The 62,076-nt window shown below is 39.2% G+C and overlaps 7 protein-coding genes and 1 long non-coding RNA gene across 12 annotated transcripts; 6 read left to right on the forward strand and 2 right to left on the reverse strand.

Moving 5' to 3' along the window:
* Positions 1-246: 246 nt before the first annotated feature.
* On the forward strand, positions 247-20,648 carry eda (ectodysplasin A). 2 transcript variants are annotated; one of them, XM_086178850.1, is made up of 8 exons: positions 247-680; positions 15,618-15,705; positions 17,345-17,383; positions 18,016-18,186; positions 18,537-18,571; positions 18,674-18,725; positions 19,216-19,346; positions 19,599-20,648. In XM_086178850.1, exons 1-8 carry the CDS (start codon positions 357-359, stop codon positions 19,857-19,859), a joined length of 1,101 nt encoding a protein of 366 aa, XP_086034976.1. In that variant the 5' UTR covers positions 247-356; the 3' UTR covers positions 19,860-20,648. The 2 variants fall into 2 exon arrangements, with proteins under 2 accessions (XP_086034976.1, XP_086034977.1); XM_086178851.1 differs by having other exon boundaries at positions 19,216-19,340.
* A 332-nt stretch (positions 20,649-20,980) lies between these two features.
* On the forward strand, positions 20,981-22,810 carry LOC147215793 (tumor necrosis factor ligand superfamily member 13B-like). Its single transcript, XM_086178611.1, has 6 exons — positions 20,981-21,204; positions 21,320-21,407; positions 21,523-21,579; positions 21,665-21,777; positions 21,866-22,010; positions 22,695-22,810. The coding sequence occupies exons 1-6, from the start codon at positions 21,019-21,021 to the stop codon at positions 22,808-22,810; spliced, it is 705 nt and encodes a 234-aa protein (XP_086034737.1). The 5' UTR covers positions 20,981-21,018.
* A 676-nt stretch (positions 22,811-23,486) lies between these two features.
* Positions 23,487-25,708, forward strand: LOC147215794 (transforming growth factor beta activator LRRC33-like). Its single transcript, XM_086178784.1, has 2 exons — positions 23,487-23,589; positions 23,755-25,708. Exons 1-2 carry the CDS (start codon positions 23,503-23,505, stop codon positions 25,609-25,611), a joined length of 1,944 nt encoding a protein of 647 aa, XP_086034910.1. The 5' UTR covers positions 23,487-23,502; the 3' UTR covers positions 25,612-25,708.
* A 6,954-nt stretch (positions 25,709-32,662) lies between these two features.
* On the forward strand, positions 32,663-37,466 carry LOC147215795 (uncharacterized). Its single transcript, XM_086178612.1, has 9 exons — positions 32,663-32,794; positions 33,354-33,486; positions 34,494-34,790; positions 35,457-35,604; positions 35,721-35,854; positions 35,997-36,160; positions 36,945-37,099; positions 37,280-37,370; positions 37,455-37,466. The coding sequence occupies exons 1-9, from the start codon at positions 32,663-32,665 to the stop codon at positions 37,464-37,466; spliced, it is 1,266 nt and encodes a 421-aa protein (XP_086034738.1).
* Positions 37,467-40,858: 3,392 nt separating this feature from the next.
* Positions 40,859-45,305, forward strand: LOC147215796 (gap junction beta-1 protein-like). 3 transcript variants are annotated; one of them, XM_086178830.1, is made up of 3 exons: positions 40,859-40,997; positions 41,505-41,585; positions 41,936-45,305. In XM_086178830.1, exons 2-3 carry the CDS (start codon positions 41,558-41,560, stop codon positions 42,775-42,777), a joined length of 870 nt encoding a protein of 289 aa, XP_086034956.1. In that variant the 5' UTR covers positions 40,859-40,997; positions 41,505-41,557; the 3' UTR covers positions 42,778-45,305. The 3 variants fall into 3 exon arrangements, with proteins under 3 accessions (XP_086034956.1, XP_086034957.1, XP_086034955.1); XM_086178831.1 differs by lacking the exon at positions 41,505-41,585; XM_086178829.1 differs by lacking the exon at positions 40,859-40,997 and having other exon boundaries at positions 41,039-41,585; positions 41,936-45,304.
* Positions 45,298-50,868, reverse strand: LOC147215797 (uncharacterized). 2 transcript variants are annotated; one of them, XR_015109239.1, is made up of 4 exons: positions 50,513-50,868; positions 47,702-47,779; positions 47,017-47,104; positions 45,402-46,027 (listed from the first exon to the last, which is right to left on the reverse strand). It is a non-coding gene; the product is annotated as an uncharacterized LOC147215797 (long non-coding RNA). The 2 variants fall into 2 exon arrangements; XR_015109238.1 differs by lacking the exon at positions 47,702-47,779 and having other exon boundaries at positions 45,298-46,027.
* On the forward strand, positions 45,908-48,731 carry LOC147215798 (gap junction alpha-3 protein-like). Its single transcript, XM_086178828.1, has 2 exons — positions 45,908-46,035; positions 46,793-48,731. The coding sequence occupies exon 2, from the start codon at positions 46,811-46,813 to the stop codon at positions 47,891-47,893; it is 1,083 nt and encodes a 360-aa protein (XP_086034954.1). The 5' UTR covers positions 45,908-46,035; positions 46,793-46,810; the 3' UTR covers positions 47,894-48,731.
* A 1,496-nt stretch (positions 50,869-52,364) lies between the features above and the next one.
* On the reverse strand, positions 52,365-55,081 carry vma21 (vacuolar ATPase assembly factor VMA21). The gene is made up of 3 exons (XM_086178750.1): positions 54,923-55,081; positions 54,504-54,613; positions 52,365-53,264 (listed from the first exon to the last, which is right to left on the reverse strand). Exons 1-3 carry the CDS (start codon positions 54,982-54,984, stop codon positions 53,125-53,127), a joined length of 312 nt encoding a protein of 103 aa, XP_086034876.1. The 5' UTR covers positions 54,985-55,081; the 3' UTR covers positions 52,365-53,124.
* Between the last annotated feature and the right edge of the window lie 6,995 nt (positions 55,082-62,076).

Below are 62,076 nucleotides of genomic sequence, written 5' to 3' on the forward strand. Positions count from 1 at the left end.
CCATCCTCACACCCTGCAAAAAGAGTGCCAACACGCTGTGTTATAACACCCTGGACGGTCAGTCCCTCAAGGAGGTGTTGCAGTAAATCCTTTCGTCCATTAGATGTCTCTCGATTACAAGACCTGGTGCATCCGGCCCCCCCACCGGCACCGCCGGGGCCCGGATACTGACCAATGGCAGAGGCGGTGGGCGGGTTTCCATGCGTACTACTGATACTCTGGAGAAGTTTAAGGCAACCCCGAAGCTGTTGCTGCACCTATGAGTCTCCAGGGTGATAAATAGCCGCGGCTCGGGTGAGAAAAACGAGCTGATTATGCCGAGGTGAAGAGCACCTGACTCCCCGCTCCGTCCGATAATGGCCTGCGATGGTTCACTCGAGAGCTTCCCGGAAAAAGTGATGTCCAGATCGGCTCCCTGCATGTGCGGCAAGAAGTGCAGGAGTCGGAGCAGCAGCGTCATCTTTCTGGGATTATTCCTGCTGTCGCTCTCCTTGCACGCTGTCACTCTCGTCTGCTATTTGGACTTACGATCCGAGGTTAAAAAGGAAATTAAGCACCAGAAGCGGGACTCTCTGTTGACACTGTCGGGATCGGAGTTGGACAATCCGCTGGCTGCGGAGCCGCCGGCGGCGCTCCCGCGACTGGACCCAAGCCGGAGCCGCGATGCGGAGGATCACAAGGTAAACGAGGGGGGGGGGGGGTGTGGAGGGGAGAGAAAAGGGGGTTGTAATGCACCGGAGTTGTCTCTAACGCGACATTGTTTCCATTCCACACGCACGGAGGTCGGTCGTGTTGGTTCTTCTCCTCCCGTTCCCAGATCACGGTGTCAGGTTCTGCGTTTGTGCGCTGCCATGGCATGTTTTGGGCAACTCATCTGCCACTTTCTCTTTTCATTTATTTATTTTTTTTGTTCGGGGGTGGGGGGGGTGAGAGGAGTTGTTTTTTTTTTTGTTTTTTTTGCAAGCTCACTTTTCCAGAGACGATGTGCGTTGATTCGGAGCTCCGGTACGAGCGGTTCCGTCTCCTGCAAAGCCAAGGTAAACTCAACCGGGCGACATGTGGACGTTTAACAGACGCCTCCTGTGCGTTTTTGCATTGGGAAAACACACAAGGGCCACCAAAGGTGACCAGTATCTAATTGCTTGGAGGTCGATAAACGATCATTCATGCATCTTTAAAACCGCACCGGTTCCAGCGCTCCACCCAAACAGACAGGGGCTGCTGGGCACGGCGCCCAGCTGGATTCACCGCGCCAGGTCCGTCCCAGTGCTGGAGCAGGTGGAGGGACAATTAAGTGGATCACCAGCAGGTGCAAAGCCCGAGGGCTGATGTAAATTCATCAGGACTTAGATGGGGCAGTTGATTCTTGGAGCGGGGCCAGCCTCACCTCACATGTGTTTTCTTTTTTTGAAGCTGATTTAATGTCCGTGGTGTTGTCTCCACCTTCACCTCCCAGCCCCCAATAACAAATACCATCACTCTCATAATTGCATCGGCACGAAGGGACCGGCTCTGCTCCAAATTTCCAACGCTCGCTCACTCGATGAACATGTCACCGGATGCTAAACATAGATATATGTATATATTTTCCCCCCCGAGCGAGGGTCCTCTGTGTGGGGCGGTCATCGAGATATTGGACACCGCGGAGGCTTTCGGGCCTCTGTAGGAAAGGCCGAGCTCCAGCTGATCAGTTTCTATCCGTGTTTGCTTTGTATCTTTTTTCCTCTCGCAAATGGGAAGCTGAGACCACTCATTTAGTCCTTTGTGTCCTTTGCTAAGCTTATTTTAGATAGTAGTGGTTTCTCCGGTTGAAGCGGGGAGAGATGGGCCTGGTATTCAATCCAGATGGTGACGCTTCGTGAGGTGAAAGACTGTGGCCCAGCTGTAGATATTTAACAGCGCTGTGATTCTGTCCTTGCCAGATGTCTGCATTAAACAACTCTGATTACACATCCCACAGTTTACATAGTTGGAGAAACAGGAGCATGTGGCGTTTGGATGCAGCTGCCGCACTTGTTAGCTTTTGAGTCGATGCCTTTGAAGAATCTTTTTTTTTCGCAAACCTAAAAATTGTTTATCGGATTTTTCGCATAAGTCTTCATCAAAGGCGTTTCGGCAACATCGGGAAAATCTAAAGTGATGTGCAGGTATACATGAGTAAGAGAACACCAGAGTCTATGTGGAAAACCGGCATGAGCTAAAACAAGCAAACCTCACGGATACACATCTGACATCTCTGTTGAAGATAAATAAAATGTTGTTAATAGAGATAAAACAAAAAAAAAATTGCCAGTCAGGTGATCTAAGGCCCGCAGATTTCAAATGGGAAGGACCCGGGGTGCTGACCTCTGTGTGTGTGAGTGTAAAATCAGCTTTACACTCCATATTTAATTTGTCACATATCATTTGGTGGATTTTAAACAGATGGGTCAGTGCTGGACATAAATCAACCGTGGTATAGCGTGCCAGACCAGGTGTTTGGTTTCCCTCCCTGTCTCTTACTTATTTATGACTTTGTTATACACACATTGGCAGCATTTTCTTCTTTTGTGACATGCCTCGTGCAAGACTTTTAAGAGGACTGTCTGAAAAAAAAGTTATGGAGGTGTTGTTTTGTTTGTTTGTTTGTTTGTTTTTATATCCAGGTTGGATATGGATTTGTTTTTTTTTTTTTATACTTTCTATTGAACACTGACACAAAGTCAACTCAATGATACATACAAATTATGCAGGTCTAATTTCGGATCATTTTAATAAAGAAAATGTAAAACAATGCATTGTTTAAAAGATAGGTCAGTAAGTGGAGTAGGTAAAGGAGTGGAAACAGAAAGTATGCAGCTTATGAATTGATCTCTGCTATCACACTGGTATGTGGTATCTGCAAGAGTATAGAGATCAGCTTCAGCACCAGGACTGGATGTTGGATCACTGTATCACTGTAAATTATGCAATAAAATCAATTCATATTTTATATAAAAAAATGTGACTGTTGTTGAAAGGCCGAGTATCAAGCAAGTATAAGCTGAAATACACATCTCTTTTCACTTGTTATATTATCTGTGTGACTCAGGATTTGGCAAAGTATCTAGCACGATCAACCACGCTTACAACACCAGGCCTCATCCATCGCCTGTCACTTTGAAATCAACCGAATGTAGCATGTTAATCCTTAGGCCATTATTCTATCCTCCTCCCACTTGCCAAAGAAACAATATCTGTATGCACATGATGCACAAAGGCGTGAGAGACAGTTATGGAGTAGCTTGGCATCAGCAACACCAGTGTACCTCACACAAATAAATCCACATGCGCCATTATTTTTTTTGCATGTACAGCAAAGAAAACATTTTAGTAATCCTGCGCAAACTGAGATTACAAGATGATAAGCAATAAAATGTGGTGCATTATGCAATTAGATTACACAAATACAAATGCCTCTTAAAATACGCCATTACAGATAATTCCCAGGGAGTACATCATCTTTGGATTTTTCAAGTTGTCATAATACCACGAAACTAACTTCTATATACTGTCTAAAATGTGTACATTTCTTTCCTTCTTGCTATGTGACGTATTATCTCATTTTTTTTAAAATAAACTTAAAACATCGATGGAGCTCTTAGTGTTAATTAATGAATTAATTGATAAATATGAATCGTACCCTATGCTTTGCCCAGTCCTCTGCCTTTCCTTTCAGCTGCTCCCTTGGGGGCGGTTGCTGCAGTGGATCATCTACCTCCATTTAACCCAATCTTCTGCATATTATTGTTCTTTATACCAGAAATTAGTCTGCTTGTCACAAAAGAAATCATTTAGTTGAGATACATTGGAGGCCATTAATCATCATACACTGGCTTGTAGCTACCTGAAGTCTCCGAGCTTGTCGGTTTGTGTGTTGAGTTTCTGTCCTCTGTTGGTAATCAGATTTAAAGATGGTTTTTAAGCTGGACTATTGAGGCAATTTGCAGCAATTTTTCAACTCCTTTTCTCAGCAAAGCGCAACATGCGACTTGGACGGTTTGGTTGCACATATGAATAAACGAATGCAGAACATTTCCAAACACTATCAAAAAAGCATCAGATGTTCTCAAAGTAGTGCCTGCAATTCAGTCATTTCTGAGGAACTGTTAATTGAATATTGGGCCATTATGATAGTTTACTTTTTTGCTCTAACCAACAATTTTCAGGTCATGTAGGGTGCATCTAGCTACAGAATTTATTTGCAGTGATTCTAAAAGAGGATCAAAATGCAATTAAATTGAGGCAGTTTGAAGCATTGCAAGAGACAGTTGTGCTTAAAGTGAAATATTGCTAACTGGCCAGACCAAAACTGTTTTTTCTGACTTTCAGCATCCCGCTTGACAAAGTTAACATTCCGGAGTAGGCACAATGAAAATAAGTTATTTAATGGGACTGAGCAAACTATAATACACTGGGTGATGGTAATAAATAGCACTGCAAAAATTACCTGTAATAAACTATAGTCAAAGGCCTGCGTGGCATATGTTTACTCTACACTTTCTCGGGGTGCTAATTCTCTAAAATCCTTGGCCAGGAACACGCAGCATGTCTACTTTTGCTGGCTGCTGATTACAGCTTTGAGGCATAATAATATTACCTGCTGCGATAAAAACACTGATGGACTGCTTGATGTCCTAATTCAAAAGTGCCTATGGTCCACATTTTACAAGGGTGGACGGCGAGATTCATTCATTCCTTAGCATTTTATTCGGGTCACACTATTGTGAATCAAGTCATTTTCTCTAGTGTAAAACAGTTGACAGTTTTTCTAGATTTAGGCGTTAAACTTACTTTGGTCAACATAACTCAAAGAGCAAAGCGTCTCCTGACACTATCACTGAAAATCGCTTGAATCGAACGGAAGGCACTCCAAAACAGCAATGGTGTGCTTCGAATTGTTCTAACTGGGAGAAATGTTAGCTATACTAATCCATTCCAAGGCAAAGGTTTATCACACTGGATTCTGGTTCGCCTTAAGTAGCACTGAAAACGGCCATTATTCAGATGCATGTCTGGGCAAAAGTAGAGGAATTCCCTGAGCTATGTGTGTGTGTGTTTGATTTGCTATCAATCACTACCACCTGAACCTGCTATGGCAGTTTGCTTGTAATTGGTTTTGAGAATGAAACAGAACCACTGACCTGACTGGGAAGGATTTCCCAATTCTTCCTGGAAAAGGGTTGGACTTATCCCCAGCAAGTTGCTCTTCTCAAACATTCTGCCTTTGCCTGCCCTTCCTCTCCACCATCAGTGTACCCCAAGTCTGCTCCATTTGTAAACAAAAAAGGGGTGGCCATGCAAATGAATGCAATCGACCCTTTAATTTCTCTAACCAGTCATTTGAGTGAATGGAGAGAAAAGGGAAACTGGGAAAAGCAGACATCAACACAACTGTGACTTGAAAAATCTCATAAAAATTCAATAATAATGATCCAATTTGGCCCCTGCTATTGTTGGGAGTCCTATAGACCTTGTATATTATCATGACAGCTGGACTCAGTATGGAATCTTCAATTTATGTTCTGCAAGATAATATATCTGTAACAATTGGCTCAACGGCCAAATTTTTCAAAGACCGGGACAATGTTGACAATTCAGAAATTCACCAAACATAATAAAAGGTCTCAGGACTGCATTTATGTCCAATGCATTTATGTCCAGAAACCCCAATTCATAAAAAAAATTAAAGGTGTAAATTGATTTTTTTTTTTTCAGCCGATTCTACTTGCAAACTGTGTTTCCACTGTTGCTATTTGAGGATGTTTCTCAAACTTTTTTTTCCCCCCTTATCACTTACAAAGACTTGCCAAGAGAAACCTTGAACTCACATGTTTTTAAAAGCTAAAGACAGCCATCAGTTGTACAACCTCACCTTAACATCAGGAAAAAAAAATCTGCAAGAGTTGTTCAAGTCAGGTAATACTAATCTATCAATTTACCTTTTCATTTGGTTGTACTGAAAGTACCGTCACCATAACCAAAGTTTTTCAATCACATTGTCAACACAAGACCACATGGATGAAACTGCAAGAAAGAAAAACATTGGTTTTAATGTGAGTCCTGCTGCAAGACTGTTTAATGCAACAATCTTAAAATAAATAACTAGATAAACACAGTTATCAATGTAAAAAAGATAAGATCATACAGCTGTTTAGCTAAAATTTAGCCAGGAATGGCTTTATAACAAAATTTAGTAGATTATATTGGCTTATATAAGCATTTACAAATTTGGTGGCATCTTCATTCTGATTTTACAGACAGCCTACAAAGTGTTTGTTAAAACAGAGGGAGAATATATTTAAAACCTATGACGAATTTGTGGGTGTCTGATTGTTTACATAGAATAATCTGTTTTTTGTGTTCCTCTTATTGTTTTTGTTAATGATCTTTAATGAAGTCATAGATACAAATTACAAGATCCCATCTCTTAGCATCATCAATAAAAGCAATATGTTGTGTCCTTTTATACTTAACACAAATGTTCTGAAAGACCTTGATAACTCAGTGTTTGCTGCTACTTGATTAAAAAGACATTACTTTTTCATATTTATTTTGTGTGTTATTAAGAATAGCAGTACCACTAATGTTAATAATTATGGTGTCGTGGAAACCATCATATGCAAAGAACAAATCAAGGTGAGATATTATTGTATTGCATCACTGTAATTATTTTATGAATAAAACAAAAGAACTCTCCTAAAAACAAAAAGGTTTTGATGACAATAGCAATACATGGTCAGTGTCAGGACATCTTGAAGTGAAAGTGATGAAACTTCTGAAATGATTCCCACATATGAGGAAAATCTTTTCAGCTATAGAAGTGTTTGAGGGAAAAGAACTGGCGGTCAAAAATGTTTCTCTGATATAAAAAAAAAAAATTATGATTGACTCCATGTTTAAAAAGTTGAACAGAAAAGTTTTGAGACAGGTTTTGAAATAGTGGCTGCATGCTTTATAAAAAAAAAAAAGAAAAAAAATAAGAAGCAGCTTTGCCATGATTACTTATAGATGCACCACAACATGTGGAATATTTGTCCTCTTCATGTAATCCATCATGAATGAACGATGGGAAATCAAGAAATTGATTCCCTATTTTCTTGAACATTTCAGGAGCAGGTGAATTGAACCAAGGGACTTTTCAATTCCAGTACGACTCCTCTCACCACCTGAGCCCCACCACCTCTTGATTTTGTCAACAAAATGACATTAGCAAATTAGTATGTTACTATTAAATGCCACAAGCACGCCTGTTAGTGTCGGTCGTATTTCAAAAGGGAATGTTTAGCTGCAGCATAACAGGTATATACTTGTCAAAATCTTCTTGTCGTGGCACCCGGCCTTGATTTTCTAACTCGAAGACGTTTCGCCCCTCATCCGAGAGGATATAAAAAGTACTGAGCGGTATGGAGGTCATATTCATTAGTTATTCATAGTTCCCAATTCACACACCATCTTATTCTTCATCCATCTAGACCAGATTTGCTGCTGTAAAGAGAGCAGAGGATTCTGCATTTTATTAACACCTCTAAGTGAATAAACATTCATGGTGATGTGTCCTTGAGCAAGTCAGTAAAGTCCAGCTGTCGCACAGATTCTGCAGCAGTGAAATGGTTCCCACAGGTGTATGCGTGATATTGCTAAGTTGGACAAACAGTATTCAGTCACCGTGGCCTTTTCACTCAATTTCAAAACACAAATGAGGTCTTTCTTTGGGGTTTTTAATTGAGCTATCCCAGTTTTAATCGACATTGTATGAATTCATTCTCTTTCTTGAATGCCTTCAAAGTCTCACATATAACAGATGCTGAAACATCTGGCATATAGTTAACAGCTATTAAAATGTCTGATTGATGGCACACCAAGTCCAGCAGCATGAGCCCGGGGCTCCAGGGTGGGCGCTCATCCACATCTCCTTTAACACTGAGGCTATCACTGATTAATTACTATAGATAAGATTGCCATAAAAATCATTTAAACCCAAAGTTAAATATTCATGAGTGGTGCGGCTTGGAAGCAGAATCACAAAGTGGTTCGTTTTCAAAGCTTTCAATTAGAAATCTCATCGCCTGCAGTGATGCAACAATCTGATGTGTGGTTGGCAATTAACGGAAATCATTTTCTGGAACTGTCCGTGATTCGATGCTTCACAATGTCAGAGAACACACGCAAATATATGATCACTCCTTTATGTGATATCTTGCCCAAAAACCACAGGCCCTAGTTCTAGTCTTCGTTCCAGGCATATTCTAAATGTTTTTTACATTATTCATCCCATTAAAGTTTGTCTTGCCAGCACAGCAATGATGGACAAGTCAGCCACCCCCGTTCTTGCACCCTGGCCAACTGTGCAACCCGTGCAACATTCTGATCTGCAATTTTGCGATTTCGGCTCCGATGCTTATCCGAAAGGAAGGCTCATTCATTTGCGAGGCATGCGTATGCATGGAATAAATATTGCCGGACCGATGATACAATAAAAATCAAGTTCCCCTCCGCTCCCCCCATCAGTTTCAAACAGAACAAATGTCAGGAAATGTCGGCACTGTGAAGTGCAGAAATGGGAAAAAATACACACTGTTGTTGTAGTCTGTGTTAATAGGGCCAAAGAATCTTGTGATTACAAAATTACACATCCCTGGGGATACTGATTTTTAGTCATATCCTCACCGAACAACGGGGAATCACAGCAGCGCCCCGGTCTTTGAAGATTTGAAAGCCCTCTAATTAATAGCATTTTCCCCTTGTGCCGAAAGAGAATGGTTTACTCAATAGTTGGCGCTTGGCATACATACCGACACATTGTCATCCTGATTTACTGTAACCCTGCATGCCTTTGAAGAGTGCGAAGGCTGTTAAGGTTGTAATGAAGAGAAATTATGCGAAGTAAAAATAAAACCATTTCCTGTCGTCATAGAATGGAATTAATTTTACGCTGCCTTCATCTGAAATACCAGCCGCACCTTTGGTGGATTCCCTTTTTTGTGGGCATTCTAGTTGAGCTCAATCTCCTGCCGAAATAGTTGTTGAATCAAATATGACAAATATGTAGCGTCATATTCCCGAGAATACACGCAGAATTTTTTTTTTTTTTTTTTTTTTTTGAGGTAAAGGGCCCCTGTTTGCCAACAGCTGGAGAGGAGATTTGGAGACACCTGTGGGCCTAATGAACGCCAAGCGCCACTGCTCACGGAAACATCTGGATGCCGAGATGCTTAGGTCAAGTTGTAGAGGGCTCTAAACATGAATGATAACTTTCTAGGTAGGAGGCATCCTGCAGGGTCAGGTCCTGCAGGCTTTAGGCAAGATTAGACCTGTCACAATAACTGTTTTGTCGGACTATATATTATCTCAGATATAATTGCCATTACATGATATGTCATTCTAAAACCACTTAATGCCACCGCCGCATTTTACATGGCTACGCTAATTCAAATACCATGCGTTCCAATTTAAGAGCTTCCAGGGCTCTGTCTGGAAGTATGATATCAGCTATGTTTACAGCCCAAGCACACACCAGCCCACACTCACTACTGGTAGTGAAGAGCTTTGAGATAATTCTGGGTTAACTTGATGGACTTTTGCAAATTTCTCAGTTTAAGGGGTTGTGGAAAAATTCTAAAGGTGTGATTGCTTACTTGTGTTTAATATCTAATTTGCAAACATGCGGCAGCAGAAATAATGCACAACAATGTACCTGAGACCAAATGACTGATTTACATTTGTAAGTAAGTGTAGGGATAAGATGTAGACATATAATGAATGATCTAATAATGATGATTGGGCGTTCATTACAGTGTAACTGTAAGTACAGATAAAGACTGCATATAGGAGGAAAGCAGCTAGAAAAAATGGACAATAGTTTCAAAATGCTGATAAATAATTCAAATGGATGAACTAAGCCCCTCAATCCAGTTGTTGTTTTTTTTTTTGCCTATTTCCAATACGACCCATGTATCTTCAAACAACATATATTGATATATAACGTAAGCTGTCAAATTAAGTGTTTTTTTTTTTTAATTTCATTTTTTTGGTCTACAAAATATTTAAAGACTTGAAGCTTAACTATAGCTGACAGTGAAACTTGTTGGAACATGTTAAAGTGGTGACCATAACCCGGGGGCAAGTTCAGGCATGACTGTACGGCACACAAATCTGTATTTTTGTCAAACTGTGATTTGCTCATTTTCCATCCAAGAAAGTTGGATTATTTTATTTATTATTATAATATATATATATATATATATATATATATATATATATATATATATATCGATGTTTGGAATGCAAAACCTCCTATCTGCAAATTTTTCGATTTTGGGTTTTTGCATTGAATTGTGAGAAATGGTATGGCTCCACATTTTCAGTCTATCTGCAAGATAATCCCGCCCTTTCTTTTGACATAAATGTCACATGACAAAACTCCGACTTGCACAATGAAGCAGAAAAAAATAGGAAAAAAAACACTTATCTGCATTGTCAGTGGTAAAAATACATGCTATGTATTTTTAAATTATTACATAGAAATATAGTCTGTGAACAATATATTCTTGAATATATTCTTGAATATCTTTAAAAAAAAACATACTATAATCAAATGAAACATTTTTTTTCATTTCCTGAAAAAAGTGTTTTTTTCAGACAGGAGGTTTTGCATTCCAGCCATCGATATATAGATCTTAAAACAGAAAAAAATAATCTATTCCTTAGAAATGCTCAGAATCATTTTATCACATTCAAGATTAATGATTACTCAATAGCATTATAATGATGATATTGGTCTGTATTTATCTGGCTCTAGAATGACAGAAAAATGACTTGCTGTTTTTGTAATATTTATTTTGTCATATCCACTTGTTTGGGTCTCAAAAAAGATGTTATCATGCCAATACCACTTTCCCTTGCCTTCATTTTTCTATCATTATTTCACTTTGAGTTTAGTGCTCAGCATTTATCAAATTTTATATTTAGTCAGATTTTTGCTTTCCAGTGAGTATGAACCATAAGACAATGTAAAAAAACAAGGTCCTTGTTTTTGTAAGGATGCCAGAAATACAGCCTTTTGCCAAATGGAAGCTCTTTGGTAATTCTTTGGAAACTTTGCCCTTCTTCTTGTTATTACTTGTTGTTCAAGAAATCCAAGGCAAACAGTAAGGGCGTGATAGTGCACTGTGGCAGGAGTATTTCATATTTCCAAATAATCACGGCAATATGCATCATGTATTGAAATTAATATCACATCTTTTTAGACTGCAACGCCGAGAATAGAGTGGGACACAACCGCCTCCTTGGTTTCGCTTGAACCTTCACTGGTTGACAACAAAACTAATGATTATTTAAATAATAACCAAAGTAATCCCAGTTATGTCATTCACCTTGTTATTATATTTTAAGTGTCAATATTTAAAGCATTTTTTTCCTCAATCCATTTGAGAGATCAAACTTTATGATTTTTGACTCAAATAAATTTGACATTTAGAGTCAATTAATTCTTCTCACCCTCTCTGTTCATTAGATTTGAGGTACCTGAGAGATACCTGAGGTCCATTGTTTTTTGTTTGTTTGTTTTGGAATCCATCTTACTGTTTTATGTTTATTTGCATTTTATATTTAATAGTGTATATTGCCCTGTCCCTGCATGGTGCTCTGGGCCCCTTTTCTTGGAGTGGTACCTAGATGCCATTTTTTTAAGATATATATTGCTTTTCGAAGTCAATTTACACTAGCCCAAATGCACTTTACATTTTAACGTTCAGCCACGTTTTTCTCTCAAGTGAAAAAAAGCGCATTATGGAGCTGTTGTAAACTGATCAACATTTGAGCCACATGTATCAATTCAACAAGTTGAAAACTTGTAAATAGATTTGATGCTCTTTAACAGGGGTGACCAACAAGCTGTTCACAGCCCACTGTTTCTTAGGTTCCCCCCTGTATGGCTTACCTTTAACTATGATAATTATTGACAAATCCTCAGATGTCTTCCACTTCTACAAATTTTCATTAGGAAAAAATATGATGTAATGTACAGTGAATGCCTCACAGTATCACAATAGCGTAATCAATATATTTGAAACAAATGGGTAAGAAATATGAATTAAGGGCCGAGACTATAGAGACACAAAGACTAAAGTGAGGATTCTAATGGCAAAGCAAAGCACAAATATGAAGAAGAAAATAAAACGTTCTTATCCAAACAGAGAGAGTTGTATTTTAGGGTTGTGAAATGGGAAGCCTTTCTGTTCAATAACCCAGACTTCGCGGTCACAATTAAAAGTTTCAAACCTGGAGCATCATTTCAGCTTTCTCCATGCTAATATTGACAAGCAGTTTCCCATAGACAGCAATCTTCACAAGCAAGGTGAACATGTTGAAAAGTTAATCGGAAAGAGCCTTGTTATTCACTTATTTTACTCTTTCAAATATTTACAGAGGGTCACATCAGTATTGTTCATTTCCACACTGAAATAAATCAAAACATTGTTCTGTTCTCACTGACACACATGTAAGAGAGTTACTTTGAGTAACGTAAATTGAACCTATGGAATCAATGAGCATATTATAGGTAGTTACTTTTCCTTTTGACCCTTTGTGATGGTGTAGTGTGTTTTAAGGGTCTTAATGCTGGCTAACTTGGCCAATCCTGGTCTAAGATGCAACTTCTCACTAACAGCCAGAATAGTTAGTGTACATTTTCAATTTGGACCATTTTGTTCAATATATGTAATTAGATATCTGAACATTCTTAGAACAACCTTTTTCGCTGCATTGCCATTACGGAGTCATGTCGGAAACCAGTATGGATTTTTAATTATGTCGCAGAGCATGAGACTTATACAGTTCTGTTGTCTTGATTTCTATAAAGGCTCTCAAATATCTGCTTTCTGTCATCTCATTTTCTATCTGGGATACCAAAAGGTTAGAAAAGCTACTCAGACAGAAGTTAACGAACATATACCCATATTTTGAGGGGACTTGGACTACGGGTAAAGTCCTATCATTGTGTTCATTGATATGGCAAACAGCAGCCTTACTGTGAGCGTTGCATGACATTGAGAAACACAGTTTAAGTACTAAACTTGCCCATCCGTACCGTGCCAGTGGTGGATGCCATGACACAGTACAGCTTATCCTTCACCACAAGGGGGAGTGTAGGCTCCCACATGTGAGGCAAGATACAGAAGAAACTTAAAACATACATTTTCCTCTGTCTTCTTAGGGCTTTTCGGTGGCTCTGTATGAAACCACAGAAAGAGGCACGAGGAGTTCAAGCTGCTTGGAGGAGGACGTTTTTGACAGATGGGGTTTAACAACTATTTTAACCTAAGTGTCACTGAGAAGAAACATGGAATGTCATCTTGTGCCCAGTAGTGGGGCAGGAGAAGTTGCCCACCCTTTCAAACGTTAAGACTGGATCATTTAATCAGAAGATTAAGTGACATGATTTATTTATTCACTTCATTTAGATTTTTGTTAAAGTACTGCAGATGTCACTATAGATGTCAGTGACACGAAGTATAAGAAGATTTTTGATAAAATACAATCCATATTTGTCTCACTTCAGAGTGACTGGAAGCGAGAAGGACTTAGTAGAAGAGCAATAAAAAGGAAGCAATGAACGGACGCTCTTTACCGTTTTGAGGATCCTCTAAAACAAAGCCTGGCTGGTCAAACAGAAAAAGAGCTCTAAATATTTGACATGAAACTTTGTTGGCAGAGTTAGTCACACCCTTGTGTTGCCATCAGGTCAATATGTCCTACACAGTTCATGTGAATGTAGGTCGACAAGAACCAGTCACATAAAAACACAGGCATGCGGTTTGTCCCGCCACTCACTCACCCATGGGAACACCCCACCACTATAGCACAGCTTTTTTTTCTTATTTTAGGGATGACCTCAGACTAGCTCCATCAGATCCGGTCGTTGATTCTATTTTTTTTAACTTATTCATGCTCCAATAGAATAGGGCTGGGACCAGGTGCCATTTGAATGGGTATTGCTCTCAAATGATCTGCAATTCATATCCTCCTTTTGTATAAAAAGGTGAGTTTTAGAACATGTCCAGGTGACCGTCTCAAAGTGCAGAAACACAGACAAAAGTGACTTTGGTTACAGGATAGGTTACAGCCCCAGTGGAACAATGACTTGGCACACAAATGAATGTGCTGGCTGATGGTGTCTAACATCTTCTCAAATGCAGAGTTGTCTCTTTGCAAACATTACACCAAAAAAAGGAAGCAGCACTGGAAACATGGGTTTGGCTTTTTGTTTGTTTTTGTGTTGTTCTCGGCCCCCTCCCCGAAAATGCTACACGCAGACTACGTTTTTCTCTGTTTTTCCTCAAACAATGAAAATATTCCATTTTCATTAGAGGGTGTTTTTGGTTTTTGTCCTTTTATGACATAAATATAAAACGTTGTATAAGCATGGCACAACTTCATGCCATACTTAACATACACACAATAAACTATGTTTCTGTTTGAAGAAAGCAGCATGCATTATAATATACTTTTATAATACGAGTCTGAAACTGAAATTCACCACCAAGCTGTAAATCGAATAGCCAGATAAGGATTTTTTTTCTCCTTTAAGAGCGAGAGACTTTTCAAATGATCGTCCTTGGAAATCGAACATTCCTGATTTGATTCTCGTGCTCTTCCAAGACCGTCAAAGTGTTCTTGAGCAAGACACTGAACCCAATACCGCTCCCCTGGTGCTGCTAAGTGGCTTCCAACTGCTCACAGCTTATTCATGATGGGTTAAATGCAGAGAAATAATTTTCCCACAATAATAATAATAAAAAGTAATGGGTGATAAAGCAGTGGATAATAAGGCTTCCTGTCAGTGAAGCTGCAAGTGAGCACTGAAGCACAATTTTAGTAACTTCTTTCAAAGAACTGAAGGGTGTGTCGATGAACTGTCAGCCTCATCACATGCTGCTATTTCCAGGGAGACTGATAATTTCAGGAATTCAGAATTTGTTTACACTGCGCAATGAAGCTGTGAAAATGATAGTAAATTCTGTGACTGACCAATGAACAGACATTAGCTATACAGGGTCTCGTTCACTAGGCCTGTTTGGATGCTCTCCTAGTATATTTCCTGATGCAAAAGTGAAGTCATGATACTTCACTTATGCAGAAGATGTGAAAAAAATAAATGTTAATGGCATATTTACTTGAGCTGATATTTGAGTTGTGACTGACATCGACTGTAACACAATCTTTTGTTGTGTAATAGCAATTGCTGGTTTTTATGCACGTGCCACCTGCTGCCAGTAGTAATACATTACAGCAGGGTTCCAGTAAAAACAACGAAAACATTTATTTTTCAGGGACAGGGCCCCTTAAGGTCTCTGAAACCTGGCCAATCAGAAGACAGTGGCCTACCCAGGACGGTGCCTGAAAGAGAGGGGCACTAAAATGGCTTGTTTCACACTGGGGATAAACTGACGCTCTCAATAAAGGGCCAGGATAAGGATTATGAATCAGGATTTCATTTAACCATGAATCCCACTAAGCTAATTTACTGGAGTCCTGGAATAAAAAACCTTGAGGCAAAATGGAACTTACCCTTTCATGTTTACCTTCTTTTGCACCAGGAGAGACAGAACGACTTCCATGCCACTGAAGATAATAGAGGCATAACTCAACGGGCGAAAAGAAGTCCAAGCAAGCAGCCAGAAACAGGTACAGGCTGCTCACAATTGATTTACTTCTTTTTTGATTCATGTCTTCTCACACCTGTGTGGAGTTGAACATTGACCCTCATTTTTCCAAAGTCTATTAGGTTGAAATATCTTTTTGAGGGTTAATTAATTGAAATAATATCTTGAAAAAAAAAAAAAATCATGCAGTTCACCTGCTTCTGTGTTTCATGGGAAAAGGCAGAAATCTGGTTAACATGTTTGTTTGGACGTGGTTCACTACAGGCTAAATATCAGGCTTATTGGGGGCTTAAGGTCTTAAAAATTGAAAACGGTAGTTTCTCACTTGTTTTGCTTTGAGCTCACTTAATAAAACTGCTTTGGCACATGATGCTATTGAGTTTATTGATTATTAGTGGCATAGCAAACAAAAATACCACAGGATTGGGTAGGGTTTCATCAGTTTGAATAAGGGAAGACAGCATGTGATTATTTCCTCATATCTAAATGCTATCGGTTCCCTTTAAGATATTTTCTAACCTGATGAAAACTTCATTAGCAATCAAATAACAAGTCCACCACAATAGCGCACAATAGCACCATATGGTCCATATGATGATAAAAAATTCTTTTGCTCTGTTTGTTTGCAATGAGAACTATGCATATAAAAAAAAAAGCGAAACCTTTGAAGTTTCATGTCTGGGTGCAACAAGTGCAGCATGATCACAAGGCATTCCAATGTCTGTGGCGTGACACTGAATACTTGTGGGGGGAGTTTCGTGATTGTGTTTAAATTAGGAGAAAAAACTCACCTTTGAGACTTTGTACATAAATCAGTAAAGTCCCAAGCCTCTAAACACTAATCATTTCCAGGTCCTTCCACTGCTCTCAGTATACAGACAAAGGCTTTTGTAATCCCAGCCTTAGATGTGTGCTTGGGTGTGTGTATGTGTGTGTCCTGTGTTCGCACGTGTATGCTTGTACGTGTGTTCCCTGCCTTCCTAACGGGCACCAGATTCCAGATAGGGCTGCTCGTTAAGAAAAATCTATGCGGATGCATCTAGTCATTTAGCCAGAGGAGAAACACTGGCCATATGTTTGAGGGGGACTCAAACTGTGAGGTTTTAAGGTTAAATGGCCTTTGTAGTTGTAATGGCATGGTAAACACACGAGCAGCGAGACGGCCTTTTGAAAAAGATTCTTCAGCTGCACACAGGCACACAGTGCAGGTTGTCTTTCAAAGCACTGACATAGCTGATGCCCCACCAATGCTCGTGCACGCAAACAGACATACGTGGTTGCAAAAGCAAGACGAGGCACACAATCACATGCACATGCATAGACTTTCATCTGCATTCTCCATCTGGGCTTAATTCAAAGAAAAGGATTTTGGCAGGATAAAGTATCTCTCTAATGATCTTCTCCAGTTCCACTGCCTGCGAATGCTTAAGGCACTTGTCCGTACAGAAGAGGTGAAACCACACTAACAAATTACTACACTCGAAGATCCCACAGACTGACATACCTACACTCCATTGCTCAGTGTCAAACATCTGAATCTGTTATCTTAGCCTATTTAGAAATCTACACGGAATGAGCTGGATACTGTGGATGTTATTTGAGATGAAAATTGTTCAGGAGACCATTCCCAGTCCAATCACTGACTTTTTCATTTCTTTCAGAATCAACTGGAAAGGAAAAAAGGAAAGAGAAGAAAAAAGGTACCACAATATTCTGCCTAAATGTCCATTTGTTGGTCATTTAATAGCCTGCTACCTGCAGCCCACTTTGAAATGTTCTTGTATCGGCCAAAGATGTGATCCCATAAGGAGTTCCGGCAAACCATGGATCTTGTAAAATAGCGTGATGAACTTTTTGTGATAATTTTCACATTATATAATATGATGTCCAGAGAGACACAATAGCCGTACATATTCACTTTCAAAAAAATAAGCTACCTATCCTGTACACCAATTTGAGATATTGTCTTTATTTCAACCTAATTTTCCAACACATTCATGGTCAATCAATGCATTTTGTCAAGTGGCTAGCAGTATAAAGTATATCTCTTTTATGTATTTTATATTTGAACCATTTTAGAAGTTGTAGCATTGTTGCCGTTTTTGACAATTTTAGGATCAGGGCACGAGGTACCCGTTACGCTGTGAATTACTCATCACTTCCCCATATCTTATTCATACATTCCCAATTTCTTACCATCAATAATGAAGTATATTAATTTCATCAAAGCAAAACCACTCAGAATTTACCTATGATTTTATGTGCGCGTTTGATTAAATAATAGATTTGACTGCATGGTATTTTTCAATGACAATTTGTTCCTGCCTCTTAGGGAAGAAAAGGCCTGTGCCTGGGCCTCCTGGTCCTCCTGGTCCCCCTGGTCCACAGGGGCCACCGGGCATCCCTGGAATCCCTGGTATTCCAGGAACCAATGCTGTGGGGCCTGCAGGACCCCCTGGACCCCCCGGGCCACAGGGACCTCCAGGCGCTCAAGGTCCAGCAGGTATAGAACTCAAAATAGAAATGAGACATTGATACACTGAGATAGACAAAACTTCAACTTGGGAATTTTGAAAACAAGCAGGAGTTGAGAGATTCGCTCTTGGATTACAAAATATTTTCCAGAATATAGCAGGGTTCCCACACTGGAATCAAGCTCAAGTTGTCAAAATGGAATGAACTCATTGCCTTTTAAAGTGATACTTTCGGATGGTTAAACATTCTGTCAGATTGCAGTGATTTATACCGTTGCTTATTTTGTTAGTGTACCATTAACCTTTGTTCGTCATCAGTGTTTAAGGCCAGAATCTTACCAATGCTCTATTTTTTATTTTATTTTTATTTTTTTTGCAGGGGTTCCCGATAAGTTGAAAAGTAAAGAATTTCAGGTAATGTGCATCTCCTTTTGAGATACTATCATAACCCTAAAAAAAAGTCTGTGACAGTATTGCAGCATATCTGGATTAGTCACAGACATATTTGCTTTTCAGCCCGCTGTGGTTCATTTACAAGGGCAAGAAACAACTATTCAAGTGAGAGAAGGTAAGTCTTCTGTTTATCCTATTACAATTGCACTGTACTGGAACGTTTTTCAAATTAATGGACAGGCTTGTCCTTGTCAGGGCCATCTTTTATGGACCGAATTTTCAACTGTAACCTGATTTATTTTGTTAAAATGGAAACTTGCTGCATGATTCAAAAAAATGTGCCGTTAAAAGTGATATATATATATATATATATATATATATATATATATATATATATATATATATCACTTTTAGCAGCACATTTTAGACATATTTAGATATATTCTAGTGACAGGCTGAATCAAAAATATTTATTCTGTATAAAGGTTGAGTCATTTTGCTTTTAACCGACTGAAGGACAGGATGTTTGTACTGTCAGTTTGTCAGAAGGGAGTATAAACATCATAAGCAAATGTTAATGTTGAGCTCTGGTCTAATGAACACTGTTGAATGATTTTTATGTTTACTGTTTTTCTCTTTTTGTTTGTTTTTTTTTACATGTTTAGATCTGTCTGAAGGCATCCTTAGGAACTGGAAGATGGTGTCCATCCATCACCGTGTATTTAAAATGCACTCTCGCTCTGGGGAGCTAGAGGTGCTGTTGGATGGTGTCTACTTCATATATAGTCAGGTAGAAGTGAGTACGGTCCTTGGCGTAACTCGTACAATTTGCACTTCAAAGTCAAAAGATATTGCAGTTGTTATTGAATTGCTGTTAAAAATGCATCTTCCTTCCTTCTGCGAAAAAAAAAAAAAAGTTGACCTCCATAACTTAACCTCTTGTCAGCCACTGTGTTTCATCCATAAATAAGCTTTTTACATCACCTGGTGATTTTCTGATTACCCCTCTCAGTCTTATGTGAATGTTTTCTTCTCCCGTTTCTGTCAGGTTTACTACCTCAACTTCACAGATATAGCCAGCTACGAAGTGATGGTAGACTCCAACCCGTTCCTCCGCTGCACCTGCAGCATTGAGACAGGCCAGCGCAAGTTCAACACCTGCTACACAGCTGGGGTGAGCCTGCTCCGAGCTGGCCAGAGGATCTCCATCCGCATAGTCTACGAAGACACACTCATCAGTATGACCAACCACACCACCTTCTTAGGAAGCGTCAGACTTGGGGAGGCGCCATCTGCTGGGCAGAATTGATAGCTACACAATCACCGTCTCGAAAAATGAAACTCAAATAAAGCAAAGATCCGATCGGCCCAGTCCACGCCAATGTCACTGAAAACCTTAAGGATGAGTAAAGCTGAAAAAGACATTTGTTCAAATTCACATCTATCATTCAAAGGACAATGTGGACTAATAGGCTTCCGCTGCCCATGACAATTCATTGAGCAACAACCTTGATGAGTCAAATGCCCTTTTGTTTATCAGTCAAATTTAGCTATACCCGGTCATCATTGTCTCAACACGGACGGCATCTCTCTTTCCAAAATAAAACGGACACTGCTCTGATAGATTTTATATTTACAGAAATTTTAGGTGCTGTTGAATGTTAATCTTGTTTCTCAAGAATACCATCCACCAGCCTAACTGAATTATTAGGATTTTTTAAGACTTTCCAATTAATTAGCTTAACTCCTTTAAGAAACTTCAATGATAGGAAAGGGTTAAAAACAAAAAAGAACTCTGCATTTCCCTGGGTTGCAAATCTATGAAAACATAGTTTAAATGTTCAACGCAATTATAGAAGTATCTATGCAATGTTGAGAAAATCCATTAAACTGGAGTTATAAGGTATTCAGAGTATCAGCACTATATATTTTGCACACATTTGCACTACAGCAGCCCTGCAGAATATCAGTAATATGTTTTTTTACAAGACTATTTTTGTTACCATATGACTAACTACATGTGGAGAAATGATAGTTGTTTATACATCTCTGTACATATTGTATATAAAATGGGATATACTTTTGTAAATGGAGTTGATTGATGGATTAAAATGTTTCATTTTCTGTCCAAACACACTTGTCTTGTCTTTTGTCTTCGTGCAATCACTGGTATTGATTTAAAAAGTTAAAACAATTTCTCCTCTGAAAAGAATAAATGTTTTTTTTTGCATGGAGCCTTTTGGCTTTATTAAAATGCAAGCTTTTGCTTTGACCACAAGTTTCATGGTACACCCCGATTTTGGCTATCTTCTTATACTGTATAATATGTTCCATGTTGAAAAACACAGCGGAGCTAGTTCCTCATTGAAAAAGAAGTTTTGAAACTGAACATTTAGGTTTCCGGGGTTAACTGATGTGTGACCTCGCCTATTTAAGTAAATGACGCTATCCTGCCTGCAAGTCCAAATATGCTCTACGGTGGTTTAATATCAATAGTGGCGTGTATGTTTTGTTTTAGTTTATTTCTGGTGCGCCAAGCCATTGTTTTAGAAAAAGAGTTTGGCAAAATCCAAGGGGATATAACTCTACTATTAAACGAACCACAGTCTGAGGTGAACAATGGAAGAATAACCAAGATTTCCGAAAAAAGGGAGGTACGTCACTGATTATTCAGGATGGAGTCATTCTTAACATTGTACTACTGAGACTTGTGCTATTAAGGGAGTATTCAGATAAAGCATCTTCTCTTAATGCTTTGTTTTCTCTAAGGAATCAAAGCTTGAATCAATCCAAAACTCTGAGAGTTCTCAAAAGATATCGTCTAGGAGGGTGAAACGGGAACAAGGCAGCCGTGGAGGTCGGTTTCAACAGAGAACTGAAAGTGTTCCCATTAGTTACGGTCTAATCTGGTAGTGAGACCATAAACAAGTTAATAAAATTAGACTCCAATGTTTATTTCTCTCTCTTGCCAGCTTCAACATCGTTCCTGCAGTTAATACCTAACACCAACAAACGACTAACTTTAAGAGGTAAAACCAAACATCAGCCCTATGGCTTTCACATTACCCTGTCTTGCGTTATTTTGAGTAAGTGTTATCTTGCCTTTTCCCATAGGAAATATAACCATGATCCCTTGGACTGTTTCTACCCAGCAAGGAAATGCAATTTCAGCAAAGGAAAACAGAGTAGTCATCCAAGAAGATGGTTATTACTTGGTGTTTGGACAAGTATTGTGTCACTGTAACGCAACCATAACTAAATTGATATGAACTCATTTGTTCCAAGCATTGTCCTAATGTTCTGCTTAATTCACAGGTTTTGTTTGAAAACCCAGCAACATTTATGGGTCACATCATTCGTAGCTGGCGCCCCAATGAATCAAGGACTGGAATAAGGGAGCACTTGCGCTGCTTGAAAAGAATGCCTGTGTCAAATCCTCATAGTACATGCTACACTGCGGGTCAGTAAAGAACTTCTGCTGACCTGATATATGGCCACTTTAAAAATATTTAGGCATTGAGATAAATACTGTTTTGCTGATGTATATTTGTAGCAAAAATGTGAAGCCCCAACAGCGTTTATCTGTACCTTGGAAACGGTTAGCCTGGCTTGAACTAAAGTTAATCTCTTGTTTCTTATCATTGTTTTGTTCATGAAGACAAACTGAACTATAAAGAAAAAAAAAATTAAATCAAAGCTTTCAACAAATCAAACCCTTAATGATAAGCGAAAAAGTTTATTTTTTGTTTTTTTTTCACAAATTTTCCGATAACAATACATTTTCCAAAACTATGGGTAACGGGGGGATTTACTTGTCTTTTTAATTTAATGTGCTATTTGAAAATCATCTGATAACTTGAGGAACTTGAGTTCAGGACAAGTATATTAGCAGGAAAAATGTGTTATCTTTGAAAAGAGCCAAAATCACTCCGAATTATCTTCAACAAACTTGGGCAGATGTAACTTTAGAGGACAACCACAAGGGAGTGAATTGATGAACTCATCATCATCATTCAAACACCATATAATTCAATTAGTCACTTTGAGTGTCAAGGCTGCTGCTCTACTTTTATAACATAGTATGATATCAATTTAGTGTTTCATTTGTCTGTTATCATGCATTAATATATTCCTTCTGTCACAGGCATAGTGCAGCTTCACCAGAATGATGAACTAGAACTGGTGATACCCGAGAGGCCTCAAGCCCTGGTCAGAACAGATGCAGAATCAACCTTTTTTGGTGTCATAAAGCTGAAATAAAGAGAAAAATATTTTAAAAAAATGAAGAGGATGTGGCTCATTGTTGCAGGATGTTGGAACTCAAGCTGTGCATGAGGTGATAAAAATTGATTGACGCACGCAGGAGAGGTCAATTTTTTTTCCAGTTGTCCCCAAGCTTTTTGCATTTCCTTCTATTTCTCTCCTTCAGTCTATTTTAGCATGTCCTATCCTATCTTGTTGTTTTGATCCATTTAGTGTTCAGTGTATGCTCAGCTGTTTTTTTAAGTCTTTAGTTCATCTAAAAAACAATGTAGTTAACCTCAGAAAATGTTGGGATAAAATAATTACATCCTTATCATTTATCCAGTATATTTAGAAATTTACAGAAAAAAATGTAGCCCAACTAAGAATTGAATTTAAGTGTAAGGTGTCCCAGAAGTGTCAAAATGCTTAACTGTAGTGAATAATAATAATAGTAATAATAATTTGAATTTTAGTTGTGGTATATTCATGATGATTAATTACCAACAATGTTTGTTCTATTCTTCCAGTGAACACTTAAACTTTGACTAAATCATCAATTTTGAATGTCTAAAGATGGTATTAAGAATCCCTATCTGGTGAATGCAGCTGTTTTCGCACTTTTTTTTATGTAGTGTGGCTATAAAAGGGTGTGTCAGTGTGTGTGAGCTCTGACAATGAAGTAGTAGTACAGGAGAGGCACAAGAAAAATGGACCGACACATTATCTCCTACCTCCTTCTGCTCTGGTCAATTAGCCATGAGTCGTTCACAAATGCTCTCGTAGATGAACCAAAGGTAGGCTGATTGTTATGATACAGTGGTCAAAATCGACACAGTGTATGCATATGTGTATGTTTATATATTTAAGCCTAAAACGTTTTACCATAACTTGCTCTGAGAATTTGTAGACAGTTTTGCACTTGATTTTTGATTAACATTCTTTTTCATTCATATTTCAAGGAGCAATCCTGGAAAAACAAGAACCTTACTTCTGTCCCTGTGGATTTGTACATGAAGCTTAGAAGACTAGATCTAGCCAATAATTTCATCAGACAGTTGCACACACTTGGTTTGCCATTCTTGGAGCAGCTGGACCTGAGTAACAACCAGCTGGATCTCATCTTCGAAGGAGCTTTTGAAAAACTGGCTCTGCTGGAAGACTTGAATTTGTCTGGAAACAGTCTTAGGAACAACCTTGACAGTAACAGCAAAGCCCTCAAATCCCTCAGTAGACTTAAAATTTTGGACTTATCAAGAAATGATTTGGGTGATGAGGCCGCGAACCGATTACTCTTCAACAAATCAACTCTTGAGCAACTTAAAATGACGGGTAATGCAATGACAAAACTCACACAAAACTTGTTCAAAGAGAGTCAGAGTCTTACGGCCATTACTATTGATGACAATCTAATATCAGTCATTGAACAGGGGACATTTGAAAAGCTAAGCCAATTGGAGATGCTGAATTTGGCAAAAAATAATCTTCCTCGCATATGTGATTTTAACCTTCATCAAGTTAAATATTTGAATCTCAGCAGTAATTCAATGGAGTTCTTCATAACGCACGAGAATGAACGTGCATACAGACTTGAAATTCTTGACCTCAGTTACAACAAGCTACTTTATTTTCCAATTGTTCCAGAAAGGAGCTTTCTGAGATATCTTTATTTACAGAATAATCTGGTCGGTACCCTGTCTTCAGAGGCAAAAATGGTGTCAGAAGCTAATTCTCTTTATGATGAAATCATAAGGAAGGGAGATGTAAGAGTTACAAAAAACAAACTTCACTCAAACTGGAGACAGATGCCCCTCATTTATATTGACCTCAGCTTTAATTACTTAACATTTGTCCCACTGGAGACGCTAAGTGTTCTGGTGTATTTGAAAACACTGATTTTAAGTCATAACTGCATTCAAAACATTATGTGGAATGTTCGAAACTACAGCGAAACGGGATCCCAGCGACAGCTCTACTTTCATTCCTTAACATATCTCGACCTGGGAGCCAATGGACTTTCATCCATTTCACCTTTATTTCTTGAGTCACTCACACAACTGGAAACATTAAATCTCCAAGACAACTCTGTGCAACCCTGTGCATCCGTCGATCATTTGGTGAGCATTAGCAAACCCTCGCAAATGTACAGCGACACGTCCTGTGTCACTTTTGGGAAATTACAAAACCTGAAACACTTAAATCTAGAGGAAAACAACATAAAGACGCTTCCAGCAAACTCATTTCAGAAAACCTCTTTGGTTTACCTCAACCTTGCAAAAAATCCAAATATTGCAATGGAAGTGGGTGCACTTAATGGTGTGCAGAAAAGTCTTCAGTCGCTGACGCTAAGTGAAATCAACATGACGAGTTCGAAGCTATCCTTACCCTTCATGCCAGCCCTAACCCAGCTCAACATGTCCAATAACAATCTTCACTTCATCCCTAACAGCTTAAGTTTGTCTCCTCTGCGAGAAATAAGCATAAAGGACAATGCATTTGTGTCTTTTAACCATTCCTTAATATTTGCTTTATCAGAACATTTGGATATCATGTATATCAGTGGAAATGTTTTCAACTGTTGTGACATTGAATGGCTGACAATGCTGGATGATCTGAATATTACAGTGCCTGATATCAACCGTACTAAGTGCTCTACGGGTGACAGGAACATTCTAATCATTGAGTTTTTGAAAAGTTCAATGAATTGTTGGTTTCATAAAGAAGTACAAAGAATTAACTTTTTTCATATCATCATAATTGTTGTATTTATAATAGTATTATTAATAGTGATCATTAAATTCTCCAGACGAGCATTTTAGACACAAACAGCAATACATTTTAACGCATTGACACATACTTTACATGATTCCATAACAGTTGATGTACCTTGTTCACTCACTGAATAAAATGGCAACTGAACTCATGTGGAATTTATTCGAATACCAAGAGACTGAGTGAGCTTTTGTAAGAGTGACTTAAATAATCCCTGCTAATTGCTAGAATTGCTAGTTGCTAGAAATTACATTAAAAATGTCATAAATAAGGTGTCCACAAAAACAATTGAACAATTGACGACATATTTCAAGCTATGAAGTGAGATGCTGTGTGAAATTGTGAGAGGAAATTAATGCTTTCTTTATTATCCTAGAGACACAATTACCAGTTTTTAAGTATTGCATTTTAAGATTGTTATTCTGTTTGATTAAGCAGATATTGTTGATGAAGAAATGTACTACTGACTATGTTTTACAGTTATTTACATCACCTTGCTCGAAAGCCAAATATCATTTAAATAGTCACCACTAACACATTTCATGCCATTATTCATCAAATATTGGCTGAAAGGGTTTCTATTGTAAAGCTGTACGTTTGTCATGCAATAATGAACACGTGAATGACATGGATCTGCAGAAGACAGAAAAATAAATACTCAGCTTTCTGAGCAACCCAACAAGTAGTCTCTGTGGACAAAACTATGCTGTGGAAGGATTAGGCAATATCTTCTGCTTGTAGAGGTACATTGTAGCGCTTAGACCTCTGGGTCCAGTATTAGAGGTGAAAAAAAATCCAGAATGCCTACCAATCTAACTCTTGAGCAATATATCTGCAGGAAATGTTTCTCTTGCCCCACCCACATGATTTAGGCAGGCCCTCAAGATCAAGTAGCAGCTTGACAAGTTCAAGCAAAGAGCACTCAAAGAAAGGAGAGTTGTGTGGACAGTATTAGGTTTTAAACCAAAGGAATGCACATATCAAATTGACTTCATTCTTCTTCTAGATGATTAATGGTAGCTGGCATTCAAGCATAAGAAGCAGTGTGTTTGCTAACACACAACCGTGAGCACTGAACGTTTTACTTCCATTGCTTACAAGTGAATAACTATAACCCAACTCAATTCCAAAACACACACACACGCGCACGCGCACACGCACACGCACACGCACACGCACACGCACACACACACACACACACACACACACACACGCACACACACACACACACACAGTACAAAAACATCTATAATCAGCAAAATACTACAGCCTCTGCAAACAGCTTCCAAACACTAATCAATAATCATAATACTGATTTTTTTGTGCGTTAATATATTAAAACATGTGGCACAAACAATACATATCCTCACTGTCTTCTGTTTTATCTACTGTCTCCTGTTCTCGTCAGTGAAAAGAAGATCCTTGCTTTAGGCAAGTTCTTTTGAATTATTCAGGTCACCTCTTGTCCTGTAGAGTCAAACTGAGGTGTGGCAGAGGTTATCGGAGCAGATGCCCCCAAGAAACCACCATTGCAAGGAATCAGTTTAATATTTCTTCAGGATCTAATTTTCCTTTCTTAGGATTATTTGCTGCAGTACATCCTGGTGGCACTCATATGCATCTATCTCAGCCATCCCTTGAGTCTCTTCATGTATATGTTGGGGTTTCTTCATACTAGAGTAAAATGATCCACACAGATCATGTATGTATTTAATGATATAGGTAATTTATAGATTTCTACAGCTTTGAGGCCATTTATTAAAAAGAGGTTTTTAGTGTTCATTATTTTTTCTATCCATGGGTGCAAAGTGGGCAAGCAAAGCCTCTTGAAAGATTGGTTTCAGGAGCCGATATGAAGTAAAAGAGCATCATGTTTTCAATTTCCTTTCTAATTAAGTATCAACCAAATTAATTAGTTTGGAATTGAAGTTTAATTTGTTCAATTACTAGTATAGTTTCTGCGTGAAATCTACATAGGCAATAATTGCACCTCTGCAGTGAGGACTCGGTAATGTTTACAGTTATGCGTAGGAATATGAATTAGCATTTATTGCCAAGTAAGTTACACTTACAGGAATTTTTCATGGCCTGCTAGTGCATAACAATGGACATAATAAACAGACAATAAATAAGGTTAGGGGGTAAGGTAAAAAATTGGTAAGAACAAGGTTGGGGGTCCCTTTATACATGTCAAAATATTCTTTGTTACTTCTATTGTGTATTTTGTATATTCTTTTCCTTGGTGTGTGGTCTTTGTATGCGCATATCTGTACGGTGTCCTTGAGTGTCAAGAAAGGCTGGTTGGTTTTACGGAGGGGACAAGGTGCAGACTCAGTTTTGCATTGGTCCACTGGGCCTGTCATCCCTAGTGGCAGCACATAAAATTACATTTAGCAGGAGTGGATCGTTCATAAAGGCAATCTGAGCAACGCACTACCAAAACACCGGAAAGGAGGGAATTTTTAAAATCACATCTTTGAAAGAAGATCCTTATAACTGACGCAGTAGGGAAGAAGAACCGGCAACAAGACAATTAGGACCACCTCGATCAAGGGTTTGCAAACTTTACCACTTAGAGTCATTGGGACCCGTTTCACCTCAGTAAAGAAAACACCGGGAGCCACACAACCCTTTTGAAATTTAAAATTAACACGGCAATGTTTTTTTTTTTTGTCTTTGCACTATGCATAAACAAAATATGTGTTGAATTCTTTAAAGTCAATGAACAACTGCAGAGAAAACTAAATAACATTTCTGCATGCAACAAAAGATTTGAACGCCAAGAAAAAGACATTGGGTTGAAGGTTACTTTTAAGCAAAATACTCAACGTCTATTCGAGTCCTTCTTGTAGTTATGAAAAATAAAAGCCAAGCTTAAATAATCCACCGCCAGGAAACTAAAAATTCCATCCTCTCTCTGTGTGCTGTCATTCTTTTACTGGCACATACATTCACTTGCACATGCATTCACTTATAAAGAGCAACAAAAATATTTTAAACAGATTTTATTTTGATGTTACAAGATTTCCAGAATTTTCAAATTTAAAAATACATTTTAAAAATGAACAAACTACAATAAATTGCATTTTAATTAGATACTCATTAACTATTTTCAAAAGCCATATCGAGCTGCATCAGAGGGATCAAAGAGCCTCATGCGGCTCCGGAGCTGCAGACTGCCGACTCCTGCCCTAGACTAAATTAAAAAATTAAACAGATTTGTGAAAAGGTGCCAAAATCATATAGCCTTGGTTTTTCGCACAGCGAGTATAATCACAACACCTGGCTAGACGGCTGTAAACTAGCCAAAGCTCTGCTATCCGTGTATTCCTGTTCCATCCCAACACGGCAGACATCACCACATGGACAGCCACCGGAGTCCGTGATATGCGTTATCTCTTCGAATGGTGAAGAAGCATGAGGCTTCTAAGGTCCTCATGGACAGCTATTTTTAGGTGTCTGCTTTTGGGAGGATGAATATTGCTATACAGCTAGATGAGGTTTGCAGGCTAGCAGTTCATCGTCACAATGTTGGATTGAGCAGGAACAGACACATCCTAAACCACCTAAGTTTTGCAGAGTGTTTGAATTAGCTTTGCGGGCTAAGGATGAGAGTGATGGCTCCAACAATCCTGGCATTTTTCATGTTTTGGTGGATTTGGTGGCATCTAAGGACAAGGAATTTGCGAGCTTCATGGGTGCATGCTTGTAGTCATTAGGGCACGCATAATGTAGGAGGTGAAGACGGCTAACTTTGTAGCTATCAAGCTACACTCACAGCATCTATGTGGTGCAAGATTTTTTTTTTTTTTTTTTATTTCTCTCTGTCCTGCATGCAACATCCAGTTATATTGCTATTGTTCTTTAAGACAGACTGAATAGCATTTTTTTGAAGGTGAGAAAAACAATCTCATTGCACAAGCATATGTCAGAGTTAATGTGAGGAGTGGAGAGAAGGCAAGTGTGCAGCAAAAGATCCATGAGCAATTTAAAAACGACCATTATGTACACTGCTATGCTCACCAGCTTTATCTGATCATGCAGCAAGCCACCTCGCAAATCTCAGCTGCAAAAGGGTGCTTTTCAGACCTAGGTGGTATTGCGAGTATTTTCACCCTGTCACCCAAGCAGACTGCCATTCTCGACCAGACTGTAGCATGAAGGCTGCCAAGAGCACCAACCACAAGGCACAGCAGAATCGTCAGCACGGTGCACAAGAAGTTCGAAGATCTTGTACATTGTTTCGAAACTACCAAAAAGGGTTCATTTTGTGGCCTCACGGTGAGGGAAGCATCCAGCTTCCTGGGGATGCTGCATGATAATGATTTCATCTTTTTTGGAGGACTGTTTCACCAAATAATGCCTCATGTCGACATACATAGCTGAAAGGCAAAGGGGAGCTTTGGAAGAAGAGAAGCAGATGCTGTCAAAAAAGGTCTGCAATACAATTCTGGCTCACACAAAAGAAAGGTTCACCTTCGCTGACCACCTTGTGAGTGCAACACTATAACAAGGAGAGATGTTGAACAATATCACAAATTCACTTCCTGTTGAGGCTCTTACCACCACTGTGAAGGCATAACCCATGCTAAACAGGGCAGATCTTTTATGAACGAGAGTCCTGAATTGACAGGCAGCTGTGGTGCACTGGCACTGTACCAGGTTCTTCTAAGATACTTCCCCCAGGAGGTATTTTTTGAGACAATAACTGTTGAAAATCCTCATAAACACTCCCATGACAACATCTGAAACTAAGCAGTGTTTCTCAGCCTTAAAGAGAATCAAGACATTCCTACGAAACACGATGGGCCAGGAACGCCTAAATGTTATGGAGGAACTTGTTGGAGACATGCCCGATAAGAGATGAGCAAAATTTAAATTTAATCATCATATTCTAATAGGTGTTCTTCTTTTAAATGTTTTTAGGTGACCTACTACAGCTTTTGTTCATTTTTACAAATCTATACAAGTAACAAGAGGATGGTTGTTCATTATTACAATTGGTTTTTTGATCATTTTCACGCTCCTTTGTTTCCATTTGTCTCAAGACATAGGTCATTGCTCACTTCAATTGGACTGTGGTGCACCTTTTCCATTTCAACAAAGTTTTCAAGAAAGCAATAAATATGAAGTATTAATCAGAATTGATTATTCACAATTTTACCTAGTACCATTTCAGAATTCTGGTTTTGTCATCGTCATCATGTGTAAAGCAAAGATGCGATGTCCACATCATGCAATGCCTAACATTTTCACTGACATGGCATGTCTTAATTACTCTTGTGAAACCACCCACAAGTAAATACTAGTAATTGCAAGATGTGAGGGTAACTATTTTTTCATATAGCTATTGCCACTGTTGTTTATAATTCATTGTTGAATGTATGCACTCTCCTTTGCATTTTAAGATCCCTGTTGCACAACATCTTTAAAATGTTGTAAAAGTTCATGCTCGTCATGCAATCTGTACAATTAGCCCAGGTGCCATGTTTATAGAGAATGCTGTGTTTTATTGGTTTGTTTCTGCAAATACAGATACACTTGGTCACCCCCATGCGAGTTATGAGTACTAGAGACTTTTACAATATTTTCATCTGATGAGGTACTTATTGTGCTAGTATGTTCATCAACCATTTGTAATGAAAAGACAGTGAAGTGGAAAAGATCCATCAATAAAAACATATGTTTTCAATTCCTATTCTGTCACCTTCTTTATGTTGTTGAACATACCTTTTATGAATAACATATTTTTAAGCTATTTCTCACCGTACAGTACTGGAATAATCCAGTTAAATTGGAGGTCTCTGTGGTTTTACTAATTGGGAGTTGTTGGAGAGATGAAGGTTATACAATGATGGCAATGGTCAAACAGACTTCTCTCTTCATATATTCAGAGATATCTGAAGGAAAACTGACAATTCTATGAATGAATGGTCAATATAGATAATTTCACTTGTGAACAATCTTAGATGTACCTCCCAAGGAGCTTATGAAGCTAGAGGGAACATCTTAGTATTTATCTCACCACCCATTGATTAAGTTGTATTCCTGTGTGATCCTGTTAAGATAAACATAAACTGTGACAATTGTTAAGTCATCTGTTAATTTACCTATTTAATGGGTCACCTTTATCATGGGTCACCTATCATCATTACAAAAGTTACAGCCCCAAGCTCCAATAATTTTGACAGGAACCTCCATCAGAAGAACTATAGTGAAATAAAAAATCCTGAATTACCACTATACACAGAGAGGGTGCACCGAATGTTCTTGCTAGATAGTGCAAACTGTATAAAAGCTGTAAAATGTTCGCAAAGCCTGAACATTAAATGAAACTGTCTACAAGATTTTTTTTTCTTTGACAGTCTGAATGTTCATACCATTATGTCTCCATCTGATGTACCATGTCATCCAGCTGGCCTGTGGGGAAAACACCAACACCATTCCAATTAGATGTGATTAGTTTTCATTTCTTTTTTGTTTGCTTGTATGTTTCGCTCCATTTTATAGGAATTGGCGGTTAGAATAAAATAAGTAAGGATAAGCAAAATACATAACCGTATCTTAAGGAAAGGGGGTAAAATTCTCACAATAAACAAGATATTGCATATAATTAATTGGGGGGAACTGAGTGAAAATGCAAAGTAATATGTTATCTTATTTATTCATTTAGTCTTTTTATACTTATTTGTGTATCACTTATTCTGAAGACTCTGAATACACGAAAACTAGCTAAGATAAAGTCAAAGGGGAGGCACATAGAGTGAGTAGTGAACAAGCAAAACCCTAAAAATTACTCTACGCAGTTGCTGCGTAGGAATACAAGTACTTACCGCTCTGGATTCCCACAGACTTTCGGAGATACATTGTCAGGGACCCTGGAAACGTCCCGGTCAATTTTTTTTTAACTTTGTTGCCATAATGATCGAAATATCTATCACTAACCACCAGGTTAGCCAAAAGTTTAAATTAGCCGCCATGCTAGCCAAACAACTTCCATCAGCCGCCATGCTAGCCAAACAACTTCCATTAGCCGCAAGTTTAGCTTACGAACTTCTCTTTGCCGCCAGGTTAGCACGGCCTCGCCCCTTCCCCGCCATGACTTCTCAGCTGCGGCTTGTCCGGCGACGCCCCTCCGACACCCAGAAAGTACAGCTATCAGTCCAACTTTCAATGCTGGAACACGCACGGAATAAAGTTGTGCAACAACTCCGCACTTTCACCGACAAGGTAACATATTTGATATGCGCCATCGGATCGGTAACAAACGCTAGCTAGCCGGCGCCCTGGTGTAAGCCCGTGAGAAATCCATGAAACTTGATTTAAAATAGAGAGATTCCTTTCAGCTTTCATCTTGGTTGAAGTCCCACCTTGTAACATAAGAGCGGCGTGGGTTTAAATGAGCTTTGAAATATAAACCTTCATTTGAACAAAGAAATGATGTTTGTTGCTCATGTTGTCTGAGTTTCCTTGACCTGCGTTTGACCCGGCTTATTGCTCCAGTTGTCCTTAAGAGACATTGTATGACATTCTGTTTGCTTTCACCCTTAAAAACTATACAACACACATAACCTGCAAGAACGCTTTTCTAACGAAGATGCTCTGAGACAACAAGGTTTTGGAAAATCAGGTGATGAAACAATACCAAACTCTGCGGTCCAGCCTTCAATTGCCAATTTAGCTGTATCTTCCTAAGAGGGCAATCCCTTTGAACATCCCTTTTTAATGATTCAAGCACTAACAGTGACTATTTTGCATCATTAGAATTTATCTATTTTTTGTTTTCTAGGTATTTGAGGAGGTTCTGCATTTCTTGAATTCATCTTTTTCCCCCACTGAGTTCAGTGATCTGTCAGGGACTCTGCGTGTGAAATGTGAAGCTGTTGAGAAGTTCTACACTCTGTTGAAGGACCTAACAGTTGGTAAGATCAAAAACGAAAATGCCAATGATAACCGCAGTTCTGCAATTGACAGCATTCATGGATTATATGTTAATGTGAAAGAATTAATAAATGTGTTCAATTTTGTGATCAGTAGAAGATAGTTTTGATAGAAAACAGTCCTTTAAACGGTTCTACTATTTAAGTATAATGTCTTTCCAGAGTCACATAGCCAAACACGGGAAATAGATAACAAAACAATACACACTATCAAAAACTACCTGGTTGATTTGGTAAATTGACAATTTCAACATCAGTAAAGGAATCCATCTGTTTTCTCTGCCAAGCTGTCATAGCAGGTATCTAAGTCCCTTTCATACCTGTCTCATTTTTGAGCAAGACTATCTGCCAGATGTGCAGACTTCAGCTAGATTATTTTTACACAAACCTCCCGTCAGTTCAAATTATCAAAGTTTTTTTTTTTTCTTATCATGTCATAAAAGTTATTGAATTGTGTTTGTTTGAAGTTGAAATTGATGTCTTATTTTCCCAGAAATTGAATTTTCCCATCCTCTAATTACTTTAATGAGACCAGCTCTTTAGTTTCAAATCGTACATCATTGATAAAGCAGAAAGTGGTGTGTTTTTATTTGTTGGTAAAATTTAGGGGAATGTTCTTATTCTCATGACCCTGTTCATGTGTGAAATATTTCTTCTGCACAGGACAAAGTACCTAATATATTCATTACTTTTAAGATTGCACAAAGTACTTGAATAAGAATAAACATTATTTATCCAAAACTCATACATAAATGACTTATTTGTCAAGTTATACGAATATTTCTAAAAAAATATGTAATGTTGACAACGTGACACTTGCTTTTTCAGTGTTACAAAAAGTACATAATTGTTAAGACTTCAAGGTGTGTGTGTGTGGGGGGGGATCCCTTAGTCCTCTACGACAACTAAAGGTTAGATTAGATTAATGAAATATTTCCATTGCAATGTGATACATCTAAACACCTCCACTCCCTGCCTTCTGTTTATAGAGTCACAAGTTTGTACGAAGCCAAATAGAAAACACCGGGTAAGAAATAAGGAACTTCTGCCACTCAGAGACACCAGCATCCTGCTCACTGATGTTCTCAAGTTTGGACCCATGTTGCAGAATTCACTTATGGCAAGCTCCACAGCCAAGGCGATGCAGGTGCTCCGGGGTACACTTTCCCGTGAGCAGCTGAAACATGTAATCACTTCCCCGCCTGCAGCAGTCCAAGGGGATGAAATGACATGCGGCATCTCCTCTAGCTCCAACAACACTGTTGTGACTACAAGCTCATTATGTCGCTCAGAGGCTGAAGTATCAGAAGTTGTTTTTGAGAAGGCATGCCAAACAGATGCGGAGATTCAACCTTTTCCCATCAGTCAGAGTCCCAAGACAAATACAGACAGGCCGCAGTTTCTTTTGCCGTTTACAGCTATTCTGCCTGATACTAGGAACCCCAAACCCAGTATTGTACCACCTATAAGTGCCAGAGAGCCTAAAAATTATGTCAAGGTGCAACAAAGAAAGCAAACATCATCTCAACTGCTGCACTTCCTCAAAGCAAAAGCTAAATCCATGAATACAGTGGAGTTCAACAACACAGAGTGGCATAAACATAGCATACATACCACCAGTTTGCAACCACCAGTGTCCCCTGTCCAAACTAACAGCTCTGGGCGAGTGAATAATGATGTGACGGATCTCCTAGCTCTAAGTACATCGAGGCCAGACATGGAAAACCAAGAACAAATCTTCAGGGTCGAACGTGTCAAGGCCGGTTGCCCTCTGAGCTACACTTGCATGATTGCCACAAAGACTGAATTATGGGATTTTTTACATATCAATGCAGAGCAGGGACAGGGGAATCTCAATAACCCTTGTGTCAAAGTAGCTTATGAATCGCGTTATCTGTTCCCTTACAAAAAGTCAAAACCTGACAATGAATCTGTGGGTACAAAAATGCCAAATTCAAAATTCAATTCTATAACCATCCCACAGTTTCAGATGAGCATTTTTGATGAGACTGAAGTTAAGGTATCTCATATTATAGATCCAGGTCACTTCTACATCCAACGTGCAGATTCTGTCATAATGCTGCAGGCCCTCATCACAAAGTAAGTCTGTCATAGAATTTCAGGTAATGGATGTTCTTTGTATAGCTATCAGGCATGTTTGTTTTGGTTTGAATATTATGTGTTTTTTTGTTTGTTTTTTAAACCTCATTTTACAGCAGCTGGAAAGCTGTTAGCTCGTATGCGGAGAGGAACTGCATTCCAGACATTGGAACATTAGTAATGGGTTGGTTCCCCGAGGAACAACAATGGTGCAGGGCTCAGGTGACAAGAATATGTGGAATAAGTGAAGGTGGGTCTGGTTTTGTGTAATAGAACAGTTTTGCAAATGCATGCCTCTAGGTGGTAGCAGTGTCATTTAACTTGTGTGTAACCACCGTGGGAATCTCTTCCTGTCTTTCTGGCTGTCATCGTTACTGTCCTTTTAATGAAAGATAATAATCCCATTGATGGATCTGAGGGTGAGTTACCAGTCAAGGTGGAGGTGAAGAGGCTGGATTACGGTGATACCAGCTGTCTGGTATGGTGGAACATTCAAGAGCTGACTCAAGAAATGGCCTGTCTGTCAGTGCAGTCGATGCAGGTCTCATTGGCAAATGTGAGTGTCTGCCTATGTATTGTCTTCATAAATTTCCCTTAAATGAAAATCAAGGAATAAAATGTATCAGTTGTACATTTGAGTTGACATGCTATCGATTTTCTGAGCTGACACCAGTATTTTGGGTAAAAATGGAAGATGTCAAAGAAATTGGCTAATGTAAATACCATCATAGAAATGTACTCCGTATCAAAAGTGCAAGTATTCACCCAGTAAAATGCTCCAGATAATGATTTTTGATCTTCTATAAATCTGACTTCCAGTATATTTGTATATACAGATATAGGCTGATTAAAATCTACCATTGGTCAAGCTATAACCACACACAGATTTTCAGCTCAAGACCACACAGATGAAACAGGAAAGAAAATTAAGCCACCACCCACCTTACCATGTGATCTCAAGCACAAACAGACAGCACCACCTGAGTTGATGCCAGACCTTGCCAGTGGGTGATCACAATCAAGTTAGTCACAGATGCCTAGAACCACTTAATACAGGTGTAGCAAAGGTTTTGAATTATGACATCTGCACAGCCTTACACATTGATCTTGTACACAAACTGCTCTGTGATGAATATTATTGGAGAAGCATGGGGAATATTTCACCTATTATATGCATTCAACAAAATGGTTAAGACACTGTACTCTACTGTGATTATAGACAGACTGTATTATTGGCATTTGCCCACGATTAGTCATGCACATATCTATTGCTCTGTGACAAGAATTTCCTTTCTTTATCGCAGTTTGTGGTTTTTTCGTGTCTGCTTCCCTCACCTCAGGTAATGCCTGTGAATGGGAATGGTTGGTCTGAGGAGGCTGTTGACTGGTTCAGAGCAGTGGTTCACAACAGAACACTCTATGCCAGACTTTACACACATGGGTCCAGCGTTACAGTTGAGCTGTTCTTGGAAAAGGGAAGGCTTGGAGCTATGAGGTACTTTAGTATGGAACATAACCAAGTGTCTATGACTCACAAAGTAAGAAAGCCTGAGTTTTGGGGGTGAGGAGTAGTAATATTTATTGACACATTTACAAGAAAAGGTTATCATGTTTTGCTAGGAAAGTGATTCATAACTACATAAGCTGACAGTGCTATCCTATCTTGCATTTTTAGGAGAAGTGCCTCAATGTCTTTAAGACTTATCCAGAGTGGTCATGCCAAACACAGTAAACTTAAGAATGTTGGTCCGCAGGAAGAAGAAAAAGTAAGTGGATTTGGATTGTTAGCCCAATTTTTCATTCTTGATTTATGTTTTTATATTCAAGGGTGTTATCTCTTATATCCACAGCTTCAGAGATAAACCCAAATCTGTTCAATATTTGAAATTAAATGATCACTTATTTATGTTTGTCTCCTGGTGTCAAAAGTAGCACATTAAAAAACAACTAATGCAAATGAGAGCTTGGGCATTAACAGATGTAATAAAGTTTTTACAATTGTCTTCATTGCTATATTGACGCATGTCCTGACATTTCCCAAATTTTTTCTGAGTGAAGTCAATCGCATTGGCTGAGACGTTTTTTCCGGCAAAAGGACTATCTATTCAAAATCTTCAATAATCCTCTACTTTAGTTTTTGTTCTTTTGTTTTTATCATCTGCCGAAGTTAACCTGTTCTCTGCATCCTCGACTCTCACAAGTTCTATTTTTGACTGTAATCAACATTTTCGTGTTTTGATTTTCAGGCACTGTTACACTTTAAATGAGAAACCAGACCTGTGACCATCCTGGATAAGTACCTAATTTCCTATCATACGAAATGAAAAGTATACTTCAAAAGCAAGAGAAAGGGGTTTGATATATTTGTTCTTAATATTTTCTGTCTGTCAAGAAGTTCAAATTGCTCTTCCTCGGTATGTAACTACCTGTAGCATTCAGGTTATCATCTCATTCTGATCTCCCATATGTTCCCAAATGTGTCATAGTAATGAATACATAATAACAAACTACTTTCATGGGCACTACATTATGCAAAGTTTATCTTGGGATAAAAATGTGTCAAGTCCCATAATTAATATTTGAATTTGGTTTGAAAGGAAAACTTCTGTGCTCACTGTAGCATGTATCTTATTTGCCATGCAATCTAGAGGAACTACAAACAACTCATGTAAGACAAAAACAAAGTGTCTAACCTACATTGCAATTTAAAAAAGTATACTTTTGCCTTATTTTAATACATACATGTTAACTTGTTAACATGTTACTCAGGGAGTCTTTATTTGATTTTCTTTTCGATGATTCCCATGACTTGTCAAAAAGATTCTCGATTGACTACAATAGTGAGCAACTTGAAATTCACCTAGCATATTAGCTTTGATCAATAAATGGTAGCTAAATGGCTTATGGTTTTCTTGCATACATTCAGAAAATTAGATATGACCGCAGTGCCAGATATTTTTTTGAAATGTTTCAGAAGGACTTTAACCTATGTACTTTCCATCCAAATGAAGCATATGTAGAATACATTTTATTTTGAGCCCAAATCCTTTTTGAAGTCAACCTTTAAACTATCCTGATAGGATTTCCTTGGTTCACCATCAGCTACTTTTGTTCAAAAATCTAGAATGACCATTAGTTACTTCACCATACGGGGACCTAAGGACAACATTGTTGCACAAAAGCGTGTTTTTTTTTTTTTTTTACTTGGATGCCTTTCATTAAATATGAATGGATCCGTTGCCTTTACTGATAATGTTTGTTTGTGATGTATTGTTGGACTGCCTTAGTTTAAAAAACAACAACTTAAAAATGACTTCCTACTCCAAACATATTTATGTATATGTTGTCACTTGTGAATTAATCTAATTAAACTGTAAGCACAAGATATTGACGTGTTTGACACAAAAACATACCTAGTACCACACAGTGCCATTCAGTGCTGCTTAAATTAACAGACCTCAGAGTCTTCTCCAAAAACAAGTATCATATGTTGGATGGTTGTCATTTTGCATGTATCTGTGACAAACATGTATTTGTAATCATTTACATCCCGGTTGTGCTACTTGAGCATCATTTGATGCATTTAGTGCATAAAACATCCTCCCAAGGTTAAGTGTTTTGACAAGCACACCCCCTACTGACAACCACAGTGTGTAGTCACTGCCCCTAGACCCTATCTCTGTTTCAGGCCGTGTCGTGAAAATTGAAAAGTCTTATCATTTCACAAGGTTGATTGCTAATGTGATGACTGCTAGGGGCACAGCATGTACTTATAGAGGTTTTCTGCAGGTTGCGGAATGAATACTTGATGATTTCAATGAACAAAAGCCAACAGACCTCTTACTTTAAGGTGGCTGGCATGTCGCGATATTTCTCAAAAACTTTGCTATTATCCCTTTAGATACCTTTGAGGAAATCATAGATGTTAACCAGTTTGTGAACATGCCTGCTTATAAACATTCAATTTGTAAAGGGAATTGATTTCACCATTAATATTTCCTTCCTTGTCGTTACAATTTTTTATTCATATCGTTTTATTTTATACTTTCCATAATATCAGGAAGTTGGATCAGAGGTTGGAATCACTCCTGCCATGTTCTGCCCCGGAATATTAAGTAGGCTTGCGTTTATGTCATCTGCAATTGTTTGCAGCATATTTCTGTCTATCATAGAACAGTGAATGTAAGGATTATACATGAGCTTCAGTCCATTCAAAGAATTATGAACCCACCCAAACACTCCCACTTTTTATTGTAAGTGACGCAGAAAGGCTTGCAGCAGCGAGCTCCTGTAGGTTGACTAATTTACATGACAAGTAATCACATTTTGTTCTCATATTGACTGTCGTATTGCAAAGGACATTTCAGATACATATCAGAAATATTCAACTGATTGTGTCTTACAACCAGTATTAGGCAGCTAGTGTTTTGTCTTTCTGTGCTTTTGTTTTGCTCATTCATAACTAATCCATGGTGTTTTAGGAAGCAGCGATTCAGTGCCATGACATTTTAACACGAATGCCAGTTGGTTTAATGTGATTACTTCATTTGTGATGGTTTGGAAATTTTTCCACAAATCCTTGATTTAAAATTGTTGCGTGTCTTAGTTTATCAAAGCAAATACTGCGTTTTATTGCTTATTACCTATAATAAACTCGGTTTTGAGGGATTGTACAAACAAGGAAACCTCATAATCATACCAATAATAATAAAAGAGCACAAGTGGGATAAAAATAAGAAACTTGGTGAATTTCAGAGGAAGTCAGACTTTCATAGACATCCCAACTAGACATGTGATAAAAGGCCAATAAAACAAATGATAAGAATAAGATAGTATACTAATAATAACTGTATTCATGAGAAACCACTTAAGATGTTCTGTATGACCTTACATCTTAGGTTGAAGTCTTTTAAGTCTTATCAAATTTATGTTTTCATGAGGTTCCAATTTTCTTCTCTGTGTTGAACAGCCCATGGCTGTTCTGGAGGAATCTGAAAACCTTTTAGTGATGCCTTTCCATAGACCAGGTCAAAAGCTTCCCTTCACGTCTCTGCCCTGCGAAGCAGAATAAATAATGTGACAGGCCAAGGCCTTTTGTGTCCACACAGATTCCTTCTTTTGCCCGGGGTAGGCGGAAATCGAGGCGTTTGATCTGAATTCTAAAGAGTCTTGTTGCAGCCCAATAAAGGATGCCATTGTATGTAAATAGTTTATATAAGACCATATGACTGCTATGGTGCAGGGCAGTGGCTAGTGGCGGAGGAATGATTAGCATTTTCCAAACGCACGGTGTTCTAAATCCAGCCTTTTGGCTTTGCTAAAAAAAAACACACACATTTTCAGTTCCTTTCTACAACGTTTTGTACACATTTTGTGTACCACCACAGCTGAAGGTAATAGACAATCTCATTCTGTTCTATACTAACACTCCGTATGAAGTGCAAAGATGTCAGAGCTGTAGTGAGTAATGTCTTGTATATCCTAGATGTCTTAACACATAACTGGCGTGGTATGCCAATTACAATTACCCTTTATATTAACAATATCTGAATAAATCCTTTTTTACCATGGGGTCACATTTAGACAAATCTAATAAAATGGTAGCCTTTTTGGCACAACAGATATCTTCAAAAGTGGTCCTAATTTTATGGACCTCTCATTGGTCCCCTGGGAGAATTTTGTGGGCTGTCCGTCAGTCTGTCCGCAACTGGTATTGTAGGTCAGTTTGGAAGTACGGTATTAATACTTGGTGAGCAAATCACGTGGTTCAGCGAATGTTTTGCAATTGGCTTCAACCTGTTGCGTCTTGTGACGGTGCGTGGCGGTAGGCCATTGCCCCTTGCTTTTATACGGCCAACAGGCCACTCGGCAATTCCTGTCTGTCTGCCTGCCATATCCAGTTTGATGCTCAGGCCACACCTCAAGATGGGCAGCTTTGGATCGGGCGCTGCGTATGCCGCTTGCACCGCCGGCTGAGCCTGGTAAACTTCTGAACACAAATAACACAACAGTTGAACTTTTACTAAATTCTGCATGAAGTTGTGTCCAGCATTGTATTTTACTGCTAAAGGCTTTTGACTTTTGAAGTCATGCCAACAAACATGACTTTATGTCACTGTGAAGGGTTGTCGGATGTTCTCTTAGAGTTGGGTTATTTTAGTTTTCCCAGGTATTTTTATTTTCTAAATCATCTCCCTCTATATTGTATGATTAGTGTATATCGTATTTCAAGTATAATGTGATATACAATTAACCATTAGCTACAGGTGTAGGTAGCGTAGCCTACATAAATGTCATTTTAGCTGAATATTTGTCTGTTGTTTTTTTCCAGATCTGGAGTCGAAAATGAACTGGGGAACCTTTTATGCCGTGGTCAGCGGCGTAAACAGGCATTCCACTGGCATCGGACGAATTTGGCTCTCTGTCATCTTCATTTTCCGCATCCTGGTCCTGGTCGTTGCTGCCGAGAGTGTTTGGGGAGACGAGAAGTCCGGCTTTACCTGCAACACCCAGCAGCCTGGATGCAACAGCGTCTGCTACGATCAGTTTTTCCCCATCTCACACATCCGACTTTGGGCACTCCAGCTTATCTTGGTTTCCACCCCTGCTCTGTTGGTGGCCATGCATGTGGCCCATCGTCGACACATTGACAAGAAGATCCTGAGGAGAACGGGGCGCAGCAGTCCAAAGGAGCTAGAAAACATCAAGAACCAGAAGTTCCAGATTACAGGAGCTCTGTGGTGGACCTACATGATCAGTATCATCTTCAGAATACTATTCGAAGTTGCTTTTCTCTTCATCTTCTACTTGATCTATCCCGGCTTTAAGATGGTGCGCTTGGTGAAATGTGACTCCTATCCGTGCCCCAATACCGTGGACTGTTTTATCTCCAGGCCCACAGAGAAAACCATCTTCACTGTGTTCATGCTGGCAGTGTCAGGGGTGTGTGTGCTGCTCAACCTGGCTGAGGTGGTGTACCTCGTTGGCAAGGCATGCAGACGATGTTGTCGTGGCTCTGAGGAAGAGGCCAAAGCTGATTGGATAAGTCAGAGATTGTCGTCTTATAGGCAAAACGAAATCAATCAGCTGATTGTAGATCATCCTATCAAGTCAAAGCTCACTGTGACCAGAAAGAGCTCATCTGAGAAGGGTGAGAGGTGCTCTGCTTGCTAAGACTTCATCTTGCTTCCTCTCCTTCAACTAATATAAATATACGGAGCGCATGGTTCATACGTGCATTAGTCTCACAAACTGTTATGTCACAGTCTATAAACACAAAGAACCTGTATTTATGTGATCACAGTTCATCATTTAAGGTGTTTTATAGACTCAGGCTGTGTTTACTGTTGATACTTGAGGTCAGTATGAAAGGTTAATATCCCACACAAGAGATTTTGCACATTCTGAATTTGTGCTGACATGATTGTGGTGTACATGACAAGATTTTTACGATTTTAATGGACGGCATCAATGGTTTCCATCCATGGTGTGGATTGAGAGGGTTTAGCTGCAGCAGACAGCCAAATCTCTTGATGTTGTTGAGTTCTGTTCCATCATGTGATATTTAAAAGGACCGCCCATACAAGAAAGCCAATTCAATATCTCAACGGAAAACGGCTTGTTTTTTTTTTTGTTTGTTTGTTTTTGTTGCTTGTCTTAAAAGCCGGGTGAGCGTTCCCTTCAAAGTGTTAGTTGGTCTGCAATCCTGCATTTGTTTTCTCAGTTTTGCTATGAATTGCATTTAAAGGTTTGTTGTCCTTCCCATCAAATCAGTGCGGGGGTAATCTAAAATCTAACGTGAGTAATTGTGAAGATATGAATTTAATCTTATTACAACAGCGTGATTGGCAGGTGATTCAATTCTGAGTCAGAGCTCCACAGCACGGGAAAAAGCACCATTGGGCAGATAGTTCACATTCCTCCACATTTTCCTCAGCTTTATCAGGACGCAATCTTTAAAAACAAGCCTTGACACCTAAAAGAAAGGGTCAGTTGTTCTAAGCCAGAGATAAATCATCCCTGTTAGATTACATAGCACATTGAATTTAAAAGCCATAGGTGATGTCGTGGAAAGGGACAAACTAACTCGATGTTTTCAAGTTAAGTGAATATAGGATTTCTAGTTAAATGATTTGAAATGTAGAAAATCATGCTTTATTTTATAAATAAACCTAGATTACTATCATAATATGATAGGGTTAAAAATAGTTTCATTTAAATTCAAAATTATTTTTACTATTGGGGAGCAATTGTGTTCTGAAGGCTGGGTCAGATTTACCGTTAAGTCATGTAGAAAGGAAACGTCTTGTTTGAGTTATAAAGTATGTTATAACTACTTGTTAAGGAAAAATAGCATTGCTAGACTTATTGGACTGCCTCAGTCATTTGAATATGCTAAATACAATGCAGCCCCTTGTACTATGTAGGTAAGCTTTCAAGCACTGTTTGAAATATAATAAATGATTTTATTGTAAAGCAATGGACTTTCTCAGATACTGTGATTACGATTTATTTGATTTATGAGTTTCAAATAAAACATGTCAAAAAAAAAAAAGTGATGATGCATAACTGCTATGGAATGTTAAAATGTCACATCAAGTAAGAAAAGCGAATGACAAATAAATCTTCCCCAAACACGTGTAACTTAGCAGGGTGCGTAGTTTCTGCTCAATATTGGAACTGTTTTTGTGTTCTGCTCTGAGTAAAGCACCTCTTGTCAGACCCGAATCGTGGAGAACTGAGTCGCATATAAAAATTCGATGTCCGTGTTTAGTTCACAAAATGTAAAAAAAAAAAAAACATCTTCCCATTGGCTGGGTCCAATTATAGTCATGCAAATTGTAAATATGTTTTTACTTGATTGAAACTCCAGCTACCTCCCTTCTCGTTTTTAGCAACACTGAAACATGGATCCACCACCTGCCTATTGTATAAGACATCTATACTACTGTATATTGTGCAACAGCTGTCTGGATTCAGGTAGATTTACTATGCCATTTTTTTTGTTTTTAACTAGCCCAGCTGACGTATCCGACTACAAATTGTTTAATATCAGGCGCTTGCCGAGAATCCAGTATACTTTTAAATGTTGGTCAATTTAAAAGGGGAGCAGATCAATACTGTACATGCATAAGATCTGAGGAGTGTGTGTTATATTCATTCTCAGCAGTCAAAATTTCAGCGCATCTTAAACGTTGATTTTTTTTCCATGAATGTAAGTTGCGGTGTCCGGGGCAGGACGCCCTCAGTTTGATTCAGCTTACTGACTCTTTTACTGTTTCTAATATCATAGTGTTTTCAAGTTCTTAAATCCTGTGATTTACAAATGTGCAGAAAGTCTCCCACTTTCTCCCTCTCTCATTCCCAAACCCAGCAGCGGACACCGACATGTACTTGAATTTCTGTCCAACTAAAATGTAACATTGGTCCCGTCCGAAGTCTTCCTGATCGTGAATTGTAATCATGTTCAACTTATACTGACACATACACATATATACTGCTGCAACTGGTGCCTACAGCCCGTGGTATCCCTTGCCAGCGTTTAAATGCATCGCTAATATTTGACGATAAATGAATATCAAATTCTTTATTTTGCCCCAGTTGACCGCATGGACCACAGAGCTCAAATATTGGTTGGGTCCCTATTTATTACAGTTGTTACACTGTTTTTATATACATATTGATGCAAAAAAAAAAAAAAAAAGCTGGTGACAGTTTAAAAGGTGTTTTAAAACCATTCCTACATCTTGATAATGTACATAGAAGGAATAAACCTGTTAATTCAAATAAATAAATTCACATACGTATCATCTGTCATAGGTAACATTTATTGATCAATGTCTTGAATTCATTTAATCGGGGTTGGTTTCATCGGGAACATACGTGGGGGAGCTTTTCTTCCTTTCCTTTGCTGTGATGTGTAACTTGAGGTTGCAAATGGCTACTCATCTCCAAACCATGACCCCCATGATAGGAGAGACCCTCAAGCTATATTTAGGTCCCGGCAGCACTTATGACAAGAAAGAAAAAGCAGCCGGCAGCATCATTGGCCAGCTGCCATGTCACTCACTGTAACAAGCAAGTAGGGGGGCTTTATTAGTTTACATTAGAGAGTGTGGACTGTGCCAAATTTATCCGTTGAGGGAGGGCATGCCGGACGCAGTCCAGTTTGTCCAGCAGGTTATGTATGTTGTGGTCTCTGGGAGAACTTCGGGGCCCGGGGCCTGCCTTGGCTGAGTCCGAAGACGGCTGCTGAACCTGAGGGTTTATCGGTGTGGAACGGCGAGGGTCCAGTTTTCCGGTCCATTCAAGGGCATTGCCGAGGGCCCTCCAAGAGCAAGGATGCACTGAGGACTGCCGGTGGATCTGGTGACCTCATGGACCCTCGGAGACGTGTAGGACTTCACAACAGGGGATGTATAAGCTGACAAGGTAAGTTTATTAGATCAATTATAGTTGTTTTTATGTATCTGCGAATTTAACATGCACTTCTCGCCATTTCGGTGCAACGGGCTCGAGAAACCGTGATGTGTTCTCTTATGTGGGAGAGTGATCTCCTCCTTCGAACTTGTCCTATCGGATGTGATCGAAGTTAAAGGCAGTCATCCTGAGTGAATCGCCTGTTGTTGCCATAGTAATGTTCATTCCAAGATTTGTTATAATTGACATGGAACAGAGCTAAACTTATTAACACAGGTAACTAAACAACTGCGGTAGAGTTTGCTGGACCCGTTTCATACTGACACACGGATATATTTATATCAACATGCTAAGGAGGCAGACAGCAATGACACCACTGGCTGTTGCTTCCACCTTATTTGCCCGGTGTTTCGTTTCACCGCCTGTGGATCACGTTGCCATGGCAAGAGTCATGAAGGCGAGGAAATGCCAGATCATGACTGGAAGCTGCCTTCCTCCCTGTCTGCACTTGCCATATATATATAGTATCCTAGCAGGAAAAGGCAACTAACCGCTCAGTGGTGAACTTTACCTTTATAACCCAAGCTGGCATCAGCTTGATTTATTCAAATCCCCGGCCATTGTGGTCAGAAATCAGAAACGAAGGAACGTTTAAAACCTCGACATTTTTTTACTTCCCTGTGTGTTTTACCGTACAAGTGAAGTCTCTATGTCTCAAATCAAAGGCACTTTTTTTGTTCAAAATGCTTTTCAAACGTTTTGTCATCAGATCTGACTTCACGTAGCCATGGGGGACTGGAACCTGCTGGGAAAACTTCTAGAAAAAGCCCAAGAGCACTCCACTGTGGTGGGGAAGGTGTGGCTCACTGTCCTCTTCATCTTCCGCATCCTGATCCTCAGCGCCGCCACAGAAAGGGTGTGGGGCGATGAGCAGTCCGGCTTTACCTGCGACACAAAGCAGCCCGGTTGCGAGAACGTGTGCTATGACATTACCTTCCCCATCTCCCATGTTCGCTTTTGGGTGCTGCAGATCATCTTTGTTTCCACGCCGACGCTGATCTACCTGGGTCACATCCTCCATCTGGTGCGGATGGAGGAGAAGCAGAAGGAGAAGGAGAAGAGGGAACACACAAAACACTCAGACAAGCAGGCCCTCATTGTCGATACGAAGCATAAAAAGGCCCTGGTGAGAGACGACAAAGGTCGCGTTCGCCTACAGGGAGAGCTCTTGCGCACTTATGTTTTTAACGTGATCTTTAAGACCTTCTTTGAGGTGGGCTTCATCGTGGCCCAGTACCTGTTATACGGCTTTGAGCTGAAGCCCATGTACACCTGCGACCGACCCCCCTGCCCCAATGTGGTTAACTGCTACATATCCCGCCCTACAGAGAAAACCATCTTCATCATCTTCATGCTGGGAGTGGCCAGTGTTTCACTGCTCCTCAACCTTATCGAGGTCTATCATCTTGGCTTCACCAAGTGCCGGCAGGGCATCGCATTTCGGCGAAGCGAACGGTCGCCGAAGGACAGCTCCGAGGATCCCAGCGAGGCCGCGGTGCCGTTGGCACCGAGTTACGATGAATACTTCCACAGGCAAGTCCAACCTCCCTACCCACCCGTACCCAGCTACAACCTCAGCCCTCTGTCCGAGGGTACAGAGTCTGCCTTTCACCCTTACCACAGCAAGGCTGCCTACAAACAGAATAAGGACAACTTGGCAGTGGAAAGGAGCAGCAGCAAGCCAGAGGAATGTGACCTGAAAGGCAAAAAGGGATCAGGATCAGCCCCTGGGTCACCTACGCAGGCCAGGACTGGTCGCAGTGCCAAATACAGCAACAACAAGACTAGAATAGATGATCTGAAGATATGAGGAGGTTTATGTTTCTCTGAGGGGTCTTAAATTGCCGGCAAGGGATCGCGTCATTTTTGGAGGCGTTCATACATGCCAAACGTAAAGATGGCACTGGGTCGACTCATTCCATCTCAGAGCGGACCGACACTTGTCGGGCACGCCGAGTCACCGCCGTACAGGAACGGCTACTGATGGGTCTCAAAACCTTTCAAGTATTTCTTTTTTTCAATTGAATTTTACATTTCATTGCAGTTTAAGTTGGAATGCGTTCAACGATATGCGATATGCAACATTTTCGATGTTTCTTGTCATGTGCATTAATCATTCTGTTACGATGACATGCCAAAGAACTATCAGCAGATACAGTAAACAACAGAGGTGTGATCTGGCTTTATATCGAGCTCATCTCATCAAACTGCGTGATGGATGAGCCTGAAAGTCACAACTGCCCGTGTGAGGAACCTCTGAGGGCAAACTTTACGACTGAAACTTCTGACCTGACCTCGTTTGGGGAAATCAGATAGGGAGGAAAAGTTAAATTTAACTGCCTTGGCCGTGTCAAGGTCCACTTCCAGCATAGTTCACTTGTGTAGACATGACGTGAAAAGATGTGCAGTACTTGAAGAAAAAAAAAAAAAAAAACATTAGACACTGGTGATACTAAAATGAATCCAACACCATGTGGCTCAAATGAAAATGCACTGGTCTCAGGAGTTCCCATTTTGTACTTTGCCTTTTTATTCAACAGACAGGCCTGTGCATAATGACAAGCACATTTTGTTGTTTATTCTTGTTTATATCTGCCATTCTGTAAAACACTTGGTCACATAAATATTTGTTAAATTGCTTTAAATAAACCTGTCTTAAATTTGCAAGGTTTAATTATTTCTTGTTCATTCTAATGTTATTATCTTCAATTGTCTGCTATTTATTGTTAACTCCTTAAGATGAAGATGTTGATACTAAGGAAGAACAGATGGATATTCAAAACAGCCGTTTGTTGCAAACAGATATCTCAGTCCAGGATGTACCAAGTTAAAGGAGGAACGAAAAAGTAATAAAACATAATAAACACACACAAAAAAAATAATAATAATAATAATAAATGTGCCTCCAAAACGGCTTTCTCCAGAGCCTGTCAAAGAAGTTTAAAAACCCAAAGGGGAATGAAGCTGGAAAGTTCAGGTTCTGCTGCAGCTCACTCCGGGCTGAGAGGACTCAGTAAGCTATGCCTTTTTTTCCTCGGCTCTGTAAGGAATTAGGCAACGGGAATTATCACCTTTAATACGAGCCATCATTTTCAATTTGATTTGAACACATTTAAACTTCTCTCACATTGTGGAGGCAAATTAATCACTCGGCCGCTGAGTGGAAATGATATATTAGCTGTTTTTACAGCGGTGTCTACATGGAATGTAGATCTGCTTCTCTTTTCTTGACATTACAAACCACTGTACTAGGAAAATAAAGTCCCATCATGTGGAGGAGATTTCAGTTTTGCTTCAAAACTGCAGCCCCTGAGGAGTAACCGTCTGCTTTCCCCTCATGCACGTCCTGGAAAGCCCTGGAAGTCTGTACCTCCAAAATGAAACACAGCTCTGACTCACACACTGATGATGCCTGAAGTTTTTCTGCATGGTGTGTCTGTGGGTTACGATAAATACAGTGAACCAAGCGGTGACCAAGCGCTACATTTAATTCAATTATCAGGATGACATTTTTCTGTTTTTTTTTTTTTTGGTCATCTGTACATAACTTACGATAGTGACTCCATTGGTTTTTCGGGTAAAGAAAGAAATTGATTTTCAGATCAGTGAAAATGTTACTGTTGGATGTTATTTCCAGTGCATGGTTCCATGAATCGATGAGCAACTTCAAAAAAGTGTCTCCAAATAAAACATGGAAGCTAGCCAGACATAATTTCATTATTCTATATAAATGACATGGGGCGTCCATCTGATCAGAAGGTTGGTGTTTCGGTTCCCGACTCCCCTGTCCGTGTGCTGGAGTGAGCAAGTGCTTTAAAACAGCAAGGTTATGAAAGCGCTATATTGGTAGAAACCACGTGTACACACACACACACATAAATATATATGGTTTCTAAAATCATACATTTTTTAATCATCAAGGCTTTGATCATTTGAGTTTGTGTTGTGGACAAGGAAATATGCAATATGTATGAATATTGCTCTATGTTTTAATTGCAATTTGTTCAGCCCCAATAAGTGCAACACTGTATTCTTTGATACAGACCATCATTAATATAAAGTATAAAAACATTAAAATCTTGATAATAAGCTTCATATTTCCACCGACTTTTGCAGTCATTAGCAGTTGCCAAATTTATGGCAAACACGAGACAATAGTGTGCACTGTTTACTGCATATTCCGGCGATCGTTTACATTTTTAGTAAGAGCTGTCACTGTCAATTTCTATGACATGTTTACATTTGTGGGCATATTTTACTTTGATGTGCTGTTCTGCTTTGTGTTGAGCAGCACAAAAAAAGTCAAAGTTGGAGTTGTGGGTGAATAGTGACGCATCACATATGACACGCTCTCGGGAGAAACCTCGAAATATTTTTCATGCAACAGACAGATAGACATTAAAAATAAAAGATTTTTTTGTCCACCCACCCATTCTCTTGGTCCCTAAGCATGAAGAATGTCTTGCGCCCGTGGCGTGGTTGTTACTGCAGGTGTCAAATGTGTTCCATAGGGTCAATGAGTCCAACCGTTGTATCAGTACTCTGGGAGAAAGTATCTTTCCAAAAAAACACCTGGGGAGAGTTTCATGGGAAATAAAACTGACTAACTGAGACGATAAAGGCTGTCTTGGTCATATTTAATTGCCAATGTAATTCCGTGTGTCCAGATGTGCTAGCCCATCTTGTTCCCTGCGGTGTGATGTATTTTGTTATTTTCAGCACAGCCACGTCTCCAGCGCAGTCCTCTACTGCCCTCTTCCTTTGTTTCAAGCGCATCAGTGTATGGTTGCTGCATATGAGGGCTAAGGCTGTAAGACACGCCATCTGCTGGGCAGAGGACAACCTTGATTTTGTAGAGCTGTTTCCGTCTGCATTTAAAACGACTGCAATGGAAAAACAAAAGATTTTGACACATGAATGAGTGCACCGACATGGACTGAAGTGTGGCACAGAGGTATACAGACAGGACAGACTCAGCAAAGCACATTGCACCTCATAAATGCCAACTCAAGTCATAGTTTCGTCCTCTCTGGCTCGTGCTTCGTCATGTTGACAGCGTGAGACCCGTCTTGCCATGGCGCTAAATGACAAACAGCTAGAAGCAAAGCTAACCCGAAGCCAATGAAATATCAACCAGAAGGAAAAATGGGCTTCTGATGTTTGCTGGCAGAATAAAGTGTTATTGCTTGCAGGCCTGTTACCTCATCACCGCCACCAGATTCAGCTCCACGCAGAGCTTAGGGCCTAACATCAAACTCTGGCAGAATGTTGTACATATGGGTTGTTCTTTCAGGTCTTTTCCAACGGGGGAACAGATGAGCAGGAAAATGTTTGAACTGAAGCAGGAAATTTTTGCCTGGCAGTTTTAGTTTATATGGTGACTTTCATACTGGGTTCGCATGGTGGGAAAGGCTGAATGTTTGGTGCCACCATGTGACGAAAACTCTGCAAAAGTCAGGCAGCATCTCACGAACTGTGGCAGACTTGAGAGCTGCTGTTGTTGTGGTGGCCCGATTGATTATTTTCACTCCAGGTTCTATCAGGCCGAGGGGGAAGTTGGGCTAATCAATTTCTCTGTTCCCACACAATACATGCTCTCACAAGAAAAGACCTATATGTTCATTCTGCCCTGAAGAGATGAGAAGAGGGAGAAGTATTAATCTCTACTATGACATTATATTGATATATGTATGATTTATTATCATTTACAAAATGTTGACGTAATATAAATTATATTTTCAAAAGAAATCAGAATTTGGCTGAAAGTCAAATTGAGATTTTCTTCAGAAAGCCAGATAAAGTGTCTCAGAGTGAACGAAAGTCAAAAGTCATGCAGAAAATAAATTTCCGCACATACTTAAGTGTGTCTCACATAAGATTGTAGAGGAATGCAGTGCCTCTTGAGTAATACTTGCTTATGCACAGACCACCATAGGAGACTATCAATCCTGAGTTTCATATGAAATTTTCTGATTTTAGCCCAACACCATCATGGGAATATTTGCTATGTAACTAGACTTGAGGTTCTTCCCCTGAAGAAGTTTCACCTCTCATCCAGGAGGCTTCTTTGATTCAATAGACCAATTATCCATGACCAGGATGACTGAGAACCTCCATAAGCATTTCTTGTGTAGACGCTCAGTATTAATAGCGTGTTGCTTAATGTTGCTTTTCCCCGTTCATGAATTTGACACCCTCAGACTCTCAGGAAATTATTCAAATCTGCGGGTTGCAGAAATTGGGGGGGGGGGGTCATACAAAAAATGTATGTAACAACTGAGCGTTTTAAACATTTTCCAAGTTTATTTGAACAAGATGTTCTTATCTGCTTCACAGTGACATCTACACCCTCGACTCACTCGATACAAAACACTTCATTAAATACATTTTTACTCCTTACCATTTTACATTTCAAACTTCTAGGACATCAATGAACCATAATGCATGAAGACTTTAAAAGCAAGGAAACAGAAGACAGACAAATATCACTTAGAGAACGTGGAATCACGGATATGAAAAACAGAAAGGTTTTCTACGGACTGACAAATGCGATATGGAGGGGTCTGTTGAAGAAAAAAAATTGACCCTTAAACGTATGCATAGAAAGACCTTTGTCGTTTAAATTTTAGGTCAAAATGATGAAACTCTTGTTGAGATTGTGAAATTTGGATTCATTGTGGGTCTCCAATGCATTACAGAGCCACAATCAGACAAATCCAAACCCAAAGATTAGAGTTAACAACAGACAAGAACTAATGTAGCCTTTTAAACATCGTTCCAGGTTTTTTTCCCCAAGAGAAACAAAAGTCAAAACGTGCAGCTTCCGCCGTTTGTGAAAAACAGCCGGCAGCCAACTGTCCCTCATGCCAGGGAAAAGTACAGTTTAATGTTTTGACCCCAGGTTCATCTTAAACCAGGCCTCCTGACTGTACCTGCAGCTAGCTGGTACAGTGGTAACGCTGGAGCCATGGCGACCATGGCGATGTGCTGCGTTTCCATGCCCAGCCTTGTCCACCTGCATCGGTCTCAGGAATGGATGGCTTAATCGTGTTTGCCCTTCCCTTTCGGCGTGCCTTCATTCCAGGCCACATACACGAACAAGGCCAAAACCACATGCACAGCGAGAACAGCGACGATGGCGGCGTAGAAGTAGCTGTCCGAGCTTGACATATTCATGGAACCTAGTAAAAGAATAAGGAGGAGACTTACAGTATGGAGCTGAAGAAAATAATCGAAACGCTGCAACTTTAATAACTCAAAGCTAATGTTGTTACCAGTTCATTTCATTACATTTAATCTTGCCTTTCATTAAAAACACACCATCAAAAAAGTTGGTTGATTATATTGAGTTTGATCAGCACATGTCAAAGATGTCTCAAATTACCCCAATTTGAAAAAGATGACTGTGAATTACTATGGCATTAAAGATCTGCATCCTTGCTCTGATTTAATTTTAATTTAAAATATTTTAAATGTATCAACGTTAAGGACTATGCACAATCACTGTCTCCACAGGCAGCATCTTGAGCCACTTGTTATTCCTCGTATTAGATAGAAAACTACATTTTCTGCTCACATAGGAAAAGCATTGCTGTCATTAGAAGTGACAGGCACAAATAACTGAAAGAATTATGCTTTTCTGTTTATTTTGTCAACAAATGCATCCACTATATTGGAACATGGACATTTCAGTTCAAGTCCAGGAAATACCATGTTGTTTGGAAGGATCTGGAAAGATTATGTTTGTTTAAACTGATCTTGAGATGGAAAAAAAGACAAAGACGAGAGAGCAGCACAGAAATGGCTTTCCAGTGCCGTGACTGTGGGAGGTCACACATGGGGGCATTACAGAGTGGGTTCAACCGTTCAAGTGTTTGAGCCACACTTGGTATTAGATGCACTGATGCTCTATGTCAATGACATTTTCAGAATTATTGAGACACTCATGGACTTATGAAGCGACCGAGTGGAGACAGGGGAAACTTTTATGTGCTCCGTTTTGTGACGGGGTGACTCCAGTGATCATATTCTTTTAGGTCATGTCTTAACCTGCGCTTGTGACCACTGATTGCAGATTTGGAAACCAAATGACCTGATGTAACTTCTGCCAATCAGCTAAAATTAGTGTGGACTTCCCAAACTGTCACGTCACATGTTCCCCATGAAGTGCATCATGTCAAACACTTCCTTGTTCAAATCGGTTACAATTATACAACCATGTGAAACTGTGAAGATCAAGGATGCTTTGAATGAATATTGGCGTTTTACATATAAGATTACGATTTGCATAAGGTGCGGGTAGCGACTGTGACGATACCATGACGACTTTGAAAAAACAGGGCTCAAAAATGACACTCCTCCTATAAACCGATCGTACGGAGATCTGATCTAAACAAACAAGCTAGTGTTGCAAACCTTACCCTCAAAGATGTAAGCCTTTGATGCAAAGTATAGTCCAATCGGCAGTGTGACCATCAAGATAGTGAAGAACAGGAGAGTCTTGAGGGCTGAAACCAGCGAGCCTTCATTTCTGCAGAGGAGAATCTCGTGTGTGTGAGTGGGATGAGATACAATAACACAGCCTTTCACTGTTCAGTCACATTGCAACTCTATTCCGGCGACTACTGTGTCGGGGTTTTCCTGGGCGATAATAAATCCGGCGCTTCGAGGATCAACGGATTCAATAAAAGTATTTTGCAAACACCGACGTATGTCAGATAGCTAGCTACAGCAGAAACATTAGGCTAGCCACTCTACGACAGGAAGCGGCTGACCCTCAAGCAGCCACAGACGCTAACTTCGATTAGCCGTTAGATTATAAAAAACAGCCTTTCCTCACCCTCTGGAATAAGGCGACACCCCTGGCGCAGGGTCAGGAGACGCTCTGACAGACCCTTCCATGGCTGTTTTCGAGGAAATACTATGTTTGTATCAGGGGGAATTATTGCCCCTGTCCGACGTTGTTTTGTCAACGCTTCCGCAAAAAGTCACGAGGCCCATCACATGACGAGATTTGACGCCTTCCACTCTCGCGAGTACACGTCGTCGCACTTTTTGTCCGTCAATTTCAAGGCCAATATATATTTAAAAAAATAATTAACTCAAATAACCGATTAATTACATTCGCGCAATAAATTACATCAGCTTGTTTTAGAAAAAAAAAAAGAAATTAGAATTTGTATAAGCAGGCTTCCTATCTATCTTACCATTTCCTGTGTACTATATGTCAGTATGTCCAGCTAACATCTCGCAGAGGCTGGGGTCAAAAGTGTCATTAATTCATTAAAAAAAATCTCCAAATGTATTTATTAAAATTAAAATACAAAAAATACTGACATGGGTATGACATGATCCCTACATTTCAACAGCAGAAAAAGACAAAAGAACAAAACCCTACACCTTTGAAACTCTTTAAATTGCCACCTTTCCTTTCTTCATAAATAAATAAGATAAATCAAAACTATGCAGATTAATAATTTCCACCCAATGTCCTGAAGTGTTCGTTTCAAGGGTTCAGCTTCTGGTCCTTGTCTGACTCAGATCAAATTAGCCGTTTAAAGAATAGTGGTAAAATTAGCTCATTGAAATATACATTTTTAATTAATAAATGTTAAAAATTCTCTGCTGTCAAACCTACAGCGCATTTATAATTTAATCGCAGGGACCAGAACAATCACACATGCCGCACTCAGCAGACCGTACATACATCTTTTCGTATTACATATCGTCTTTAGCACGGTGTTTCATTGGGAATACAAAATACAAATGCATGTTTTCCCTCCTGGCACAATGGCTGGAAACAGTGTTGGTTTAAGATGGCAGGGAAAATGTTCAAAAAGGTATTCATATAGAAACACTGAATTAACTCTCTTAAAAAAGGAGTGATACAAATAAACACGTGATGGCAAAGCTTAATGTCTAGTTTAATTAATAAAAACCCCAGGAAGCAGAGACACAATGTTGAGGTGCTGTCTCACTGCAGGGTCCCGCAGGCTCCGCAGAATCTTCCGGTGGTTCTTCTGCCGGCAGACAGAGAGGGAAGAAATGTTTGGATGCACCTTCAGTGTAAACATGGGTGACAGATAAAAGAAAAAAAACAGAATAAGTAAACTGTCAGATCACCGCAAACCTCCAGAATAGCTTCGACACATGAATTTTTCAAGCCTCCGGGAACGAATGAATGGAGTGACTTTCTCTCTATATTCCCTTGCTGTATTTTTTTGGACAATGAAGGCAAACAACTCCCCTCGTCCCTAAAATCCAATTAATTCCTATAATAACCAATGCCATAAGAAGTCATTCACATAATTTTCAAGTTCTGTGAACTGTGCATTTAGTGACTTCAAGGTCGTTGCCGTCTTTTTAATTTTCTATTTTCCCATACTGTATTTATTCGGTTAGTTGTTTCTGTAATTTCTTAATTTATTCACCCCATAGCATGGTGGTCTCAGATGAGTAATGTTGAGCTTGAGTGTATTTCTCATTTCTAGATTGTTCTACCGAAGACGATTTGGAACGCCCCAGGATTCAAAATACTGCAAAAGCGGTGGCGTACCACCATTGATGTGAAACCAGGTGATTCATCCCTCAACAGCGGAGGTCTGCAATAGCATCTATCCTTTTTGACAGTGAGTGTATCCAAGAAACCCTCACACTTAACAGATGTGACTCCATCAACTCAAATTAGCGATCTTGCATCACTTAGGAGCACAAACAAACTAAATTAATAACGGCTTATTATATAATGACCCAGAACACTTAAATACCTAGAATTCCCCTGCAGTCAGAAGTGAAGCTTTTTGGATGAATGGGGGGAAAGTAACTAATTTCAGTAGCTTCTAAACTCTCGCTGGATCATTTCTACCTGCAGTGCTAATCATACACCCGGCGCCCCTTTTTAATTGATTGTAATTGTGCTATTCCTTCCACTTATATCAAATTATATTGATCTGGAGTTAGCACTAAACCCGACAGAGCGAAATTGTTCACAGAATATTACAAGTAATGGCAAAATGCCTTTGCTACATTGTTTAATAAATTTAAAAAATAAACAATTGGTAGTGCTCCAACAGTAAACCATTTCTCTGAGCTATCAGTAAACTTTAAGAAATGTCATTCCACTAAAAGCAAATAATAGCATTTAAAGGCTTTTCTTTCATCTTTATCTTGGTCTTTGGAAGTTGAATCATGCTCTAATAAAATGTTTGCGCTATAGTCCTACATCCAAGACCATCCCGATTTTATCTCCAGTTCAAAGACAGCTGAAAAAACAAAACTCACAGCTGCCCGTTTATATACCATCCAGTCGGATCTTTCCACCCCCATAAAAAGGCACTGAAGATCAAATTACGGAGAGGATGCGTTTAAATGCATCATTTTACTACGTTTATCTTTACTCGCTGCTTTGTTGGGATTGGAAGAACATGACCTAACTGTCTGGCTCCAAAGCCCATGTGCACCATGTAATTGTATATATTCTATTACTGAACAGTGCATTACTGTTAACTTTTCCTGGATGAATTTCCATTTACCCTGTTTCATGCCACATATATATCTTCAGTGTCAGTCTACTAAGTCTATCTTTTAAGTGTTTCTGAAAAGGCGTCAAAGAGTGGGACTTTCTGCTCCAGTTGGCCTCCCTTGTTCTTACCGGTCCCGCGCTCAGCAGGTTCCATCACACGCGTTTGATTTAAAGGGGAAACGCCAGAAAACACTCAGTGACGTCAAGAGATGCCGTGTAAAATCATTTGGCAAAACAATTTCTTCCTTTGCTCCTGGACTTTGGGACACATGAATTAGAAAAACTGTCTTCGGAAAATATGTCCAGTCTTATACTCATTATCGCTTGATAATAGTGTGTTATGTACACATGCAGACTGTGACTATCAGCTTTATCATAGCTTCAAATAACACATCGATACCAAAACTGAACTAATTGTAGCATAAAACAATCAAATAATTTAGTGATTTTGAACTAAATGAATTATAAGCTCAAAGAATTTGATTAAATTAAGCTTTTCTCAGCCCTTGCTTGATCCAGCGCTTTCCAGTAAGAGGTAGTGAATAAAAGAAAAAGACGTTTTATATCAGAGTCAAAGCACTTGACAGTTTTATTCTAACGGCAATCAAACTTTTTTTTTTTTCAAATAATGTCTTAGAAATAATAATAAAACAATAAACAGTGGCAGGATTGTATAAAAAGAAAATATTTGGATGAAATGACATCCTCATAATAAACTTAGTTTTTTTATTTTATTTGATTTGGAAACAGATACAAACCTAAAATTTAATTAGATGTTTTATTGCAATGTGGTTTGGGAATACAGCAAAATCACAAAGGGCAGAGCTGAAAGATTCCCCGGCCACGCATGTTCGCGCCGTTGCAGTGGGACAGTAAATTTTTATCAAAACATTGAGGTCAAAAATAGAAACTTCACAAATGTCATGTTCTCAGTGGAATTGCAGTGTGCAGATTTGGTCAGGAGGTCATCCAATGCAAGTTCAGTACCAGGTTGCCTTTGCTCATGTATTATGAACTCTGACCTTCGGGAAGTATTTCTCATGGCTCTCCGTCTGGACTCCCCTCTCTATGCCTTCTGCATTCCATTTGTCACCAGCACTTTACTTCAAACACGGGTACCCAACACTCTACACCTGTTGTTTTGACCAAGTGACAATATTCTTAATGAAACACTCGAAGTATTTCACCATCGACCTTTCCTTTTTAATTCAAATTAGTTGTAGTGAAATTGTAAGTGTCCAGTGTAATGTGATTTTTACAGGGTTTTAGTATTGCAGTGTCTAGATGTGGAGATAACTTTATAGCATATGTTTTTGTTTACCTACTAAAAATAAACACCCCACATGGTAACGATCCTGTGTTTACGAAAATGCTTTCTCTGTAGTGACAGGCCAGTTCTAGTACAGCACCGCCGTGCAGGTCTGATTGGTCAGAATCCACAAAATTCTCCTTATCTGTTAAGGTAAGATCTGTAGAGTTACTGCAATTTTAGCATTGTGGATTTTTTGGGTTTTCTAAGCTACCACGCAATGCAATTAGGGTTCAGAAATTGGACTTTAATGATGGTGGATATTTGGTTAGTTTTGGAGAGGGGCTTCCAATAACCCTCATATATTCAAATTCAGTACCATATCCAGCTCTGGTTTTACTAAACCCGCCTTTGCCAATTTTAGAATAATGACATTTTTCTTTGTGCAAAAAGAGATAAATTAGACAAATAGGTATCTGAAGCACTGGCTTGCTCTGACTGGCTACAGCTCCCCTGGGGCCCTCTATGCAGGATAAATGGTATAAATCAATAAACAATGAATATTTGCAATAGACTGTTTTTTTCTTTGTCATGGAGGTGCTGTGGTTAGCACTCCTGCCTTGGAGGCACGAGGACTTTGAGTGTGCCGAGCCGGCATAAATTCTTCACGGGTTCCTCCTACGGGCCAAAAACTCGGAGGATATTCATTGAAGAATCTAAATGGTCTGTCAAGAGAACTTTAAATTGGGCCATCATATTTGATTTTACCACCAGCTAAATTAGTCTAATATTACCCTGAAAGGGTAATAAGAAAATGCAAGACTTTCAGCTACCGGTTTTCCTTTTTTTTTTCCTTTTTGCAATTTATTGGAGACATTTTGTTCGTGTGTTTTGGATAACGCAATTCTCGAATGCTGCAACACAGTGTTCTGGCAAATCATCTGAATATTCAAGTTTATCCCTTGCTGCTCTTGCTTGATCCATTTTCTTTTTAATATATCTGTTAAATTCTCCAAAGTACACAGTTCTCTGAGCTATTAGCAATTCAAAGAAGAGAATAGGATATGCATTGAGATGCAAAGTACACTTACCTCGCAGTCATTGCCAAAGTGAGCTGGTATTAGACAGAAACCTGACAGACTGTGAAATGCATATTGGATACAGGATATCACTTGCAGAGACATAAGAGGACATAAATTGTTACACATTTGACATAGAAAACATTATCCTTGAACATAACCACAAGGAATAAAATGTTCTGAGAGCACTGACAATTAAATTATAATGCTAATATTTATGGTATTAAATGGAGAGTCAGGTTTGTAAATTCTGATGTAACAACCGATAAATACAAACAGTTGCCGGATTGAAAGAAACAAGAGAAAAGGCAAAGGTAAATGTTTTCATTAGTCTAAAAGGAAATTAGTTCATTTTCCAAGCACTAGTGGGCTCCATTAAAGGAGGAGCAAGGCCTCATTCGGTTCCCAGGCCACAAGTTTGTGTGTGTGTTGTAGATCAATTAACAACATTAATATTCATAATGATCATAAAAATAGTAACAATACTACTACTACTAATACTATTAATAATAATAATAACGATGACAAAATAATAATTATATACAATAATTTTAAAAGTATTATAAATTTATTTATAACAATAAAATTATTATTATTATCAATAATAATAATAATAATAATAATAATAATAATAATAATGCTTTTGTTACTTTTAGTTTTAGGTCAAATTTCTAAACTCTTGAATCTTCATTTTTTTTTAATTTCTAATCATGGTTGGACAGAAGATCAAGTCTTGCATTTATTCTCTACTTGTCTATCATGATTGATACTAAAGTTGATGGAGGTGAAAAGAAAGTTGAATGCAAACAGTGACACCATCCACCAGATGAAACACAAATAGAACACTGGATGTGTCTGGTGTCTACTGAAATTGGCTGTTTTTCAAGTTAAAACTGTTTTTTTCCCGTAAGCGTCATGATAAAATGAGTTTGTCTGGACAGCAAAACTACTGAATTAATTAAGTGCTTTTTAAGTTTGACATTTTACAATAGTGAGCCTTTTTCAGTTAGATTTCTGGTGCTTTGCATTGTGCAAGGGCACCACTGGACACATATGATTCTGTTCAACTAATAAGAAGCATGGGAGGACTTTGCAAAGAAGAAAAGCGCCCATAAATCCCTCTGCAGCATAGGATTCTGTCTAAAAATAAGGTCAAGAAATCTGACGCAAACAATCATCATCATCCTAATTTCCTGTTCTTCCTTGGACCCCTGACACCTAAAACCTCCTGGTATTATTTTGACCCACAGCCCATCGGGACATGTAGGAACACATTATATGCATGAGAACACAGGCAGTGCTAAATCCAATGCACAAATCCATTAGGAGACTTGCTATCGTGGCAGCGGTCCCACAGTGAGACCCCACCGTTGTAAAATGCAATGATGTGCAAGAGCTAGAAATTCCTCTGTGCAAAGAGAGGAGTTATGTCTGTCTTCATACAGCAGGCAAAAAAAAACCATCATCTGCTTGCACTGGGCCATAAATGCCTCATTGCTCATCCATTTTTTGCAAACCACATTTGAGGCAACAGTGTTACACAGCTGTGGAAATCATTTGTTAGAACCTTGTGCTCGTGTACAACCGAGGATCAAAAACATAGGAGAAAGGTGAATGTTTAGATTTACTCGTTGCTGCTCTGCTTCTGCAGGGAACACACAGACAAGAAAAAAACAAACAAACTGAAGTGCAGTGAAATGCAAAATGCACTTACCTTGCAGTCGCTGATAAAGTGAGCAGTTGTTTGACAGAAATCTGACTGATTGTGAGACATATTAGACACAGAATCGAAGCTGCAGAGAAGTAAAAACACAGATGCACGTTTGACATCGATCACACCGTCCTTGAACATAACCACCAGAAATAAAACTTTCCAAGAGCTTTGGCTATCAATTATATTACACATATTTCATTTATATGATGGAGGGTTAAGTTTGAACATTTTAAATGTTCAAAAACTGAAAAATAAGAACACTTTGTGTATTGAAAGAACGAAAAAAAAAAAATGTCGCAAGTTGTCTCCAAGCCAGTTCTGCAAAAGATGAATGAAAGAATGCAGGTAGAGGCCAAAGAGCAGAAAGAGAGCTAGGAGTAGAAGGTGAGGGGAAGGGAAAGAAGAATGACCCTGCCATTAGTGTGTGACT

The sequence above is a fragment of the Fistularia commersonii genome, chromosome 31, assembly GCF_037954325.1.
Source record: "Fistularia commersonii isolate RoL2024-O1a breed Wild chromosome 31, RoL_Fcom_v1.0, whole genome shotgun sequence".
NCBI classification, from domain to species: Eukaryota; Metazoa; Chordata; class Actinopteri; order Syngnathiformes; family Fistulariidae; genus Fistularia; species Fistularia commersonii.

Coding starts and splice junctions, on each gene's coding strand:
- LOC147215798 (XM_086178828.1), top strand. CDS start 46,811: ATGGGGGACTGGAACCTGCTGGGAAAACTTCTAGAAAAAGCCCAAGAG.
- LOC147215796 (XM_086178830.1), top strand. CDS start 41,558: ATGCCGCTTGCACCGCCGGCTGAGCCTG. Junction 41,586..41,935: donor TGCACCGCCGGCTGAGCCTG/GTAAACTTCTGA, acceptor GTTTTTTTCCAG/ATCTGGAGTCGAAAATGAAC.
- LOC147215794 (XM_086178784.1), top strand. CDS start 23,503: ATGGACCGACACATTATCTCCTACCTCCTTCTGCTCTGGTCAATTAGC. Junction 23,590..23,754: donor CTCTCGTAGATGAACCAAAG/GTAGGCTGATTG, acceptor TCATATTTCAAG/GAGCAATCCTGGAAAAACAA.
- vma21 (XM_086178750.1), bottom strand. CDS start 54,984: ATGGAAGGGTCTGTCAGAGCGTCTCCTGACCCTGCGCCAGGGGTGTCG. Junction 54,614..54,922: donor GTGTCGCCTTATTCCAGAGG/GTGAGGAAAGGC, acceptor TCTCCTCTGCAG/AAATGAAGGCTCGCTGGTTT. Junction 53,265..54,503: donor AAAGGCTTACATCTTTGAGG/GTAAGGTTTGCA, acceptor TTCTTTTACTAG/GTTCCATGAATATGTCAAGC.
- eda (XM_086178850.1), top strand. CDS start 357: ATGGCCTGCGATGGTTCACTCGAGAGCTTCCCGGAAAAAGTGATGTCC. Junction 18,187..18,536: donor AGGCGCTCAAGGTCCAGCAG/GTATAGAACTCA, acceptor TTTTTTTTGCAG/GGGTTCCCGATAAGTTGAAA. Junction 18,726..19,215: donor AACTATTCAAGTGAGAGAAG/GTAAGTCTTCTG, acceptor TTACATGTTTAG/ATCTGTCTGAAGGCATCCTT.
- LOC147215793 (XM_086178611.1), top strand. CDS start 21,019: ATGCTCTACGGTGGTTTAATATCAATAGTGGCGTGTATGTTTTGTTTT. Junction 21,408..21,522: donor GGAACAAGGCAGCCGTGGAG/GTCGGTTTCAAC, acceptor CTCTCTTGCCAG/CTTCAACATCGTTCCTGCAG. Junction 22,011..22,694: donor TAGTACATGCTACACTGCGG/GTCAGTAAAGAA, acceptor CTTCTGTCACAG/GCATAGTGCAGCTTCACCAG.
- LOC147215795 (XM_086178612.1), top strand. CDS start 32,663: ATGACTTCTCAGCTGCGGCTTGTCCGGCGACGCCCCTCCGACACCCAG. Junction 34,791..35,456: donor GACTACAAGCTCATTATGTC/GCTCAGAGGCTG, acceptor CAAAAATGCCAA/ATTCAAAATTCAATTCTATA. Junction 35,855..35,996: donor AATATGTGGAATAAGTGAAG/GTGGGTCTGGTT, acceptor TTTTAATGAAAG/ATAATAATCCCATTGATGGA.